The sequence below is a fragment of the Suricata suricatta genome, chromosome 1 (genome assembly GCF_006229205.1).
Source record: "Suricata suricatta isolate VVHF042 chromosome 1, meerkat_22Aug2017_6uvM2_HiC, whole genome shotgun sequence".
Taxonomy (NCBI): domain Eukaryota; kingdom Metazoa; phylum Chordata; class Mammalia; order Carnivora; family Herpestidae; genus Suricata; species Suricata suricatta.
In genome coordinates, this window is record NC_043700.1 from 52,244,494 (window position 1) to 52,313,216 (window position 68,723).

The window sequence follows — 68,723 nt, forward strand, 5'->3', positions numbered from 1 at the left end:
ATTAACAGTGAGAATTTCTCTTCAAATAACACTCTGAAACCAAACGTGCCACAGAAAATGTATCACTTTTAAACTCCATAGAGCCTTGAAAATGTTACTCTAGTAAACATTTTCCAAATAATACTATTGGTAGAATAATTATAGTCTGAGTTTTTCTGTCATTAGAATCAAGTGACTGATTCTCTAATGACTCTGTTTGCTCTAAAAATGCAATTATTCAGACTGTTTCTGGCATGGATTATATTGTTCAAAGGTAAACTTTGATTCTGCATCTCTGTTTTCAAGTGAGGTAAGTCTGTTTTCAAAGAGAAGTAGAACCTAGTGTTAATCAATTCAAAATAAATCAATATGGATAATTAAATTCTATGCCCTTCATTCACCAACTATCCTATATCCCTGCTCTTTCCCAGTTCTACCACAAACACATACATAAATATAAAGCCTTTTATTCTCAATAACTGTTCTTATGTCTGATATTTTTGGTATATTAATACTTTGCCCTATATAGACCTTCTCTATATGTCTGTTAATCCCAGATAGTATCCATGTATTTATAAGATCATTACAAAGAACAGAAGGCAAAACTATTAATAGTAAATAGATAGTTGTTATTTAAGTACTTCTGATAACCCAAGATTTCTGCTAGGTACTTTATATAAGTTACCATTTTTAATTCTTTTAGCAACCTGTTGTGAATTGAATTTGTTCCTTCCAAAAAGATATGTTGGAATTCTAACTCCTAGGATCTCAAAGTGTGACTTTATTTGGACATAGGATCTTTACAAGAGTAACTGGGTTAAAGTGAGGACTTTAGGATGGGTCCTAACCCAGTAGGACTGGTGTCCTTTTAAAAGGTGGGAATTTGGGCACAGAGATGCACACATGGGGAGAACACCATGTGAACATAAAGACAGCCATCTAGGACCCAAGGAGCAAGGCCCCAGAGCACATCTTTTATTCAGAGCCTGCAGAAGGAACCAACCGTTCAAACACCTTAATTTCAAACTTCCAATCTCTAGAACTGTAAGGGAATACATTTCTGGTGTTCAAGCTACCCGGTTTGTGGTGCTTTGTTATGGGAGCCCAAAAGACTAAAGCACAACCCTACAATGTAAGCCTTATTCTCTTTTTATAAACAAGGAAACTGAGGAATAGGAAGATTAAAGACCTTCCCCAGAGTCCCACTGGCTATGTGTGTGGGGCTATCCTTTACCGCAAATCTGTTTTGCTCAAAGGCCTGGGGGCTTCCACTATACATACACACTGTCTCCAAACTTAAGTTGTTAGCTCTTTTTTTCATCTGCATGTTTAAGAAAGCACACACAAACACACACACTGTACACGGGCTTATAGAGTATGCCTAACATTGTATAGTCACAGTATTTTTATATTGTTTTTTTCTGAGAACTTGGTGAAGACACTTCTCCATGTTTCAGGAGTTACTACAGAAAGCTCAAGCGGTAGTAGAACCATTGACCTGACCTGGGGAAGCAAGGTTATTCACTGGTGAGTGCCAAGGGTATCAAATCCCTTTCTGTGGACATCCGTGGGCAATTGAAAAGACATGAGTGGGAGGGCCTCTGGACGGTGGGAGACTTTGTTTTTTCCTGACTGATTGAGATTGGATATGGGGAATATTAGGAAGTATTTGAGTAATTTTCCTGGGAGAGAATCCCAGTTCAAGTTGGGAGGGAGGCATTAAGAGACCCAGAAAGCAGGTGTTAAAAAGCAGAGAAAGATCTGAGAGGAAAGACGAATTTCCCAACTTTAATAGGTCCTCCAGCTGACACTCTGGACGGATAGTCACTTACACCAAGAAAGGAGCCACTTCCCACAAAAGAGTGGATTGCTTACTCCATGAAGGTGTCTGGCCAACGTGGCAAATGGGAACTGGAATTGAGCCTGCATCCCCTCCAAGCTGCGTGCCGTGGGGGTGTGCTGTGCCTTGTCAGCAGAAAGTGCGTCTTCTTTCTAATTTACGCAAAGGCATTGCAAAGGTTACCTGTGGCCCAAGAAATCGTTACTTCAAGATCAGAGCATTTGCATTAGACCCTCAGATCATCCCTCTGCTCTGCGGAATAGAACAGAGCTTGGTTACTGTAGAACCAGAAAGTAGTACTTTATAGACATAATAGTTCTATGCTTTTGAGAATTTTTTTTATTTCCCTTAATGTTTTTGTTCTTGTTGTTGCTATTGTTGAAAAGTTCCTTTTTTTTTTTTTCAGTTAAAGAAGTAAAGAAATGTTTCTTCTGCTCTTCTCAAATTGGGACCAGAGTTACATGGAAAAAAAAAAAAAAGAGGGCTGTGTGAGCTGTTAGACAGCAGCAGGGAGATACAGCTCAGTGAAGGGCTAGGGCTCACCAGTCGGTTGGCTCCTTTCTTGGCAAAGGTGGGTGTCCGTTCTCAGTTCCGGCTGGAGGAGCTGTTAAATGTTGGGAAATGTTGGCAAAGATCTGCCTGTTTTTTAACCACCTGCTCTCTGGGTCTCTTACTGCCTCCCTCCCAGTTTGAACTGGGACTCTCTCCCAGGAAAATTAATCAAATATTTCCTTCCATTCCCCATGCCTAATCTTAGTCAGGGAAGGACAGTCTCCCACCATCTCAAAGTCACCCTAGGAGGCCCAGCTCTGCAGTGTGAATTTGGCCAATTGACTTCCTAAGTCTCATTTTCTCACTGCAAAATGCAAATTTGTTCATTCACCCAAGAAATATTTACTGGTGGCGACTCTGTGCCCGATATTGTTTTAATACTCCCAGGCCAGGGCGCCTGGGTGGCTCAGTCCTTTCAGCGCCTGACTTTGGCTCAGGTCATGATCTCACGGTTTGTGGGTTGGAGTCCTCACTGGGCTCTGCACTGACAGCATGGAGCTTGCTTAGAATTCTTTCTCTCCTTCTTCCTCTGTCCCTCCCCCCACCTCAAAAATAAATAAGTTTCCTTAGAAAAAATATTCTCAGGGCAAGGTCCATGTTCTCATGGAGGTTAAGTTCTAGATTGGGATAGGAGGAAAAGACAAACAAGAAGTAAAATATCTGTATAATTTAATGGATGAAATCCCTCTCCTCACAAATACATCAATGTGCCTTTCTCTTTTGCATTTCTTGGTATCCTGTGAAGCACAGCCATTTATCTACCAAAGAGTAGAGGAGGGAACCAAGTAATGCAGCAGGAATGCAAAATGATTGAAAAAGTATTTAGTAGCTGAAATCCAAATAAAATCTCTAAATCAACAGCAGGATAAGCTACGAAACCCAGGCTTTTTGAACAAACTCAATCAAGAAGACTGACCGATGAGGGGCAGCTGGGTGGCTTAGTCGGCTAAGGGTCTCTTGATTTCAGCTCAGGCCATGGTCTCACGGTCTGTGAGTTTGAACCCTGAGCAGGGCTCTGTGCTGACAGCATGGAGCCTGCTTGGGATTCTCTCTCTCCCTGCCCGTCCCCCACTCACACGTGTGTGCATGCTTTCTCAAAATAAATAAATAAACTTAAAAAGAAAAAGAAGACTGACTGACTAGATATAGTTTTAAGTATGCCTGGAGTAACAAGAAAGAGGATATGAGGTGGAAGCCGAAAGTCCAAGAAGGGGGAAAGAGGAGAAGAGGAAGCCAGACCCCAGTGTCCGTTCTCTGGATTCATTTCCTGGAGTGGAACCTGAACACCTGGACGGGCGGAGAGGCTGGAGGACATGCGGGTGTGTGGCTCACTTCCAGAGATGCAGCACAGGGAGGCTCCCAGATACGGCTGCCAGATAAACTGCAGAAAGTCCAGTTAGGTTTGAATTTCAAATAAACAATGAGTAGTTTTTTCAACGTAAATACCCCCTCCCTCAGCAATATTTGGGACATACTTCCACTCATTTTTTTTTCCCATTGTTTACCTGAAATGCAAAATTAACTGGGCTTTCTGTATTTTTATTTGCTAATTCTGGAAACCTTACTCCAGGGGAACCTTCAGCTTGGGGTCCCAGCACCTGGTGGCTTGGAAGTAGTACCACAGAAGTGGTAGCGAGAGAGTTGACGGCTAGGCCTAAAGAAGCATTCTTGTTCCACGTGTAAGGTTCTTGGATTGACCCTGAACATAGTAGTCTCTCAATAAATCCTTAATTAGTTAATTGGGACTCAATCAGTTATGCCTTCTGGCTATTGTCACATCTATGCAGAAGTCGGTTATAACTATAATACCGTGTGAAACTACCGGTGGGCATAAATCATATTTAAAAAAATTAATGTGAGAATTAATGTGCCCACTCTGAATGCATGTGTGCTTTATTATTCCAGTCTCACAAAGCACATGAAAACCACAGCTGTTGATAATGCTTTTGATTTGCCAGATCCTGTAACAGTCCACTCACTTTGCCTTGAACATGGCATTTGTACCACATTAAAGCTTGGCAACCTTAATCTTTGCTAACCACTGGCAAATGTGAACACGCTATAAAATATAAAAATATATTTCAGCCAAAGCCATTATCAGGTATATATTTGTTTGGATTTGACTAAGAACCTGTAATTTGTTCATGTGTACTTGGCATATTTATGTTCTTTGTGGTGATTATGCTTGCAATGAATGTATTACATGCTTAACAGTCAACTAAAGCTCTAAGTGTGGTAGAGGAGGAAAGGAGAGGGGAGAGGAGGAAAGAAGTCCTACTTCACTTCTGGTGGAATGAGAATGATCCTCCTTAAACTCTTAGAGAAAACCTTCCATCGGCTACTCTTGCCCATCTTCTCTTTCATATCATCACATAAAACAGTCTACCCTTGCGTGTCATCGGCCACAAGCCTCAGAATAAAGCTCTGTGCTCTGGCTGTTAACCAACACAAAGCTCAAGAAAACCACCATCTCTGGTATTCTAACACAATGGAGATCTTCAGTCTGGAATCCAGACTAGGTGTAGGTGGCATGTGCCTTGAGAATATTGTTCTGTTTTGTTCATCCACTCATTTAGACAAAGACAGCCGGAGCAAAATCGTATTTCCTCCCCAAAGGACATCACAGAAAATTTTTCATTAAACCCCCATTTATCCACTTTCCCAAAATTTTAATCACCTCTTTCAAATGTGGCATCTCATATTTGTCTTATGATATGTTGTAAAGCAGGGAAGGTGGGAATTATGTAATTATTTTCATTGTAGAGAATGAAAGGTACCATAGCAGGACCACTTAATTTAGCTCTCTATCCGTGCCTACCTTTCAGTACCCGGTGAACCACATTGTATGCGTACTTTTCAGTGCCCAGGAAATGGACACACACAATGAATAAAGAATGCTGAAATGTAAGTGTACCCATATCCTGGGTTTAAATTGGATTTCGTTCCATCAAGGAAATAAAGCAAGCCAAACCAAAACAAAGAAACAGATCCTTTTCCTACAAGTCACTTATTCATTCATATATTCAGTAATTATTTGAGTTTCTACTAAATTCTAAGTGCTATCTTTGACTTTGTTTACTTCAGAGAGTGAAATAATATGTAAAAGTACTTATCACAAGGCCTGATGTGTGGGAGGTAACCAACAACATTAAATTTCCTTCCTTCTGAAATTTTTATCCTTGAGCTCATCAATCAATCAGAACCAATATACAATCTAAAGAAAATTATTTGTTTCCAGTCCAGTGTTATTTCTTTTTTCCTCGCTCTACATAGTTATATACTGTGAACATTAGGAATGAGCTGTAAGCCAGGGAAAATAACACACACTCAGGCACGATCATGGCTTGTGACTCTTGGCTTGCCATTTTGTGCCACAAAAGAGGAGAGGAAAAGTCAGTCAAGTGCTCTAGTATTAGTAGGCTTTATCCGTGAACACACGCACAGACAGACACATTTTGGGAGCCTGTGTTCTTAATCTAAGCAATTGCTTTGTAATTAAAATTAAGCATTTATTATCTTCTCTGGTTGTTTGAGTGTAACCTTATTTACATAACAGTTACATAAATAATTTATATAAGTACACATAACACTGCAGCCAACACTTTCTGTCCCATCTTGCATCCTATTTTCTATTTCTCTTTGCTCTCACCCCTACCCCTCCCTGCATGCTTGCCTCCCAGGACTAGGTCATCTATGGAGGAGAAACCGATCTGAGGCATCATCAACATTTACCTTTCAGTGGTTTTCGTGATCTCTGCTCATTGCCACCACCATATTGACTATGTAGCATCCACACTAATCCCTGAGACATCCAGAGTCAACAGATCCTTATGTAAACACAGACACAGAAGTAGTTGGAAGTCCAAGATATTCAAAGAACTCATCGCTGACCTCTACTGGTCATCTTATCAAAATACAACATCGACCATTCTTTCAGAAGCAGTTGCACATTTTTCATTCACTCATTTACCAAATACTTTTTAGCACCTACGATGTACCAGGCACTGTTTAAGGAATTAGAGTAAACAAAACAGACCAAAAAAATCCACTTCCCTATTAACATTCATCTGGAAAGACATTTAAATGACATGCACTATAAGTCATTTAATTGGAGAGCATTTTGGAAGGTGATGAGTGCTTTTCAAAAAAGAAAAGACAAATCAAGATAAAGGGAATCAAAAGTACGGAGGAGGTGGTTGCAGAATTAAACTGGATGCTCAGGCTATGTGTCAGAGAGTAGAATTAAGCAGACTTGAAGGAGGTAAGAACCTCAGTGACTTAGGATTGAACACATAGGTTCTCAAAGTAGTTACATCAAACGTCACCCGAGGAGCAGGGTGCTTCTTAAACCCTGTATTGGTCAGCTTTGCCCACAGCAACCAAATTCTCGGTGGCTTACAAAACCGGTATTTATTCTTTGTTCACATTTTATGAGGGCTGCAGGTTAACTGTGGGTCAGCTTTGACTCTGACGAGTCAGCTCATCTGGCTTCGGCTCGGCTGTATATGTCACCTCATTCCGGGAGCCACAGTCGAAGAGACAGACACTCTCTAAGGCTTGTTGTTTTCATGGAGGAGGTCAGGCTGAAGTGCATCTAATCAAACCACAAAATTTAAAGCTTCTGCTCACATGTGACACATATCAAGTTCACTCACATTCCACTGACCAAAGAAAGTCAAAAAGGCCAAGTCCAAAGTCAGTTGGGGGCAAGGGAGTAGATATCTGGCCTGTGCATAGAAGTATAGCATGAGCAAAGAGGGATTGACTAAAATTGTGAACAAATAATACAACAAAACTTTAACGAGTTCAACATCTCTGAATCGTACCTTCTCCATCTGTGAAACAGAAATAAGGACAGACTACTTATAAAAAATAAATGAGATATTTGTAAGTGTATTTATCATAACAACTGGATTATAATAAAGGATCGGTTATTATTTTTTGGTCTTCTTCCAGAGGTAGCATCATCATTCTGGCTCGATTCCTTTGGAGGTTAAAGAGGCTATGAGGATGTGTTAGAAAATTGGGGGGCGTGGAATTCAAGAAATATGAATTCCGTTCTTCCTCTAAATCTTGAATGAACCACTGATCTATTAAATGAGGCAGCTGTCTATGTGATCTTTAAGTTTTCTTCCCAGTGCTGAAGATCTGCACATGAACCTGTACAGCGGATTGTGTTTCTCTACAGCCACTGTTTAGTTTTAGCACAAGGTGGCGCTGGACAACAACTTAATGAAAGGAGATAAAAGCTTTTTTTGTGAAGGCTGGAGAATACTAGACGATTCTTTTCTTCTTAGATTATTATAAAACAGAACTCTTGTATCTGATAGTTTTCCCAGAAAGCATCATTTGAGGAAATAGCATCCAAAACCAAAATGAACATGCTAGAGTTCTAGGACCTTGACTTTGGGAGAGGACCCCAGGAACCTAGTGACTTTCCTGAGCAATTTCTAGGGTTTGACTTTAGAATTTGGGAGCTTCTTTCCCTTTTAGCAGAAGGATGAGCTGTGATTTAGGATGATACAACCAGTATCCATGTTGTGGGAGAAAAGAGTGTCTGGTAAGGGAAAAAATTGTTTAGGAGACAGACCAGAATCCACGTATAAGTGTTGAAATAGAGTAGTAGGCATGAGCATAGACATGTTAAGATGCTGCAATAATAGAATCTTTAGAAGTTGGCAACTATTTAGATAAAGAAGCTTCAAGTAGGATAAGTAATTCTGAGAGATGAGTCTTTGAAAACTAGGTAAATGTTAGGGCCACGGACAGAAAGTGGCATAAGTACTTTGAGTTGTCAGTATTGTTAGTATCCCTGGACCTCTCACATGAACTGAGAAGAAACCATGGGTGTTTCTGCCCTCTTAGGTACTGAGGTTACCCTCCGGCGCACAAACGCTGGTCCTAAAAGGGCCAGACTTGCCTGCTATGGAGAACATTGAAATACTCCAACATGATAATTGGCCGTTTCTCAAAAAAATCTTTTTACACATTTTATTGGTGGTTATTTAAAATCTTGAGGCATTTCTCTGTTGATAATGGGGACAACTATAGGACACCTGAGTGGCTCGATCAGTTAAGCATCTGACTTCAGCTCAGGTCATGATCTCACGTTTGTGGGTTCCAGCCCTGCATCTGGCTCTGTGCTGACAGCTCAGAGCCTGGAGCCTGCTTTGGATTCTGTATCTCCCTCTCTCTCTGCCCCTCTCTCACTTATACTCTGTCTCTTTCTCTTAAAAATAAATAAATGCTTACAAAAATAAAAGTAAAAAAGATACTGGGGAAGACTATACCTATCAGGCAGGGGGTATATGGAAAATCTCTGTATCTTCCACTCAATTCTGCTATGAACCTAAAACTGTTCTTAAAAAAGTGAATTTTTTTTTAAAACCCTAGAGGATTCTGGAACGACAGGGGGACAGGAAGCACTAAGAGTCTCTCTCCTCCACTAGGCAACAATTGCATTGGTGGAATTAGTCTTATATAACAATTTTGTAACTCTGGACAGTTTACTGAAGGCATGCACTGTTCAGGGCAAGACTTGGAACATCAGCTTTGGTCTCAGTTGGGGGCCTTAGCACAGTAGCAGCTACCCATTCCCTACCTCCAGCCATGAGGCAGGCAGCTGTGCACATGCTCCTAAAGCAGCTTGCCCACAGCTTGCAGGAGTGAGAGTAGGCAAAAAGGACCCAGTCCTCCAAATATCAGGGATCTGTGCACTGATCACTGATTGCTGCTTCTGATCACAGAGGCGCAGACAAAGAGGTAGGCACCATTGATGTTGCACCTCCCTCCATTAAGCAAATCTCTCCCCATCTGGGTGAAATGATATCCAGGAGATTTAAAAGGCTAGCACCCTTTCTGTACCCCTTTCATTTACCTTTTCCCCTTCTTAGTAGTTAGACGTTAAAGACCAGAACATTAAAATACAGCTATATATGGAAAATCAGAAAGTAACCAGGTACCCAGTATACGGCTTAGAACAGATTTAAGACTTTAGGTCTATACTTTGACACAGAGATTGCCTATACAATCAACAAAAACAACAACAGCAACAACAGCAAAAACAGTAAACCCTGGGAAAGGGGGAGAATTTCTAGAGTTACCACATTATTAGAGTAAAATGTTCAGTTTAAAAAAAAAAATCACAAGGCATACAAAGAAACATGCAAGTATGTCTTATTGAAAGAGTAAATCAACAGAAACTGACCCTGAAAAAAATCTGATAGCAGAGATACCAGACAAAAACTTTTAAAAAGCTATCTTAAAGATGCTTAATGTACTAAAGGAAGATGTGGAGAAAGTCCAGAAAACAATGTATGAACTAAATGGAAATATCAACAAAGAAATAGGAAACTTAAAAGAAAGCAAAAAGTAATGCTAGAGCTGAAAAGTTCAACAAATGAAATAATTCACTGGAGGAATTCAAAGGCAGAAGAAAGAGTCAATGAATTTGAGAAAAAGACAATGGAAATTGTTGAGTCTGAAGAACAGAAAGGAGAAAGATTGAAGAAAAGTGAACAGAACTATGGAACCTATGGACACTATCAAGTAGATGAACATACACATTGCGGGAATCCCAGAAGGAGGAGAGAGAGAAAGGGCAGGAAGAATACTTGAATAAATTATGGCTGAAAACTTCCCAAACTAGATGAAAGGCGGGACTATAAGGATCAGAGTCTCGACGAATTCCAAGACAACTCAAAGGGATACATTATCATCAAACTTTCAAAAGCCAAAAACAAAAAGATAGTCTAGAAAACAGCAAGAAAAAAGCAAATAATCACATGAAAAAGGGTCCTCATAAAGATTATAAGATTTCTTATCAGAAACTTGAGGCCAAAAGACAGTGGGTTGACTCAAAGTGCTAAAAGAAAAAAAAAATGTCAACCAAGAATCCGATACCCTGAAAATTACATATCCTTCAAAAGTAAGGAAAAAATTAAGAGATTCCAAGATATATAAAAGCCGAGGGAATTTGTTACCACTGGACCTGCTCTGGAAGAAAGGCTTAGGGGAGTCTGGCAAGGTAAAATGGAAGAACTCTCGAAGCCATGAAAGTAACTAAGGGTAAATGGAGAAATGAAGATCTCATAAAGATAAATGAATAAAAGTTAAAAAGATAGTATCACTGTAACAACGGTTTATAATTGTATTTTTTGTTTTCTGCATGATTTGAGAAACTAATATGGTTAAAGAAGAATATTTACTAGTCTAAAAATTAATATTATTGTAACTTTGCTTTGTAACTCCAAAGCTTGCTTTTTACTTTTTTTGAGAGAGAGCACATGCCAGCAGGAGAGGGTTGGGGGAGGTGGGAGAGAAATTCTTAAGCAGGCTCCATGCTAAGCACAGAGCCTAATACAGAGCTCAGTCTCAAGACTGTGACATCATGACCTGAGCTAAAATCAAGAGTAGACACTTAGCCAACTGAGCCACCCAGGCATCCCATCTTTTTACATTTTTTAAGAGACTAGTGCATTTAAAAAAGTATTATTTTATATTTTGGGGCATACAATATACAAAGATGTAATTTTTAAGACATCATGAGCTGAAAGGTGCGAGATGGAGCTATAGCAGGGCAGAGTTTATACATTATTAAAGTTTGTCTGGTATAAATTCAAGTTATAGTGTTACAACTTTAGGGCATTAACCATATCCTTTGTTACCACAAAGAAAATAGTAAAAGTATATTAAGAAAAGGAAATAAGAAAAGAATTTAAACATTTTACTACAAAAAGCAACTAAACACAAAAGAAGACAATAATGTCAGAAATGAGGGATAAAAAGTCTATAAGGTGTTTAGAAAACAAATAGCATAATGACAGAAGTAAACTTCCCAATCAGTAATTACTTTAAATGTAAATGGATTGAACTCTCCAATCAAAAGACAGAGATTGGCAGAATCCAATTCAACGATCTAAAATATGTTGTCTACAAAAGACTTGTTTTAGATCTATACACAAATAAATTAAAAGTGAAAGGATGAAACAAGATATTCTATGCAAATAGCAACTAAAATTGAGTACAGGTGGATATACTATTAGACAAAGTACACTTTAAATTGAAAAAGTTTACAAGAAGTCAAAGAAGTGCATTATAGATTAATAAAAGTTTCAGTATAGCAAGAAGATAAAACATTTGTGTACCTAATGACAGACCATCAAAATATATAAAGTAAAAACTGACCGAATTGAAGAGAAAATATAACAGTTCTAGAATAATAGTTGGAGATTTTAACACTTCTTATCATAATAACACACAGATCAACTAGACAGAAGATAAATAAGGAAATAACAGTTAACCCAATAGACCAACTAGATCTAACAGACGTACTGAACACTTTTACCCAACAACAGCACACCCCATCCTTCTCAAGGGCACGTGGGGTGTTTCACAGGATGGATCAATCGTTAGGCTACATATGAAGTCTCAATAGATCTTAAAAGATAGATATCAATCAAGTCTCCTCTCTAACCACAATGGATAAAACATAGAAATCAGTAACAGAAGGAAAACTGGAAAGTTCAGAAAATTGTGTTAATTAAATAATATACTTTTAAACAACCAGTGAGTCAAAGGAGAAATTACAAGGAAAATTTGAAAATCCTTAGAAACTAATGAAAACAGACAAAACACTCCATTACTATGGGATATGCAGAGAAAGTGGTGCTAACAGGGAAATCTGTAGCTATAAATACATTAAAAACAACAAAAACCTCAAATCAACACCCTAACTTTATAACTTAAGGAACTAGAAAAAGAAGAAAAAACTAAATTGAAAGCTAACAGAAGCAAGAGAAGAATAAAGATTAGAGCAGGGATAAACAAATAGAAAATAGTAAAACAGTAGAGAAAATCAAGAAAACCAAAAGTTGGCTCTTCAAAAAGATCAATAAAATTGACAAATATTTAGTTACATGGACTTAAAAAAAGAGGAACCAAATTACTGAAGTCAGAAGTGAAAATGGAGACATTACTACTGATTCCACAGAAATAAAAAGGATATGAGAGAGTACTAGCAACAGTTATATGCCAATATATTGGATAACCTAGATGAAATGGACAATTTCCTGGAAATGCAAAATCAACCAAGACTAAATCACAAAGAAATAGAGAATGTGAATAGACCTAGCAAAGAGATTGAATTATCAATTTAAAAATGTGAATAGACCTAGCAAAGAGATTGAATTATCAATTTAAAAAAAATCTGACAAAGAGAAGTCCTGGACCCAATTGTTTTACTGGTAAACTCTACCAAACATTTAAAAAACTAATACCAATCTGTCTTAAAGTTTTTCAAAAAATTGAAGAGAAGGAAACACTTTTTAACTCATTCTATGAAGCCAGAATTGTCCTCATACCAAAATCAGACAAAGACACTAAAAGAAAATTACAGACTAATATTCCTTGTGAACACGGATGCAAAAAATCCTCAACAAAACACTAGCAAATCAAATTCACCAGCATACTAACAGCATCATGACTAAGGGGATTTATTCCTGGAATGCAAGAATTATTTAACATACAAAAAACAATCAGTGTAATACATTACATTAACAGAATAAAGGGGGAAAACTGATCATCTCAACTGATGCCAAAAAAGTACCTAATAAAAACTTAACACCCTTTCATGGTAAAAACACCAGAAACAAAGCAAAACAAAAAAACTAGAAATAGAAAATACCTCAACACATTAAAAACCATATATGAAATATGAAAAACACAAAGCACACATCATACTCAATGATGAAAGACTAAAAGCTTTTCCTCTAAGCTCAAGAAAAAGGCCAGGATATCTGGTTTCACCACCTCTTCTCTACATAATACTAAAAGTTCCAGTCAGGGCAATTAGGCAAGAAAAAGAAATAAAAAGCATCCAAATTGGAAAAGAAGTAAGATTATCTTTGACATGATCTTATATGTAGAAAACTGAAGTTTATACACACACACACACACACACACACACACACACACACACTCAAAAAAAATATTAGAATACATAACCTCAGAAAAATAGCAGGATGCAAAGACAACACATGAAACTTAGTTGCAATTCTATACACTAACAATGAACAAGCTGAACAAGATATTACAGAACAATTCCATTCATAATAGCATGAAAAAATAAAATGCTTTGCAATTAAACAAGGAAGGGAAAAACCTGTACAATGAAAAATACAAAACATTGTTGAAAGAAATTAAAGAAGACAAATAAATAGAAACACAATCCATATACCTGGATTGGAAGACCTAACATTATTAAAATATTAATACTACCCAAAGCAATCTACAGATTAAATGTGATCCCTATCAAAATTCAATGACACTTTTTTTGGGAAGAAATAGAAAAACCCATTGTAAAATTCAGATAGAACCTTAAGAGATCTTGAATAGCCAAAAAAATCTTGAAAAAGAACAAAACTGGGGGACTCATACTTCCTGATTTCAAAACTTATGACAAAGCTACAGTAACCAAAACAGTGTGGTACTATCAGGAAGACAGACCTACATGCCAATGGAGGAGAATAAGAACCCAGAAATAAACCCTTGCATATGTGGTCAATTGATTTTTGATAAGAGTGCCAAGACCATTCAATAGAAAAGGACAGAATTTTCAACAAATGGTGCTGGGGAAACTGAAAATCCACATGCAAAAGAATGAAGTTGGATCCCTACCTAACACTATATATAAAATTAACTCAAAATGGATTAAATACCTAAACGGAAGACCTAAAACAATAAAATTCTGTGAAGAAAACAGTCAAAAGCTTCACAACATTGGATTTGGCAATGATTTCTTAAAAGTGATACCATACTGGGCTTCATGAAAACTACAGTTTTGTGCATCAAAAGACACCACCAACAGAGTAAAAAGGCAGCCCACAGAATGGGAGAAAATATTTGCAAATGATATATCTGATTAGTATCTGGATTAATATCCAGAATGTATAGAGAACTCCTAAAACTCAACAACATAAAAAACAACCCAATCAAAAATTGGCAAAGGACTTGAACAGACATTTCTCCAAAGATACACAAAGGGCCAATAAGTACATGAAAAGATATTCAACATCACTAGTCATTAAGGAAATGCAAATCAAAACTACAGTAAGATTACACCTCATACCCATTAAGGTGACTACTATGAAAGAAAAAAACTGTTGGCAAGGATGTAGAGAACCTAAAACCGCTGTGCTCTATTGGTGGGAATATGAGATGGACAGCCACTGTGGAAAACAGTATGGAGTTTCCTCAAAAAATTAAAAGTAGAATTATCATATGATCCAGCAAGTCTACTTTCAGGTATATACCTAAGAGAATTGAAAGCAGGGCCTCAAAGAAGCATTTTATACTCATGTTCATGACAGGATTATTCAAAATAGATAAAACCAAGAGTCCATCGACAAATGAATGGATAAGCAAAATGTGGTACATATATACATGGAGTATTATTCAGCTTTAAAAAATGAAGGAAATTTGGGGCACCTGGGTGGTTCAGTTGGTTAAGCATCTGACTCTTGTTTCAGCTCTCAGTTTGTGAGATCGAGCCCCACATCAGGTTCTCCATTGCCTGCTTGAGAATCTCTCCCTTCTTCTCTCTCTCTGTCCCTCTCCCACTTGTGTTCTCTTTCTCTCAAAAATAAATAAATATTTTTTAAAATGAAGGAAATTCTATAATATACTACAACATGCATGAACCTGGAAGATATGCTAAAATAAGGCAGTTACAAAAAGGCAAATACTGTATGATATGACTTATATGAGGTTCATAGATGGGTCAAATTCATAGAAACAAACTACAGTTATGGTTGCCAAGGAGTGGAGGGAAAGAGGAATAGGCAGTTACCATTTAATGGAAATAAAGTTTCAGTTTTCTAAGATGAAAAAATTTCTGATGATGGATGGTGGTGATGATTTCACTTTATGAATATATTTAATACTGTTGAGCTATACCCTTAAAAATGGCTACAGTGGTAAATTGTATGTTATGTGTATTTTACCACACCAAAACAAAATGGAACAAAAAGGAGGACGGTAAAATGCAACGAAAAGAAGAAAGAACAAACGAACTCTGTGGCAATTCTCTAGCTTCTTGTATGTTAACGTGGCCGCAGGGTATGGAAGAGTAGTGGCTTGGGTCAGAGCGACTGGGTTTCAATCCTAAAGTCCAGCTCTACAGTACTATCACTTCACTTCTGTACAGTATTGGCCGGAAGAGAACACGTTCATTTAGGCTTCTAAGGTACTCTATTATCTTCCACAAGCTGTTTTCTCTCTCTGAGTCTCAATCCCATTCATAACATAGGAGAAACAGAATCAATCTCAGAGATTTGTCAATAAAGGTATTGTGGCCACAGAGTAAGTAATCAGTAAATGTCAATTCTCTTTCCCTTGAAAGACAAAGCTATTAGGATCTTCTTACGTGAACTCTGTCAGACAAATTCAATATCAGTACAGAGACATATCATGGCCTTTATTATCTGTAGCCACTTCTTATAAGAAATGCTGAACTCATGATCCAAGATACTAAAAAATTAAATCTGTTAAGCTGGCCTATAGCTTGAGACTTAGGATATTCACTGGTCCACAGTAAATAAAGAGGAAGAAGGAGTTACACAATGCATCTGTGTTCTAATTACTCAATCTCTACCCAACTGAAACTTTGCTTCATAAGGGATTAGCCATAGCCCCTGAGAGCAATAAACATCCTCAATTGCAAACCCCATTTTGTTATCTCACAGAACTCTTATAAATCTCAGTTGTAGTGAATGCACCTCTTATATTATTTATGAAATGAATCTTTTGAGAGATTTTTTATAATAGTCATCATTGTTAGTCCTTCAGCTAACTCTCCAATAGAGGAGAAGAAGAAATTAATGTGCGACATTAATATTTCCATTTTGCATAGAAAGGGAAGACAATTTGCTCTTTTCAAGGGACACAGGACAAATTCTGGGATGTAAGACCAATAGATAAGTATCAGAGTTGGGTCATCGCTGCCTCCATCTCATTTTGGAGACAGGCAACAGTTATTCATCACTGAAAGACCAAAGGACAAATGCCCTACAGCAAACAAGTGTGCGGTGTCCACGAAGGGGGTGCACAGGGTCAACCATTTACTCCCTAGGAGAGAGACGACCAAGCAAGAGTACTTGAAGGTTGGTGCTCTAGCATTATAAGAGTCAGGGAAGAGGATGCCAGGACAAATCAGAAGCATACACTGTCTCTGATGGAGAGAAATGGGCAAAGCTCCACACTCTCCCACAGCTACTGTGAACACCGCTGACAGAGAGAAGTAACCTTCTAGTTCTGCTCTTTTGGATGAGAACACTCTACGTTTTCTTCATTTGACCTAATTACCTTCCCCTTCAAATTACTTGTCCCTTGTATTTGACCACATGAGGGCATCTGGGTAGGAACAGTGTTTCTTAGTGAAATCTTTCCTTTCCCACTCCTCTCTGAAGGACCTTCGGTCCATCATCATGTGGCCTCACCATGGCCCCCACTCTTGAGATGAAGAGAACAGCAAGTCCCAGAGAAGGTGTACGTTTGCTACTTGGTAAAACTATATGGTTACAGTGTGTTCAGTGAAACTGCATGGTCACAGATAGTGTGACTTGTTTCCTAAGGTTCAGGGCTATGAGACACTAGATTGCACTACAGAAAATATAATTTAGAATTATCTCTGATTATTTTAAAGAAATAAGGAGATAACTTTTGGGGATGGTTTGTGTTGAACTTAAAGAGAGGCACAGATGTTCCAGAAGGCAGCCTAAGGCCACATGAGCGAGGCCTACATGATGGCAGTATTTGGGAGTGGTCACAGTGTTCTAGGGTGTGATACTCAGGTATGCAGGTCCAAAGTGGATTTTGTCTGTAGTGCTAGGAAATTAGGCTGCAGAACTAACTTATGCTAACCAATCCGCAAAAGATTGACATATCAAATAAAACACAAATTTAATTATTTGTAACAGGTATATAATAAATCTCTCCAGTGACCTACAAACTTGTTGCCTCAATCCCGCCCATTATTAAGGTAGCTGAGAGACCACATCCATAATCAGAACGTTACTTGTTGCACTCACATTTAGAACAAACGAGTTGGATAAACTTCAGGAGTGTTTCATCTATGTATCAGAGAAGCCTTCTGAGGGGAATGTGCTTCCCAGGTGATCTGAATGCTGGTAGCCTCCAGGAAGTGTCTCTCTTTCTCTCCTGGAAAATATGACATGATCAGCAACAAATTCTCACTGCCCAGTCTCCCCGTTTCTAAATAAATGCAGATGACCTACCCACCACCCCTCTAGCCACATGAATCCCAGTTTCCTTCAAACGGAGGGCAGTCCAATTCTCACTGCTTTGTTTTCTATTCAGCCATTTTCCTGAACCTGTATCATGGCTCATCTTGACTCTCCCCATTCTCTTCCGTCTTCCGTTACCAGCTCTCAGCGAGGGCCACTGACGGTTTTTCTCTTCAATTATGTGTTGGTTCTTATTACTTCCTCTGACAGAATGATTTTCAGGTTCTGGAGGCACTTGGATGTACATGTGACAAGCTCCTACAGGCTGCCTGGAGGCAGGAAGATGCCTCCCATAGGTTTCTTCAGCACCATTTATTGTGTTCATCTGTGGAATGAGTTTGTAGTGTTTTGTTTATTTTGCCTGCGCACATTCCCGCCTTCCTAGAGGAAGAGATGAATAAGCCACCCTGCCTTTTCCCCCAAGAAAGTAATTTTTTCACCTTAGGTGGGCCATCTGTTTCTCCTAACACAGCTCTGCTTTGACTTGAATTGAATACATCTTGTCCCAGGCATTTTGCCAGCTGTAGGCTCCAGGAAATGGAGCAACTAAAAGTGGTTTCCTTGTGATGTCACAGTTGGTTTTTTTTTTCTGTTTTGAAATGCAACTTATGGAATTAACCTAAAGGAAATTGTGCATCACTGTTCATAGGAGTGGTCTGCAGAGTGGCAGGAGTCCCAAAGTAACAACCGAACTGTTTATGAATTTCCTAAGAATTAATCCTATTGAGGCATGAGGGTACATCTGGCAGTGGGCCTGATAAATGTAAAGGAAAACTGAGTATTTGCTTTGGAGCCAAAACAGACCCCTAAGCTAAGGGTTGTTGACCTAGGGAGTTTCGGTCTTCATGCTTGGTCCCACATAACGGGCTGCTTCTGATGCCCAGCCATGTTGAGAACAGTTCTCATAAACCACTGAGCAAAGATCTCTTCTTAAGCTCTCAAGCTATTGGGGGAAAAATTACCCAGGGCAAAAAGAGTGTCAAAATCTACAGGCTGCACAACAAAAGAAATGATTAACAACCTATAGAGTAGGACAAAAAGCATTTGTAAATCATATATTTGCTAAGGGGTTAATATCTAAAATACACAAAGAACTCATACAACTCAAGAGCAAAACAAAACAAAACACAGATAAATAATCCAATTAAAAAATGGGCAAAGTTGGGTCGCCTGGGTGGCTCAGTCCAACTTCTGCTCAGGTCATGATCTCACAGATTGTGAGTTCGAGCCCCGCATTGGCTCTGTGCTGACAGCTTAGAGCTTGGGGCCTGCTTCAGATTCTGTGTCTCCACCTTTCTCTGCTCCTCCCATGCTCATGCTCTGTCTCTCTCTGTTTCTCAATAACAAATAAAAATGTTAAATTTTTTTCTTTTTAAATGGGCAAAGTTCTATTTTTAGTTCTATAAAAATAGGACTACCATATGATCCAGCCATTCCATTTCTGGGAATGTATGGGAAGGGAATGAAAACAGAATGGCAAAGAGATATGTGCATTCCCATATTCACAGAAGCAAGATTTATAATATCCAAGACATAAAAACAATGTGTCTATAGGTAGATGAAGGGATAAAGAAGCCATGTGTGTGTGTGTGTGTGTGTGTATACATATAAATATATGGCTTCTTAATCTCTTCATCTGCCTATAGATACATTGTTCCTATGTGTGTGTGTGAAAAAATTATTGAATTAAATTAAATTATTATTGAATTAAATTTATTTATAAAACTTACAGTTGTTACCTATGTTACATATCATGCTTACGTTGGGCAATGTGGACTTGGGGGGAAAAGTGATTCAGCTGGTGAGGTTTGCAATGGCTTCATTGGACCCCTGCCCCAACCCCAGGTTGGTTTGACTTTGGTAAATATGGATTTGATTTATAAATAAAATGTTATTTTCCATTTGTTCTAGAGAATTGGGACTACCAAAGAGTCAAGATTTCCCAGTCATTACTGTTTCTTACTTCCTGAATTTTCAGAATAATCTATTCTGCAGCTGCAAGGTATAAGCTATACAAACAAACAAACAAACAACAACAACAAAAGGCTAAGTTAAATTTTCAGTAAACTTGCCAGTGAAGGTCAGAAGTTCATTCATTCAACAAGTAGCTGACAAGTTATCGAAAATGTACATGGTGCCAAACAAAGTTCTAGGCACTGAGGATACTTAACACAGTAAGATGAAAATCCTTCCTCATGGAGCCAACAAGTGTTTGCAGGTGATGATCATTATTCAAAGGCAAAGGATAGATGGAGTCAAGGAGAAAGCTGTGAATATTATTTCAGCACCCTCTCCCTGTGCACTCTGCTCTCCTGGAGTTAGCATTACTAGAATATTGTCATTAACACCACAGAACTGGTAAGCAATTATATGAGTGGGTGCCATTTACTATTCCTTTGCCATGATTTAGTATAGAAAATTCTACCATTGGAGAAGCATTTTCCAAGTGTTGCATGGAATCTAGTCCCTCAAAATGCCTAGTTTAGGGGGGAACATATTTGGTGGTTAAATAAATTTGGCAAACACTTCATCTTTTGGAGATTCACAATAAACTAACATAAAATATAATCTGCATGACCTCCATCAGTTTGGATTCCAAATTTGGGCATCTTCTCTTTCTAATTACCTGCTTAAGCCTCCATTCCTCCATATTGTAGGTAATTCAGTACCTCTCTCTCAAAGACTCACCATTCTTCAACTTATCCCGGAATCTTGGGAAGTTATTTAGTCCAAAGTGAGCAGTATTGTTTCAAAGTTCCACATGGAGAGAACTAATCAGTTCCCTTAAAGTTCTGATTTTAATCACTTCTACATGGTGTTATTGTTGAAAACTGGTTCCTAAGCTTCCGATGAGTCCTTGCCTTGCTATAAAGGTGTCCTGTAAGCTGCAGAACCCTGTAGAGGCAGCAGGGTGGCCCTGAGGACATGGACTCCCAACATGACAGCTTACTGGCTTTATACTCATATAATCAGTCACTGTTCTCTAGAAATGACAGCTTTGCCAAAGTGGCCATGTATAATTGGGTTTCTAACCACAGCTACACACTGTATCTAAACATGCTGTCCATAAATAAGCTGTCCCTACAAACCTCTAGGCCCTGAGGTTGAGCCTAAATCACTATGCCAGACTCTCTCTTTCTTCTGGAGGGAACTTCAATGGGTCCTTTTTCAGGGCTTTCTTGGCCCTTCAGAAACCTCTACTCTCCAAAAGGTAGGGAATAGGGCCTTAATTCCTTTCTTTCTGGAGGATTTTGGTCCCAGGGAAGTTGAATTTGGCATACAGGGAGAAAGGGGGAAGAACAATCTTTGTAAATTTCCTTTCCCCAGAGACATGTATATCGACTCACTTCATGGTGGCATAATTAAGAGTATTCAGGGAACCATAAAGAAGATCCAGGGAGTAAATGTCTTCTATCTTGCTGCTTTTCCAGATAAACAAAGTTTCAAATTACTATGAATGTTTATAGAAAGTTGGAACACTTAAAAATTATCGATTATAATTTGGCCTTATTTGAGAGGCAGCTAAAACATGGGAGTATATAGAGCATATCATTTATAAGCTTTCATGGAAATAAAGGATAGAAAGAAATTCTATGATATGGAGGCACTAAGTAACCAAAGGGCCCCCTGTTACATAGGGAAGAGAATATGAAAGAAAGAAAGAGAAGGATATTCCTTATTTTATTTTTTGTAATTAAAAGGTGTGAAGTGCCTGGGTAGCTCAGTCAGTTAGGTATACAGCTCTTGATTTCAGCTCAGGTCAGAATCCTAGGGTCGTGAGATTGAGCCCTATGTTGTGCTCTGCACTGGGCATGGAGCCTGCTTAAGATTCTCTCTCTCTTTGTACCTAAAATGATAAAAGATCTAGGAATAAATCTAACCAAAGAGAGGAAACATCTGTACACTGAAAACTTTAGAAAGCTTATAAAAGAAATTTAAGATGATACAAAAAAATGGAAGAATATTCCATGCTCCTGGATAGGACGGACAAATATTGTTAAAATGTCAATACTGTCCAAAACAATCTATATATTCAATGCAATCCCTATCAAAATACACAAGCATTCTTCAAAGAGCTAGAACAAACAATCCTAAAATTTGTGTGGAACCAGAAAAGACCCTGAATAGCCAAAGCAATCTTGAAAAAAAAAAAAAAACAGGAGGCATCACAATCCTAGACTTCAAGCTGTATTATAAAGCTGCAATCATCAAGACAGTATGGTAATGGCACAAGAAAGATCCTCAGACCAATGAAACAGAATAGAGAACTCAGAAATGGACCCAGAAACATATGGCCAACTCATTTTTGACAAAGCAGGAAAGAATATTCAATGGAATAAAGACAGTCTCTTTAGCTAGTGGTGCTGGGAAAACTGGACAGTGACATGCTGAAAAATGAACCTGGACCACTTTCTTACACCATACACAAAAATAAACTCAAAATGATGAAAGACCTAATTGCAAGACAGGAAGCCATCAAAATCCTTGAAGAGAAGGCAAGTAAGAACCTCTTTGATCTTGGCTGTAGCAACTTTTTACTTGACATGTCTCTGGAGGCAAGGAAAACAAAAGCAAAAATGAACTATTGAGACCTCATCAAAATCAAAACCTTCTGCACAGTGAAGGAAACAATCAGCAAAACTAAAAGGCAACTGACGGAATGGGAGAAGATATTTGTAAATGACATATCAGATAAAGGGATGATATCCAAAATCTATAGAGAACTTATCAAACTCAACCCAAAAAACAAATAATCCAGTGAAGAAATGGGCTAAAGACGTGAACAGACACTTCTCCAAAGAAGACATCCAGATGGCCAAAAGACACTTGAAATGATGTTCAATGCCACTCATAATCAGGGAAATACAAATCAAAACCACAATGAAATACTACCTCACCCCCATCAGAATGGCTAAGAACAACTCAGGCAACAACAGATGCTGGAGAGGATGTGGAGAGACAGATGATCTCTTTTGCACTGCTGGTGGGAATGCAAACTGGTGCAGCCACTCTCGAAAACAGTATGGAGATTCCTCAAAAAACTAAAAATAGAACTACCCTATGACCCAGCAATTGCACTACTTGGTATTTATCCAAGGGATACAGGTGTGCTGTTTCGAAGGGACACATGCCCCCCAATGTTTACAGCAGCACTACTGACAACAGCCAAAGTAAGGAAAGAGCCCAAATGTCCATCAATGGATGAATGGATAAAGAAGATGTGGTGTGTGTATGTGTATATACACATATACACATATATATATATATATACACATACACACAATGCAGTATTACTCATTAATCAAAAAGAGTAAAATCTTGCTATTTGCAACTACATGGATGGAACTAAAGGGTATCATGCTAAGCGAAATTAGTCAGAGAAAGACAAGTATCATATGACTTCACTCATATGAGGACTTTAAGATATAAAACAGATGAACATAAGGGAAGGGAAGCAAAAAACAAAAATTAAAATAGGAAGAGACTCTTAAATATGGAGAAAAGGCAGAGGGTTATTGGAGGGGATATGGGAGAGGGGATGGGCTAAATGGGGAAGGGGCCTTAAGGAATCTACTCTTAAAATCATTGCTGCAGTATATGCTAACTAACTTGGATGTAAATAAACAAAATTTTAAAAAAGGTTCTCTCTTTCCCTCTGCTCCTCTCCCCTGCTCATGCTCTCTCTAAAATAATAATAATGATAATCATAATACTAGTAGTAGTAGTAGTCATGGGGAATAAGGTATCTACAGAACCCCCACATAATGCATCATAAGGTATGTTCTGCTTCAGAGAGAATCTGACTCCCAAAAATTCTCTTCTGAATTTCTTCCACTGAACTAAAGCCCTTAAATTCTCTAGGCATCTTAGCAAACCAGGCCTCATCTCTCAGTCAAGTTCCTGACAGAAAAATCTCAGAACCTTTTGGTCAGGGAATGCCAGCATTTGCCAACATGGCTTTACACTCATTAATTTTCTGATACTAAAAAAAAAATCATAATTCCTATGGTGAGGAGAAATAGATTGAACCAGATATTTTTTTAATGTTTATTTATTTATTTTTGAAAGAGAGAGAGAGAGAGAGAGTGCGAACTAGTAGGGGAAAGGCAGAGAGAGGAAGACACAGAATCTGAAGCAGGTTCCAGGCTCTGAGCTGTCAGCACAGAGCCGGACATGGCGCTCAAACTCATGAACCTTGAGATCATGATCTGAGCCGAAGTCAGAAGCTTCACCGACGGAGTCACACAGGTACCTCAAAACTGTATGTTCTTAAGCCCCTCATTCTCACTAGTACTTGGCCTCTCCATTTTCTCAAATATTTTATGTCAAGTAACTTAAGACATAAAATAAAATCCAGCATTCAATGTTAAAGCATTCTTGATCTCAGAATATTTTACACTTCAGCTTTGCTGGACTAGTCAGCACAAGTCACTTGGATACCGTGGGAAAATATAGTGAAAATTCTATAAGGTGGTAACAATGTGGGGCAATTTCTTATTAATTCATTCCCAAAGAAGGAACCGTCTTTGAGTAATAGTATTAAAAGCAAAGACTAACTTGAAATTTGATAAAAGTGTTATAGAAAGGCTTTTTCTTTTTCTTCTCTTCTTTCTTTCTTTTCTGTAGAATTGTTACCATGTTTTAGACTTTCAATGAATATATTTGCCTCCCACTCTAACATATACCCATATCCTATAGAATAATGAGTTATTTTCAATAGGATTATATGATAGGTAAAATATTCATGCATTTACAGATGAAATATCTAGGGAAAATATTTCCATTGCTTGTTCTTTCTTGGCATTTCATGTGTCCTTTCAGATATGTATTCACATAATGGAAGCTAGTTTTAGTTATCTACTATAGTTCTGTATTTATTACTTCAACTTATAAATGCTTGTATTTGGATTTCCAAACATGTAATTTTTAACATGTTTTATTAGTGAGGGCACAATAAAGGAACAATTGTTCAGTTAATTTAACACCTATAAATGTCCCCGTTTGTGATATGAAAGAAATGGCCTTGTCAGACCACAGATCCGCTCATATTTCAAGACACATTAAATGTAAATATTTCTAAAGTACCCTATAAAGTTCCCTTTATTCCACAAACTATTTATGAGTTTATTGTTTATGCTTTTATAAAAGATGGTACCTGATTCTGAACAGATTTATTATGTGAAACTGTTCATTATTTTTAAAATAGCTATATTTGAGAAGCCATATGAAAGCGAGATGATTACAAACCAACAATTGCAAACTGAAAAATAAATGTTAAAATGATGCTTATTAGCTTATTTCAAAATTTATGTCCAAACAAAACCTGCACACAAATGTATATAGCATCTTTATTCACAATTGCAAAACCCATAAGCAATTAAGATGTCCTTTAACAAGTAAAAGGATAAACGAGCTATAGCATATCTCTATAATGGAATATGATTCAGTGATAAAAAGAATACATCATCAAACCATAAAAATAGGAAGATGACTTTTAATACATATTGCTAAGTAAGAGAATCCAGTTTATAGAGGCTGCATACTATCCGGTTCCAATTATATGACAGTCTGGAAAAGGTAAAACTGTAGAAATGGTAAAAAGATCAATGTGGGCCTGGAGTTCCAGGCAGGGGAAGACTGAGTAGATGAGGCACAGGAGATATTTAGATATTCTGTCATAATGTAATGGTGAATGCATGATGCTATGCGTTCATCAAAACCCGTAGACCTTACAGCACAAAAACTGACTCTTAATGCATGTAAACTAAAAAAAAAAAACACTTGATGAGGATATATACCAAAAGGACACAAGATACAGTTGAAAGAGCTCCCAATAGCCAAACCTAGAACTATTAGAGCAACAAAATCTTTAAAAGTGGTATTAGATTATAATCCAAAGTATGAAATAAATAGCCATGAGTTCATACTGATAGAAAGAAAGAAAGAAAAAGAAAGAAAGAAAGAAAGAATAAATAAATAAATAAATCTCATGTGCAGAAGAATCTCAAAAAATTTATGTAGATATTCTGTCCTCAAGAAGATGGAACATAACTCCCCACTCCTTCAGTGTAGACTGAGCATATTGACTTCCTTCCACAGAGTGCAGTATGGAGAGAGGGAGAAAAAGAACAACTTTACAGTGGGGAAACCTGGCAAACACTACCCCAGCCAGGTGACTAAGGCTCCTACCAACACTGATAAGTCACATTCATAGTACGTACCTTTCATATGATGTGATGAAAATGGCGCTTTAACTCTGTGTTCTTCTTCCCCGAAACATACAACCCAAGTCTAACAGGATGATAAATCCTAGACAGATCTCCACGGCAGGACATTCTATCAAACACCTAACCAACACTCCTCAAAACTTGTCAAGATCAGGGGCACTTGGCTGGCTGTGGGAAAGCATGTGACCCTTAATCTCAGGGTCATGAATTTGAGCCCCACATTGGGTATAGAGATTACTTAAAAAAATTTTTTTTTGTCAAGATCCTGAGAAACAAGGAAAGTCTAAGCAGCTGTCACAGCCAAGATAAGCCTAAGGAGATGAGACAAGTAAATGTAATGTGGTGTCCTGTTGAGGATCCTAGAACAGGACATTAGGTAAAAACTAAAAATAAAGAAATAAGTAAAATAAAGTATGGAATTTAGTTAATAATAATGTACCAATATTGACTAATTGTAACAAATGCACCCCAATAATCTGAGATGTGAAATAATAGAGAATACTGGGTGTAGGATATATAGGAAGTCTCTGTCCTATTAGCAATTTTTTTCTGTACATCTAAAACTATTCTAAAATTTTAAGTTTATTAAAATAATGTTGAGAATCATACAATCATAGAAAGTGGGAAATAGAAGAGGCCATAAAAATCACCAATTAAACCCTTTAATTTACAAGGGGAAAACTGAGGATGTGTAATAGAACTTAATAGCCTGCGCTCTGGAGAAGTCCTTGAGAAAACAGTGTGGCTAGCTGCTGAACTTTGTTCTCAGGAACATTACAGCATTAGTCATAGTACGTGATAGGTGATAAGTAATTACTGAATGGTGAATAATTTCCAAAAAACCTACCCTCTATCCAAGTATTGTGTCCATTCAATTTATTAAAAAAATTTTTTTGATGTTTGTGTGTGTGTGTGTGTGTATGTAAGAGAGAGAGAGAGAGAGAGAGAGAGAGAGAGAGAGAGAGAGAGAGCGCACAGTGGGGGAGGAGCAGAGAGAGAGGAGACACAGTATGTGAAGCAGGCTCCAGGCTCTGAGCTGTCAGCACAGAGCCTGATGTGGGGCTTGAACTCATGGACCACAAGATCATGACCTGAGCCAAAGTCGGATGCTTAACCTACTGAGCCACCCAGGTGCCCCTTTTCAATTTATTTATTAACTCATTCATTCATTTAACAAATATTTACTGAGTGTCTGGTATTAATAAGTTTTACTCCTACAACTATAACTACTTAGAAACTCTATCCAAAGAAATGACATTTTGGCCATTTTCCATATCTGACTTTGTAGGAAACTCTGTTTAGCTGATTTAAGTTTATAAGTGCCCAAGGAAGAGTTGTTTCAGCCAAGTATTAACAGGAAACAGACCGAGGAGGCACCTTAAGAGAATGATGGCTCTTATGAGTCACAGAGCATATATGTGGTCCATTTACACTCAAATCATGGGCCACAACGTTTTTGAACAGTATTCAGATCTCCAATCTCTCATTCCACTATTTATTGAGGCAATAAGCTAAGAGCCTAATTTTGTCTTGCTCTCTGGTTCAGCTCCACTACTTACTGGCTGTGTGATCTTGGCCAGCTTACCTAATCTTTTTAAGGTTCCGTTCCCTCATCTGAAAATTTACCTCATAAAAGAATGTTGTTTAAATTAAATAAACCAACATTTCTAAAGTGTTTAGCACTCTTGGCAATGACATTATTATTACTAATATCATTACTATTATTGTTATTAGCAACCTACCAGGTGCTTGTACTGATGATATAACTGTGGGAGGCTTAGGGCAATAACTCAGGATCTACAAAAGAGCACATGCTGGCATACTTAATTGTTCGTTTTTTTCTAGGTATAATAAGTGGGTTGTTTCTAACAAACCACAGAATTATTGTTGGGATTTGGGCTATGATTCTATTTACTGTCAGTCCAGTGCCTCTTTTAGACTGCTAGGAAGCTAAAAGGGTTATTTTCAAGCTCCTTTCCTTCTTGGCCTCTTTTCCTGCCAACTTTTTTTTTCATGTTAATATTATTTGTTCTCTTTAGAATATTTACTCCATGGGCTCCTTAAAAGTGGATAGTTTTTTTGATACACTTCTCTCTTGGTGTTCATTTTTAAAAATCATACTGAATATTATATTTAAAAATCACATTATTCACATTTTATCATATTTTTATCATATTTAAAGGTCACATTACTCAAAAGCTCTGTGTATAAATGCTGAGAAAAAGTCCAGCACGCCCAGGGGTGTCTCCCTCTTCATGCCCAGGTAAAAGAGGTCTTGTGTTTGCTATTCTGACTAAGAGTTTTTGAGCAAGAAGTCTCTGCCTCCAATCCCCATTCCAGCCACGGCTGCCTGTGTGGGAATCCTGGCAGCTGCCAAGTACATCAGCCCTTTGAGGTCGCACCCCCATAGGAATGCCTCTTAGAACCAGTATTCTTCCTGTCATTGTAGTGGCATCAGCTCAACACGTTACTCAACAATCCTTGGTACTTCTGCTGCCTCCTCCAAGGGCCTCACTTGAGACTACTCAGTGGGGTCTGTTCTCGTAAGTTTGACATCAGTGGCAGAAAGCTACGGCTAGCTAATAGAGGTTATCTTGTTCAGCCCAGTTGCGAAAACCATTCTAAGCACAAATGTTCCAACTTCAGAGGACATCATAAGGGAAACTTTAAATAGTTTTAATCAAAAAGAATCCCCTTTTACCAAGTTCAAAAATAAATTAAGCTAATAACACAGGTTAATTGTTTTTTTTTAACTGAAGATTTTAAAGGGATTTGAAAAGGTAATTTTATCTGTGGCTCATTAGTACTGCAACAGACTGCAAATTAGTTTGCAACGAACATGATTATTTTGAAATTCCTTTTGTCAAGGATACTCACATAAAACAGGTCCTACTTCTCTCTTGGGAGGAAACTGTGAAGGTTAAGACCAGCTGCTGCTTTTCCCCACACTGCCACCCTCAGTGACTCCAGAAGGATGTAAGCCTGAGGGAGACGAGAGAAAGGGGTCACTTGTCGAACAGTGGAGCAGCGGATTCTAAATCAGGGCATATGCACGAGCTCCCAGAGATCCCAGACATCAGAGGAAGAGCTTATATGGGTTTCCATTTTTTTCATAAGCTTTAGATACTGATGCCTAAAATTATTTATATGTAAGACATCTCCTGAGACTTCAAATGATTGGAAAGATTTTGTTTTTGTTGTTGTTTGTTTGCTTGTTTATAAAATACTAATCAGCTTGCCTTTTAAGTTTAATACCGATACTTTTAACAAAATTGCTTAAGTTCTGTATCAAACATTTCTCTACTCATGATTTGACTCTGTCACTAATTTGTGGGGATTTTCTATTTGTAACAAATCTTATTGGACATAAGGATGATAACGTATACCTATATAAATCACACACATATATAGTATCACTTAATAATACTACAGGACATCTTTTCTAGAACTCTGGGCAGTATATTTAAATGTCCTTACCTACCACACCTGAGAGATTTCCTTTGAGAGGCTCCAGAGACTGTCTCAAAGAGAGAGATGGTCTCCAAACCAACATGAACCAGGGTTTGATGAGGTCTGAGTAACTGGCCATCAAGAGAGAAAACAAAGCAAACAAGATGCCTTAAGTCTCCACGTCTGAGAAGACAAATAGCAGTTTCAGATTTGAATCCCAAATTAAATCACAAGGTTATTCTCTCAAATCACAGTCCTTGGTTTGCAATTCAACCACTTTTCAAATGGGCAAATCGATGTAAAGGACATCAGCATAAATAACACCTATATTTTAAAATTTAACAATGTTCAATCATTCTTCCTAGAAATGATGGTAGTGCAGCTAGCAATAAGTACATACTTGAGACCACAACAAGGGACTAGGAGACCAAGATCAAAATGTGTGTTTTAGGGGAAATCTTTCCTAAGTGGCTAGGAACATGATCCAGAGGCATTAGACAGTTACTGTACCATCTAGAGCTACTGTGCACCACTTGAAGTGGGCCTGAAAGAAACACAATGCCAGGCATATTAGGATTTGGATGTAGTGGAATATAAAAATGAACCAACAATTCTGACCCACTATGAAATACCTGCAAGGAAATGAAATGAGCAGTGCAATAAAAGAAATTAAAAAAAGAATCTGACGCACAGGAAATTAACAGTAAAGAGGAAAAAAGAGAATACATCTACAGGAAAATCAATTTGTGTTGGCCCCATACTTCCGGTCTCGACTGATTGACATGGGGTAAACAAGATGGATGGCTCACAAGATGGAGTGAAGGCTGTATGGTTTCCATTTTCCTCTTCAAATGCACATATTTCTATACCTTTAAGTCATACACATAAATTCATCCTATCTGTGGCATAGTCCTTTATTTTTAGTAAGCATCGCAGGATACATATTTATAAATATCAAAGAATATGTGTAGCCAATTGTACATGAGCCTCTCATCTCTTTTCTTGAATTCCACACCTTTTGCTCCAACTTCAGTAAAATGGAGACCAGAGAGTTGATCTCCCTTAGGACTGATAAATGTTTCTGGTCTTGTTGCTTTTCTCTACGCTTTGCTCTACATACCTCCATATGTATGCATGTATGCTTCCCTAAAACAGCCGTCGCCAGGAGCCTTTCACTTACTTCCATTCTTCTTGACATGCTCTTTCTTTGACTTCCATGATAATACTCTCCTGACTTTTTCACTGCTTCTTGTTCTCTAGTCACCCCTTAAATGCCAGTGGTCCCTAAGATTCTGATTCTGATCCTAATTAGCCCTCTTCTCTTCTTACTCTAGAATCCATTCTGAGAAGCACCATAGTGAAGAGCATGGGCACCAGAGCCACATTGCAAGGGGCTTGCCCTTTCTGGCCCTGTGTGAGATGTTGGACAGGTTACTTAACATCTCTGATGTTTCCTCATTTATAAAATGGGACTAATAATAGCATCTACTTCATAGGCTTATAAGGAAGAGCAAATGAGTTTCAGACATGTGAAGTGCCTGGCACGAGGAAAATACTTGGTAACTTTTAAGGGATAAAGCCAGGCTTCAACTCTCATTTAGTTGAATAACTTGGTAAGTTATTTAGTTAATATTTTGTTGATTAATTGGTAAACTCTAATTCTCTAGCCCATACATTTTAATGAGCTCCAAGTCCATTTAACCAACTGCTTACTAAACATTCCTAACTGCATCCAAGGCGCCTTAAATTCAACATTCATAAACTAAGTCATTTCTTGAATTAGCAGAGAAAGAAATTAAGAAAACAATCCCATTTACAACTGTACCAAAAACAATAAGATATCTAGGAATAAAACTAACTAAAGACATGAAAGATCTATATTTTGAAAAATATAAAACATTGGTGAAATTAACTGAAGACACAAAGAAATGGAAAGATATCCCATTGCTCATGGATTGGAAGAACAGATATTGCTAAAATGTCTATACTACCCAAAGCAATCTATACATTCAATGTAAACTCTATCAAAATACTAACAGCATTTTTCATAGAACTAGAACAAAAAATCCTAAAATTTATATGTAGCCACAAAAGACCCTAAATAGTCAAAGCAATTTTGAAAAGGGAAAGCAAAGCTGAAGGTATCACAAATCCAGACTTCAAGTTATATTACAAAGCTGTAGTGATCAAAATAGCATGGTACTGGCACAAGAATAATACTGGCACAAAAATCCTTAGATCAATGAAATAGACTAGAAAACCCAGAACTAACCCCATAATTATATGGTCAATTAATCTTCAACAAAGCAGTAAAGAATGTCCAATAGGAAAATGACAGTCTCTTCCACAAATGGTGGGAAAACTGGTCAGCTACATGCAAAATAATGAAACCAAACCATTTTCTTACAACATACACAAAAACAAATTCAGAATGGATTAAAGAGCTCCATGTAAGACTTGAAACCATAAATATCCTAGAAAAGAACACAGGCAGTAATTTTTCTGACATGGGCTGTAGCAGCATTTTTCTAGATATGTCTATTAAGGCAAGGGAAATAAAAGCAAAAATAAACTATTGAGACTATATCAAAATGAAATGTCTCTGCGCAGTGAAGGAAACAATCAACAAAACTAAATGGCAACCTACAGAGTGGGAGAAAATATTTGCAAATGATATATCCAATAAAGGGTTAGTGTCCAAAATATATAAAGAACCTCTACAACTCAACACTCAAATAAACAAATAATCCAATTTAAAACTTGGTAGGAGACAGGAACAGACACTCCTCCAAAACAACTTCTAGATGGCCAACAGACAAATGAAAAGATTCTCAACTTCACTCATCATCAGGGAAATGAAAATCAAAACTATAGTGAGATATTACCTTATACTTGTCAGAATGGTTAAAATAAAAAACAGAAGAAATAACAAGTGCTGGCAAGGATGTGGAGGAAAATGAACCCTCTTGCACCACTGGTGGGAATGCAAACTGGTACAGTCACTGTGGAAAACAGTATGGAGTTTCCTTAAAAAGTTAAAAACAGAACCAGCCTATGATCCAGTAAATGCACTGCTGGGTATTTATCTTCAAAATACAAAAACGTGAATTCAAAGGAAGATATACACTCCTATCTTTACAGCAGCATTATTTATAAAGGCCAAAATATGAAAGCAGCCCACGTGTATACTGATTGATGAATGAATAAAAAAGATGTGGTGTACACACACACACACACGCATGCATGCATAGACGATGGAATATTATTTAGCCATAAAAAGAATGAAATCTGGCCAGGAAAATGTGAAAAACAACATGGAGGAGCTAGAGAGTATAATGCTAAGTGAAATAAGTCAGTCAGAGTAAGATTAATACCATATGATTTCACTCACATGTGGAATTTAAGAAACAAAAGAAATGACCAAAGGGAAAGAGAGAGAGATTGAGAGAAAGAGAAACCAAGAAACAGATTCTTAACTATAGAGAACAAAGTGGTGGTTACCAGAGGGGAGCTGGGTGGAGGATCGGGGAACAGGTGATGGGGATTAAGGAGGGCACTTGTAGTGATGAGCACCAGGTGATGTACAGAGGTGTTGAATCACTGTATTGTGCACCTGAAACTAACTTAACACTGCAATTACCTATACTGGAATTAAAATAAAATAAAAAATAAAAACACTTCTAACTCAATGGAAAACAATATACTAGCTCATCTCTATCTCCCCCTCCTGCTCCAGCCCAAACCACTCTTCTCTGTATTCTTTTCCCAAGATTAAGAATGCATTATTCATCGAAGGCTCCAAGTCTTTGAGAGTTAATAAAATCTCCTCCCTTTCTCTCAACTACCTCTATCCTTAAACATAAAAACCTCATTGGTTACCAAATCTTTTCCGTTTTGCTTCCTAACTATCTTCTTCTGGGTTACTGCAAGAGCCCTTCTTCTGTTTCTGGCCTCCTTCCTCCCACATCATCCTTCTTCCACACTGCAGCCAGGGGCTTATCCCTTTTAATACTTTTCATCATCTTTCCATTCACTTTCAGGATAAAATCCAAAACATTCAGTGTGGCATATGAGGTACTTCATAACTGACCTCTTTCTAGTCCTCTAATCCTACCCCCTGCCATCCCAAGTTCCAGCGACGCTGAACTACTTGTAACTCCCAGAGCTGCTGCCCTCTCCTTCACCGTCATGCCTTTCTTTGTATGACCCAGAATGCCCTTCCCTCCATTCTAAATTATCCCTAGTGTAATTTTTCCGATTCCTGCAACACTAGTCCAAATTGAGTTTTAAAAATTAACCATTAAAGGAGAGTTAACAGATGCTACAGTGCAGTTTGCTAAAACAAACAAACAAAAAGCAGAATGAAGTTCCTTTTGTGCCTTCATTTGAGATACAGATTTCTTTTTTAGTAATTTTCTTTTTTTACTTTCCATTGACTGGTAATGACTTCTTGGTGAGGACTTGGAGAGTTGGAATATATCTTCAACCAAAATGTTATAAGAGATCTAGAGGGTGAAGAAAACTTAGTGAAAAAACCCCCCACAAATTGTGAAAGAGAAAGAAGTGCTCAGCTATTTGCCTAAATCACATTAGCCATTTCTCCTCTTCCTCCTTCTCTCCCTCTTTCCCCACTCCCTCCTCTATTCCCATTTCTCTTTCAGTCTGTCTCTTAGTCTCTGTCTCTCTGTCTGTCTCTTTCCATCTCTCTGTCACTCTCTGTCTCTCTGTCTCTGTCTCTCTCTCTCTCTCTCTCTCACACACACACACACACACACACACTTCTCTTAAATTTAAAATTACTCTGTTCTTTTTAAATACTTCAGGTTTCATATTTTATTACTCCAAGAGTCTGCCTCCCTGAGATCCTTGTATAGACTAGTTATTTCCCTCTGTAAAGAAGCTGTTCAGTTCATCCTTGCCTGGTTTGGAAGCATCCAAGGCAGGCAGTTCTTGCAGCCCGTCTCCCTTCCACTCCCCTCCTCCCCCAGTCCTGGCTGGAGCAGTGAGTCTGTCAATCCCAGGCAAGAGACAAGGCAGACAAAGGTTTATTTGTAAAGAACCTCCTTCTAGCACCTCCTTTCTCCTTCTTTTGCCCAAACTCACCCGGTGAATAGGAGCATTTAAGAAGATTCTTCTGCCAAGAAGACCAAAAGGAACGAAGAAAAAAGGGTATGTTTTTTTTATTTTTGCTTAAAAATCATTTTGTATCACATTCTACTCCAAATTACTGCTATAGATTAGAGCAGAAATGTACTTATGTGTTGAGTCAGAAGGGAAATGCAGAGAGAAAGACATTCTCTAAGGAGATGGATGTACTTTGACAAAGATGATGCCTCCTGGGATAAAGGGAAATAATCAGATTAAAAGGGACTAGAAAATGCTTATTCCTTAACTGGGAGAGTCACTGAATCATAGGTTTAAACAGAGACCGTTCCCTCACTGTCATTCCTGATTAATGCCCGTGTCCACTCTGAATCTGAACCATGTAACAAGACCTTGTTATTCTACCTCTCAGAAACTATGTGAGAAGGATGGAGTATATAAGTTTGGTTTTTTAATGCAGCAGCTATTTCCATGTGAAGTTAACTGCAATGTCTAAGAAAGTAAATGTCTTCACTTTCAAATATCTTGATTCCTAAAAAGGAACCAGTATAAATGTGTGATACAAAGGGGGAATTCACTGAATTCATCCTTGGTGTTCCCACCATGGAACACACTACAGTGCCTGTACTGCTAAGATAAAGGGAACACTTTTTCCCTCTTGGGCTTATAAAAATTCCTCTTTAAAATTCCTTAACTTAGTTATGAAAGCAGTAAAAAGCTCTCCCAAATGTGAGTCCTTTTCTCCAGTGATGGCGATCTATTGTGGCCAGGAAAACAAGTAGCATGGTGCAAGACTGAATATTAATGTCATCTTACAACATTCTCCGAGGGGCCTGAAGGAAGATAGCTTTCAGGGAGGATGTGAACTTCATTTTTCCACTGATGAAGGTCTCTTGGGTGCTGGGGCTGATCATGTCTGTTGTAATGATGTTTGAAAGGCTTATCCACTTACTAATAGCACCTCTTCTTTAATATCTACTTTAAGAAGATCCACTCCACAGCTCATTCTATCACAATCCTCTTCTAACACAGTTAATTGGCAAGAAAGATTTTTTTAATAGCAGTTTTTTTCCATCATCAAAGACAGATGAATGGGAAATATCATGGGCTAGATGGCAATTTTAATCTCTCCCAACTATAATCTTTGATATTTTAAATGTCAAATTCTGGACTGGAACTGTCATTTGCTTTTACAGCCTTTGCTTCTCTCTTGCTGTGTTTTGAAAGAGCTCTGAAAATGGACTGCCCTTTCTGTCTAATTCATCAACTCTGTTTCATTCCACTGCTCTTAATACCAGTTCCCAGAATTGACATCAGTTTCCTGTATGAGTATTGCGCCATAAATCTCTGAACACTTAAACTGCATAGCCCTGTTAGTTTTGGCCATTAAATGGGATAATTTTTCTCTTCAAGCCTTCATTTAACTTAACCATTCAAAAGCCTTCTGGTGCCAAATACCCTCACACAATCAAAATTTGCAATTCCCTATCTATATGATTTGTTGCTTAATTAGGAATATCTTGCCCATCATTCTATATCCTCTGCCTTGATCTTTTAAAAATTATGCCACTATTGGGATAGGAATGGTATCATATAGTGTTAGGAACAATATTAATTACATAAATTTGAATCCAAAAAAACCAATAGGTAGCTATTAAAAATATCTTGCTTATTCCTTTAAATATTCAGTTTTTAGCTTTATTTTCTTTTGTAATTTGGATATACTCCAAGAGGAATTTTAAGTGCACATACTTCAACTGAAATAGAAAAAAAAATAGAGCAGTTTGCTTCAAATTTGTCAAAGTCATTTCACTCTTGTTGGCACTTGAAAATATATGGTCTTGATGGACTGCCAAGGATTAAGATTGGTGTCTTCTAAGGAAAAAAATAATCAATGTATCACAGGAACATACTAGTTCAAGCATTTTTCTACTTGCTAAATAATAGTTAAAGCTATTTATCTGCACTCAAATAAAAAAAGAAGAGAAAAATTTAGTTCAAACATGTAATTTATAAAGTGCTTTTTAAAAAAAATAAACTACCAGTAAGTGCTTGCCAGGTGTGGAACTTTCCATCATAGTATGTGACTGAGAGACTGCGACAGAAACACTATTTTGTGCTCTGGCAGGGACATAGTCAGAAGTGCATGGTATGGCAACGTACCCACTTACTTTTCCAGCAATTTATTTGTCCATTCCTTCAGTGAATGTTTTTGGAATACTAATTCTGAGCCCACTATTGAAGCAGGCACTCTGAGAGATGCAAAAGAAGTAGGAGTTATAGTCCTTGCCTTCATGATGCTGGCATATCCTCTTCCAGTCCTCTGAATGTTGGCCTCACCCAGGCTTCAGTCTTTTGCCTCTTCTCTTCTTAATCTATACTCAATACCCTGCCAGCCCAATAGCTATAAATATAATCAATAAACATCCTGATAACTCTCAAATGTTTATTTCTAGCCCTAACCTTCAGACACATACTCAGCTGTCTACTCAACCACTCCACTTGGATGTCTAGTAGGCATCTCAAACTTAACTTGTCTGAAAATTCATTCTTGAATTTCCCCCAAACTGACCCCATCCAATTCTTTCTCAGTTCAACAGATATTAATACCACTCAGGTCAAAAACCTAAGAGACATCCTTGATTCTTTCCCTCTTGCCTTACATCTTCCATCAACTTTCACCTTTTTCTTCTTCCAATTTTGTCTCACAACAGCACATCTTTACAGAGCAGCCAAGGATTATCTATCAAACTCTTCCAGTGGTGGGGCTCCTGGGTGGCTCAGGCAGTTAAGTATCTGACTCTTGAATTTGGCTCAGGTCATGACCTCACAGTTCATGGGATTGGGCCCGGCATCAGGCTCCATGCTGACAGCATGGAGCCAGCTTGGGATTTTCTCTCTCTCCCTTTCTTTCTGCCTATCCCCTGCTCATGTGTGTGCTCCCGCTCGCTCGCTCTCTCTCTCTAACATAAATAAAACTTAAAAAAAATCTTGCAATGGTTTCCAAATATAGCCAGCAAAATCCAATTTCTTTATCATTTTCTATAACTCGTTGGCCATTGGGTAGAATACTCAGGAAGGAATGGCTTCAAATACTGAGGAATAATTTGTCCTTGGCTGAGTTAGAACCATCTAAGAAATCATAAAAGCAAGTCCCGAAAGAATTAAACTGTTTCCAAGTAACTTAGTTATATCCCAGAACAAAGCACAAGAATATTTATAAGAAAACAAAAATATGCAGTACCAACAAGGCAAAATTTAAACTATCTGACATCAATCAATAATTACCAGTTAGGCAAAAAAGCAGGAAAACATTACTCATAGCTAGAATCATTAATCAATTGAAACGAACCAAGAATTGGTACAAATATTAGTATTAGCAGCAAAGAACATTGAAACAGATACATATTTAATGTGCTGAAAAAACCCCAAACTGTCAATCTATCTTATTATAACCAGCAGAAATATCTTTTAAAAACAAATGTGAAGTACATTTTCATACATATAAAAAGTTTAAAGAATTCATCAACAAAAACTCTCCACTACAGAAATGTTAAAGAATATTCTTCAGGCATAAGGAAAATGATATCTGATGAAAATATAGATCTACACAGATAAACAAAGAGCACTGGAAATGGAAACTACATATATATATACTCATATATATATATATATATGGTTTTTTCTTATTATTTAATTCCCTAAAATACAATGGTTTGAGCAACAACAGTAATAAGAGGTTTACAGCATATACATCAGTAAAATACATAATAACAGCATAAAGGATGGGAGGAGAGAAATGAAAGTATACTATTGTAAAGTTTTTATACCATATGCAAGTGGCATGACATCATTGGAAAGAAAATGATAAGTTAAAATCTTAAGGCAACCACTAAAATTACAAAATGAAGAATTATACCTATAAGCCAACAAAGGAGGTAAAATGAAATCACAAAAAAAAAATGCTCAATTAATCCAAAAGAGCAGATACAAAGAGGAAAAAAGGAACAAAGAACAAATAGACCAAATAGGGGAAAAAAATGCAAGTTGTAGATTTAAACCTAATGATGTCAACAATCACATTAAATGTAAATAGTCTAAACAGTCCACTTAAAAGGGAGATTGTTAGTTTGGATTAAAATAAGGAAGACCAAACTATAGACTACCTATAAGAAACACATTTGAAATCTAAAACCACAAACTAGTAAAAACAAAAGTATGGGAAAATACATGTAGAGATCAGAAGATCTAGTATAATTAGAATGCCAGTATTCTTCAAATTTATCTATAGGCTCAATGCAGTCTCAACATCACAGGAGACTTTTCCTGTAGAATTGACAGGCTGATAACACAACTCAAACAGAAATGTGAAAGACCTATAATTGTCAAAACAATGTTATGAAAGAAGAATTCTACCTGATTCTAAGAATTATTATAAAGTGACAGTAATCAAAACTACAGTATCACCATAAAGGTAAATAAATAGATCAATGGAAAAGAACAGAGCCCAGAAACATGCTCACAGGTATATAAAAAAACTGATATTTGACAAAGATGCAAAGGCAATTCAGTGGAGAAACAACCATCTTTTCAACATATGGTGCTAAAACTATTGGACAACCATATGAAAAAATACAGGAAGATTTTCAACCACACCACTCACTAAACCAAAAATTAACTAATATAGATCACAGAACTAAAGGGGGAAACTAAAATTATAAAATCTTAGAAAACATTAGAAAAGTCTTTGTGACATGGGGTAAGGCCATGATTTCTTAAATGTGACAATGAAAGTATGTTTTTTAATTGATAAATTGGACTTGATCAGTTATAAGAATATTTGCTCTTTGAAACCACTGTTAAGAAAGTGATAAGGAGGGCTCACTCGGTTGAGCGGTTGAGCATCCAACTTTGGCTCAGGTCGTGATATCACAGTTCAGTTGGGCTCCGTGCTCATAGCTCAGAGCATGGATCCTGCTTCAGATTCTGTGTCTTCCTCTCTCTCTCTGCCCTTCTCATGCGCTCTCCCTCTCTCTCTCGAAAATAAATAAACATAAATAAATAAATAAATAAACATTAAAAGGATTTTTTTTAAATGTATCCGAAAAAAAAAAAAAGAAAGTGATAAGGAAAGCCATCAAGAGTAAATGTTTAAGAAGCATATGTCTGATAAAGAACTTGTATCCAGAATATGTAAAGCATTCTCAAAACTCAGGAAGACCACCCCAATTTTTAAAACCCAGCAAAAGATTTGAACAGGTTGTTTACCAAAGAAGACATACAGGTGAGAAATAAGTGCATGAAAGGAGCTAATCACCATTAATTATTAGGACATGCAATATAAAACCACAATGAGACACTTATTGTCTCAAATGGCCCAAAATTAAAGACTGAAAATACCAAGTGTTGGAGAGAATGTTGAGAAACTGGAACTTTCATACACTGCTGGTATGAATGTAAAATGGTACATCCACTTTGGAAAACAATTTGGCAATTTCTTATAAAGTTGAACATATTCCTATTCTACTCCTATGTATTTGTTCAAAAGTAATGAAAGCTATGACTTACTAAGACCCATACACAAGCATTCAAAACAGCTTTATTTGCAATAGTCCATAACTTAAAACAATTGAAGTGTCAACAGGTAAATGGATAAACAATGTATAGCATATATAATGTAGTATTTCTCAATTATAAAAAATCATCTATTGATACCTGCAATATGTGTATAAATCTCAAAATAAGTATGCAGAGTGATAGAAGCCAGATAAAAAGAGTACATATTTTATGATTCTATTTATATGAAACTCTAGAAAATGTAAATTTTTCTCTGGATAAGAGCAGAGGAAAAGGAGTAAGAGTGATGGATTACAGAAGGGCATGAGGAAACTTAGGAATGACAGACATGTTCATTATCTTAATTGTGGTAATGGTTTTATGGGAATATACATATGCCAAAGCTTATCAAAATGTATTCTTTAAATATTTACAGTTTATTATGTTTATTTCATCTCAATAAAACTGTTTCATTTTTCTTTTGCCTATATGGTGGAATTTTGTTTTCTATCTCAATATGTTGTTTGTACCTTTATGTGGTATAACATATTTATGTAGTGATTCCTGCCACATAGTAAATGCTCAATGAACAGAACCTCTAATTACCTTTCTTTGAAGATTAACCTGAAACAACATGTCAAGAAATGTGGCTCTTTTTAAAAATATCACCTATCTAATGGGTAAAAAGAAGACCTTAATCTGAAGTAACTGAGAACTAGAGCACTTCAGAGAATTACATTTTTAATATAAAATTTAAACTTGACCTGCAAAAAGTTTATTGGAAGGTATTGTATTATTATATATCTATATATTAGACTATGATGTAATACAACACTGAGTCTCTTGATCCATCAAATCTGGAAAAATATAAAGTGAAATAGATCTCATTTTTGTCTTTTCCTTCACTAATGTTTGGAGGTAGAAATCGGATTAACTATTTAAAATTCTAAGAAAATATATAAGGAAAGCCTAATATAACTAATTAAAATTACATTATGAAATAAAGAAAATATGAAGCTCCTTTGGAGTACAAAGGAATAATTTTAGTTTCTAAGTTTAAAAAAAGCAGTGAATGTGTTTATTTAATAATTTTTATTAGACTTCTGATTTCCAGTTCTGCATGTAAGAAGCCTGGAAGTCCCTCCTTTATTCTGACTATAAGTAAAAAGATGAACAGATTAAAAAATCAATAACTCTTTTGGATTCATAAGAGAGAGGAGGACACAGGGGAAACCATGTCTCCAAGACTGAGGAGACAGAAATATGAATTTAGGAATTAAAGCCTTCCCAGCGCAGAGACTTACTAGTAGAAACTGTCCCGGGAACTAGTCCCAGGGTAAAAAACAAAACAAAACAAAACAAAAACAAAAAACAAAGAACAAAACAAAGAAACAAAAGAAAAAAAAAGAAAGAAAAACAAAACACCTGAACTATAATTCATGAATTGGTGGAAGCTCACTGTGGACAACTCTGAGAGTTAAACTCCTCAGGGACCCAGTCACTGGGGTCCTCCACAATAAGTGAAATTTACCTTTAGGACTGAACCAAGTATGCACAGTAAATATCAGAGAAAAATCCCTTGAGGGTTCCGTCAGGGGGAAGAAAAAGGAACCATTCTGAAATATGCCAGAGCACTTAGTTCTCAAGAGTTCTCCTGCCCTTAGGAGAAACTACTTAACCAGAGCCTAACCTACTTAGGTATTATCAGTGTCTACACGACCTAGTGAAAGAGAAATACCCCACTGCAGTTAGCGCCAGCTATGCTGTTCAACTGAAGAGGGGGGAAGAAAACCTGAGAATTATTTGTGAAAGTCACAGCCCAGAAGCATGGACTCACTACAAGACTGAGACCCTAAAATGCTTCCTCTCCTCTCACATCTCACCACCACATTACTAAAGGTCTGTTTATAGCAGTTCCTTTTACTCAGTACATATGTGGCTATCAAAGAACTATTACAAGGTAACTCAAAGACAGATAAAGTGAGCACCAGGGATGTTAGAATCATCACACCAGGAATTTAAACAACTATGATTAATATACTAAGGATGCTGATGGCTAAAGTACACAAAATGCAAGAAAAGATGGGCAAAGTAAGCAGACAGATGGAAATCCTAAGAACCAAAAAGAAATTCTAGAGATGAAAAACACTTCAAAAGAAATGAAGAATGCCTTTTATGGGGTTACTAGCAGACTGGACACAGCTGAGGAAAGTGTCACTGAGCTGGAGTACGTATTAAGTGAAGCTTAAAAAAGACTGAAAAAAATTACATTCTCCTATGTGAAGCATCCTATGATAATCACATTATCTGGTGTGAAGCACAGGATAAAGAAAGACTGAAAAAAATGGAAAAGAATATCTAAGGATTGTGGGACAACTCCAAAGGTATAATATATGCAACACGGGAACACCAGAAGAAAGGGGGGAAGGGACACAAGAAATACTTGAAACAACAATGACTCCGAATTTGCCTAAATTAATGTCAGACACCAAACCACAAATCCAGAAATCTCAGAGACCACCAAGCAGGATATATGTCCCAAAGGCTACACACAGACATAGAGTTTTCAAACTATAAAAAATCAAAGGTTAAAAAAAAACCCTTAAGGAAATCAGAGGCAAAAAACACCTTTCTTACAGAGAACAAATATTATAACCAACGTCTCTTCAGAAACCATGCAAGCAAGAAGAGAATGGAGTGAAATATTTAAACTGTTGAGAGAAAAAAAATTTCAACCTAGAAGTCTGTACTCTGCAAAATTATCCTTCAAACATAAAAAAGAAAGATTTTCTTAGACAAATAAAACTGGAGAAAATTCATTGGTAATATACCTGCCTTGCAAGAAATGTTAAAATAAGTTCTTCTTTTATTGTTTTATTATTTATTTATTTATTTATTTATTTATTTACTTATTTCTTTATTTTGAGGGCACTAAGGGTTCAAATGAGCGAGAGACAGAGAGAAAAAGGGGGAAAGAGAGGGAGAGAGAGAGAAACAGAAAGACAGAGAGAGAGATAGAGACAGAGACAGAGACAGAGACAGAGGGAAGTAGGATTCACCCAAAGCAGGGCTTATTTTTTTTTTTTTTTTACCCGAAGGAGGTACTCACCTGAAGGGGGCTTGTGCTTACCCAAGGCAGGCCTCATGCTCACCCCAAGTGGGGCTTGAACTCACCCAAACTGGGGCTAGAGCTCACCTGATGTAAGACTCAAACTCATGAACTGTGAGATCATGACCAGAGCTGAAGTGAGATGCTTAGCAACTGAGCCACCTAGGGGCCCCTAATATAAATTCTTTTGAGAGAAGGAAAATAATATAGGTAAGAAACTCAGATATACATGAAGAAAGGAAGAGCATAAAATATAGAATAAGCAAACATAAAAAAACATTATTTTTCTTGTGCTTAATTGACCTAACAGGTAACATTGTATTCAAAATAAGAGCAATGATGTATTCAATTATGCATATCTATGTATATATTATATATGCTTATTATATTCATATATAAGTGAAACAATGACAGTTATGATACAAGGAATGAGAGAAAGAAATTAAGATTATTTGTTATTACACAGTACTCACACTGTCCATGAAATGGTATAGTATTTTTTGAAAGGGGACATAGATTAGTTGCAAACTCCAGGGCATCCACTAAAAAAAGGTAAAAATTAAAAAAGATACAAATGATATGCTAAGGAAGAAGAGAGAATGGAATCATTTTGTGGTTTTAATTAACCCCAAAAGGAGGCAGAAAAAAGTCAAAGAGAAAAAGAAACAAAGAACAAGCGTAACAAATAGAAAACAAAAACAGATATGGTAGATATTAGTCCAAATATATCAATAATCACTTTGGATATCAATGGTCTAAATGTCCCAATTAAAAGACAGATATTCAGAATGGATTAAAAACATGATCTAATGTTAAATTTTGTATATAATGCTTTATAATTTAAAGGTATTTTTTAATTATTTTTTTCCATTTGGATAAGTGTACTCCTTAATCCCCATTTCCTATTTTACCCATCTCTCCATCCACCTCCTTTCTTATAACCGTAAGTTTGTTCACTGTAGTTGGGAGTCTGTTTCTTGGTTTCTTTCTCTTTTTTTTCCTTTGCTCATTTGTTTTGTCTCTTAAATTCTATATATGAGGGAGGTCACATGGGGTTTATCTTTCTCTGACTTATTTCACTTGGCATTATATGTCTCTAGCTCTATTCATGTTGTTGAAGATGGCAAGATTTCATTCTTTTTAAGGGCTGAATAATATCCCATTGTGTGTATATATATATATATAAATATATATATACATATATACCATATTTTGTGCTTTGTTATTTATACCTCAAAGCTATATATTGAGGATAATTTTATTTTAATATTCCCCCATTTTACGAACATTTTCCCAAGTTCATGAAATGTTTAGATTCAATTATTCTAAATTCAAATTCTGTTATCTTGGGTTTCTCTCTACTGAACTTTTGGTTAAGAAAAAGAAACTGCTTGGTCATATCTATATATTTTTTCCCACTTTAATTATTTGTGTTTACACATATGCCATTCTAACATTTTTAAATACAATCCTCTTCTGGGTCAAATAATAAAAGGATCTCTGAAGACAGCAATGATGTTTGAAAAAAAGCATGATCAGATTGTAATTATTTTAATTTGTTTTAGTGATAAAATTCAAATCATACTGAAAAATTCAGTAATATTTAACAGGGAGGCTGATTTTGTTTCATCTTTGCTTTTGATTAGTTGGTTGGTTTAACAAATAAATTAAAAATCACGTAGTATCTCTTGTTCTAAAGTAGGATTGCTGGTATTACAAATTTGAAATTTTACTACCTGACAAAATTCTCATCATTCGTCATGCTGGTTGACTATTGTTGATTGGTAGATTTTACAGATCATCCAAATTAAGGTTTGTTCTTCTAAAGTACCTTTCCTATTGAATAGTAAATACTATAGACTAAATTGTGCCCCCCTCCAAATTCATATGTTGAAGTTCTAACCCCCAATGTAACTGTATTTAGAGATAGGGTCTTTAAGGAGGTAATTAAGATTAAATGAGGTCATAAGGGTGGCGTCTTAATCTGATAGGACTGAAGAAAAGAAAGAAACACCAGACACTTCTCTCTTTCACTCTCCCTGTGTGCACAGAAGAAAAGCTATGTAAGGGCACATTGAGAAAGAGGTCATCTGGTAGCCAATGAGAGAGGAAAATCTGCTGTAATCTTGGACTTCCAGCTTCCAAAACTGTGAAAAATAAATTTCTGTGTTTAAGCCATCCAAACTGTGGTATCTTGTTGTGGTAGTTATTATAAGATTTTAGTCAAGAATTAAGAATGATGTTATAAAGAAGAAAACAAACAAATAAACATGACGCAACTATGTTCTCTATAAGATACCTACTTCAAGTATAAAGACGCATAAAGCAGTGCCTGGTTGGCTCAGTTGGAGGAGCATGCAACTCTTGATCTTGGGATTTTAAGCTCAAGCCCCATGTTGAGTGTAGAGATTACTCAAAACTAAAATATTAAAAAAACATATTTAGATAAAAAGTAAATGGATGTAGAAAAATATACCATTCTAATACTAACTGAAAAAAGCAGGAGTAGCTATATTTATTTGAGACAGAGCTGATATCAAAAGAAAGTTACCAGGAATAAAGTAGGATATTACATAATGATAAAGGGGTTAATGCTCTGGTAAGACATAGCAATTCTTAATGGGTATGTGCCTAACAAAAGAGCATCAAACTTCACTAGGTAAAAACTGACAGGGTTGTGAGGAAAACAATGAATCTACTATCTATTTATCATAGATTTCAATACCCCACAGAAATGGACAAATTCAGCAGGCAGAAAATCAGTAAGGACAGAGTAGAACTCACCACCACTGCCAATGAACTGAATATAATTGACATCTATAGACTACTTCACCCAATAATAGCAGAATAGACATTCTCAAACTCACATGGGACATTCACCAAGACAGAGATCATAAAATAGATCTGGAGATCTATAAAATAGATTCAGAGATCTGGGCACAGATCTCACACAACTTAATGAATGGAAGAATACAAATCATACAGTGTCTTCTCTCAGACCTAATGGAATTAAACTAAAAATCAGTAATAGAAAGATAACTGGAAAATCCCAATATAGGTGGAGATTAATACAATTCTAAATAATACATTGGTGTTAAAAAGAAATTGCAAGAGAAAGTTTAGAATATTTTGAACTAAATGAAAAAGAAAACAAATGAAATAAGACAGAGAAATATAAAATGCCATGACTTCATTTATACATGGAATCTAAAAAACAAACAAAAACAAAAAAGAGAAACAAGATTCATAAATATAGAGAACTAGCGGTTGCCCAAGGAGAGGGGTTGGAAAATCGGCAAAATAAGTGGAAGAGATTAAGAGGTACACATTCTCACTTATAAAATAAATAAGTCACAGGGATAAAAATTAGAGTACAGGGAATACAGTCAACAATATGGGAATAACTTTGTATAATGACAGGTGGTAACTACATTTATCATGGTGAGCATTTCATAATGTACATAATTGTTGAAACACTATGTTGTACAATTGAAACATATAATTTGTTGATTATATTTCAATCAAAAAAATTAAAGGAGAAAAAGTAGAAGTGGAAAAATTTAAACAATGACTGACTTTCTGATGATATGAAGAAATTATTAAATATTTTTAGTGATAAAGGATATTGTGTTATGTTTTTAAAAAGTCCTAATCTTCAGTGGAATATACTGAAATATTTGTAGATAAGATGAGATGCCTAGAATTTGCTTCAAAGTAATCAAAACTGAGGGAGGAAAAAAGAGGTATAAGTGAAACAAAAGAGGCTATGGGTGACAATAATTGAAGTTATCAGATAAGTATACTGAGGTTCATTAAACTATTACTCTATTTTTGTGTATATTTGAAGTTTTTCACAATAAAAAGAAAATAATATCAATACTTCTGAAACTTGTAAGTAATTAATGCAAAGTTGCAGGATATAAGGTTAATATGCAAGCATCAACTGCTTTCCAGTATACTAACAATGAATAAGTGGAGTTTTAAATGAAAAACACAATACCATTTACATTAGCTTCCCCAAAATAAACTTTTTAGGTATACATCTAACAAAACATAAACAAGATCTATATAAGAAAAACAATAAAACTCTGTTGAATAACATCAAAGAATTAAATAAATGGAGAGATATTCCATGTTCATGGATAGGAAGACTCAATATTGCCAACATGTTAATTCTTCCCATCTGGATCTACAGATTCAATTCAATCCCAATCAAAATCCTCACAAGCTATTTTGTGGATACTGACAAAATGATTCTAAAGTTTAAATGGAGAAGCAACAGACCCAGAATAGTTAACGCAATATTGAAGGAGAAGAACAAAGTTGAAGAACTGATGCTGCTTGATTTCAATATTTCCTATAAAGCTGCAGTAATCAGAACAGTGTGATACTGAGGAAAGAACAGATAAATAGTTTAATAGAACAGAGTAGAGCACAAAAAAGAATCCCAAAAATATAGTCAACAGATCGTCGACAAAGAAACAAAGGTAACGCACTGGGCAAAGAGAGCGTCTTCAACAAATGGTGCTGAAACAACTGCAGATCCACATGCAACAAAATGAATCTAAATAGACCCCATACCCTCAACAAGACTTAACTCCAAACGGGTAGTAGACCGAAAAGGGAAATGCGCATCTATAAACCTCTAGAAAGGTAACACAGGACAAGTGCAGGCTATGGTGCTGAAACCGATTAATAAGGAACTCAGGGACGTGAACTGTGACCCTCCAGCATGATGTTCTGCAGGTCCAGTTGGGGATGGTATGTTTCATTGGCAAGCCACAATTATGGGACCTCAGGACAGCCCGTATCAAGGTGGTGTATTCTTTCTGACAATTCATTTTCCTACAGACTACCCTTTCAAACCATCTAAAGTTGCATTTACAACAGGAACTTATCATCCAAATATTAACAGTAATGGCAGCATTTGTCTCCATATTCTAAGATCACAGTGGTCTCCTGCTTTAACTATTTCTAAGGTTCTTTTATGCATTTGTTCACCGCTATGTGATCCAAACCCAGATGAACCCCTAGTGCTAGAGATTGCATGGATCTATAAAACAGAGAAAAGAACAACAGAATATCTCGGGAATGGACTCAGAAGTATGCCATGTGATGCTACCTTAAAGTCAGAATAACCTTCATTATAGTTGGTATAAACTTTAAATTACTGTTTCTTTTTTGATTTTCTTATCTGGCTGCTCCCCTATCAGACCTCATCTTTTTTCATTTTACTTTTTGTTTACCTCCCTCCATTCATTCACATGTTCATCTAAGAAGACTTAAGTCCTTCCAGCTTTGGACAATAGCTTCTTTTAGAAACTGTAAAGTAGTTACAAGTTGCACAAGATTCAGAATTTTTAAAAAAATGGAGCATGTGTATTGCGTGGCCAGTGTCTTCACTCTAACCTGGTTATGAGACTAAAACTATTCCTCTCTGCTCTGACATGCTGAAGAAATCACCTGAGGGGGAGGGAGATGGATGCTCGGTTGTCACATCAAAGGAAGCGGCATTACTCTAGCATACAGTCTTTTTTAAGCTTTCTACTGTTTAGAGATTTGAGGTTACATGATATACTTTATGCCCATAACTGATGTGGCTGGAGAATTGGCATTGAATTTATAGCATCAGCAGAACAGAAAATGTGATGTATTTTATGCATGTCAATAAAGGATTGACCTGTTCTTATTCAAAAGAGAATAGAAATTGGAAGTCAAACACCCTGTGTATTCCAAAATAGGGTCTCAAACATTTTGTAATTCTCATTTAAATTGTTAGGAGGCTTGGAGCTATTAGTTAATCTATCTTCCAATACATTGTTTAATATAGCACTGAATAAATGATGCAAGTTGTCAATGGATGAGTGATCAACTAATAGCTCTGCTACTAATTGATTTATTTTTCTTCATTAAAGTTGCATAAACCAATAAAAAAACAAAACAAAAGTTAACACAGGAAAAAAACCTAGATAACCTTGGATATGGTGATATCTTTTTAGATACAACATCAAAGATATAATCCACAAAAGAAATAATTGATGAGTTAAACTGTATTTCATTTAAAATTTCTCTGTGAAAGAACATGTCAAAAGAATTAGATGACAAGCCACAGACTAGGAGAGAATATTTGCAAAAGACACCTGATAAAGGACTGCTATCTAGAATGTACAAAAATTTCTTAAAACTCAACAATAAGAAATTGGCCAAATGGGGTGCTTGGGTGGCTCAGTTGGTTGAGTGTTGTGGTTTTGATTTCAGCTCAGGTCACGATCCTGGCTCAGGTCACGATCCTAGAGTCATGGGAACAAGTCCCGCATTGGATTCTGTGCTGAGTGTAGAGCCTGCTTAAGATTCTCTCCTCTCCCTCTCCCTCTCCTTTTCCCTCTTCCCCTCTGCCCCTCTGCCCTGCTTGTGTGCTTTCTCTCTCTAAAAAAAAAAAAAAGGCTAAAGATCTTAACAGAAGTCACTTTGGAATGCAGTTTATCAGTTTCTTGCAAAACTAAACATTCTTATCATATAATCTTGCAGTTCTGCACACTGGTATTTATCCACAGGAGTTGAACTTATGTCCATACAAAAACTGGCCCATGGATATTTCTAGCAGTTTTATTCATTATTGCCAAAAATTGGAGCAACCAATGTCCTTGTGTAGGTAAATGAATAAACTGTGGTATATCCAGATAATATAATATCATCTAGTGCTAAAAGAAATGAGCTGTCATGACACGAAAAGACATAACGGAAACTTAAATTTATTTTACTAAGTGAAAGAAGCCAATATGAAAAGGCTACATATGGTATAATTGCAACTATATAACATTCTGGAAAAGGTAAAACTATAAAGAAAATAAAAAACACCAATAGCTGCCAGGGGTTAAGGAGGTAGACATGAATAGGCATATCACAGAGGATTTTTAGGGCAGTGAAAATTCTCTGTATGGTCATTATACATTTGTCCAAGCCATAGAATGTATAACACCAAGCATGAACCTTAAGTTAAAGTATAGATTGGGGGATATTATGATGTGCCATGTAGGTTTATCCATGGTTTAAAAAAAAAAAAGTATTATTCTGGAAGGCTCAGTCGGTTAAGTGTCTTGCTTTGGCTCAGGTCATGATCTTACAATTCGTGAGTTCAAGGCCCATGTGGGGCTCTGTGCTGACAGCTCAGAGCCTGGAGTCTGCTTCAGATTCTGTGTGTCCTTTTCTCTCTGCCCCTCCCCAACTCATACTCTGTCTCTCAAAAATAAATAAATGTTTAAAGACAAATTTTTTAAAAAGTACCATTCTGGTGAGTGATGCTGATATCTGGGAGACTATGCATGTGTGAGGGTGAAGGGTATGTGGGAAATCTGTACCTTCCTTTCAATTTTGTAAACCAAAAACTACTCTAAAACTGTCCTTTTATGAAATCCACAATCTTACTTAAATTAATTCACTTTGAGATGTATCTAATCATTGAAAACTTCATACAAAATTTCCTTTCAACAACACTGTTTTCCTTCAAAGTACAATATACATATGTATCTTCCTCTCTTTTTTCCCAAATATTTATTTATTTGAGAGAGAGTCTGTGCTGTCAGCAGAGAGCCTAACACAGGGCTCAATCCCCTGAACCACAAGATCATGACCTGAGCCCAAATTAAGAGTCCAACATGCTTAACTGACTGAGCCATCTAGGTATCCCTCTTCTCCAATTTTTATTTTTATTTTTTAAATTTATTTTTTAAATAGTTTATTGTCACATTGGTTTCCATACAACACCCAGTGCTCTTCCCCACAAGTGCCCTCCTCCATCGCCACCACCTCTTTCCCCCCCCTCCCCCTTCAACCCTCAGTTCATTTTCAGTATTCAATAGTCTCTCAGGTTTGGCGTTCCTCTCTCTCCCCAACTCTCTTTCCCTCTTCCCCTCCCCATGGCCCTCCATTAGTTTCTCCTGTTCTCCCGTTAGACCTATGAGTGCAAACATATGGTATCTTGTGATATATATATATATATACATATATATATATATACAATCTAATTTTTAATACTTCATGGTAGGAAAGATACTTTGACATCAAGATTAAATCTGAATGGCTGTGGCTTCTGATCTGATTCCTCCGCTATTTTGTTAGTTTCCTTTACTATACACCTTTTTATGTCTAACATGAAAGCCAGAGAAGTCTGATTAAACAGACGATGACTATTCCACAGTTGCATGCAAATACTGTATTCAAAGAATTAACTCCTGGAAGAGGAATTACACTTGTTTGGTATGACCCCAAGAACTCAAACTGGTACTGGTTTGGGTACAAGCTACAGAAAAATATTTTATAGTAAGGGAAATGTTACAACTGCATCAGTAGAATGTTATGTTGACTTAGTCAATAATGAGCTCCTCAGCATGGCAGGTGCTCAAGAAGAACAGGCTATATGCTTTTTAGGGAGAAGTCAAGCCTCTGTTTTTAACCAAGGTGAAGATGAAGTAATCTATGTGGGATAAAACCTCACAATATTAATAAAAATTTGCAACAAAAATGAGCCCCAAAATCATCCGGTTGGATTTAAAAATGTTAATGGAGCAATAAACATATGTATCCACTATAATTTGTCAATGTCAGAATAGATCGGTTTTTGTTCCTGCCAGGGTGGCACCCAAGTTCTTGGACAATGTTGCTCCTATGATATGCAAATCAAGGACCAGTAAATTCAATGATGGTATTTGTTCTAGAAATTCACTTGAGTTTAACCACCTCAAAAAGCAGTTTTTCTCTGTTGAATATACCAAAAACAAAAAATTACTTTGGGTACTTAAAATTGTGGATTCTGGCTCTTAATATCACCTCTCCCAATCCTCAGCATTCTTATTTAATATTTCTTTGTGGAACCCAGGCATTTGATTTTAAACAATTATTCTATGGGACTTTTATTGTCAGTAGTCATAAAATTACACTGAGAAAGACAAAGAAGAGATCAGAAAAGATCAACTCCCATTCTTTCTATCCAAGTGTTTGTGAGAATGCTACAGAACTTCATGTTCAGATGAATTCCATCTTTTAAAAAAAAACCAAATACTGACACATTTTGCTTTTTTTCTCTCTCTCAGGGCAAAAAGCCAAAATGAAATTTATAGTTCTTGCTGTCACTGTTGGACTAACTTTGCTGCTAGAAGTCCAAGCCATGCCTGCAAATCGTCTCTCTTGCTACAGAAAGATACTAAAAGATCGCAACTGTCACAACCTTCCAGAGGGAGTAGCTGACCTGACAAAGATGGATGTAAATGTCCAGGATCATTTCTGGGATGGGAAGGGGTGTGAGATGATCTGCTACTGCAACTTCAGCGAATTGCTCTGCTGCCCAAAGTAAGGAGATGTAACCACAAAGCATATAGCGATGAAATGTATGCATGACGACTCTTTTCTAAGACAACTTTATAATGTGTTTGCTAAAATTAATCACCCTTCTTTAGTAAAACCCGATTCAAATCTGGTTTTTTTCTAGAATCATCACCATTGTATATGGAACTGAATGTTTTCATTTAAGAAACAGAATTTGGCAGATTTTAATAAAACTAAAATGAAATCCAGAAAATAACACTTCAATATATTAAATTCTAAGTTCTCTGACTTTTACCACAAAAAATCTGCCAGCAGGAGAGGTCAACTTCAAGGCTAATATCTTAAATCAATGTGAAAACTAATAGAAGACTTTCGATAAAAGATCCTGCTGAACAGGACCAATTAATTAGACAGAAAAGTGCTAATCGTCAAAAAAAAAAAAGTTTGTAGCTCTAGCTCTATGTATAAGTTAACTAGAAATGAAGTAAATAAGTATTTTAACTATATTACAATGGTAGATAAATCAGTAAATTCTTTTGGCTCTTGTTTTTAAATCATCTTCCTCTGGGGTACTGAAGAGTCTCAAATACTATGATCTTGGCTATTTCATACTGAAGTTAGCTCTTTCAAATTACTTTCAACATAGTCATCATATTTTCATTTTTCTAAAAAACCTGTGAGGTAGGAAGGGCAGATATAATCATCTTATCAAGGAAAGGTGCAGAGAGGCAAAATGATCAGGACCATCCCACACAATTGGTTAATATCAGTACTGAAGTTAAAATCCAGGTCTTCTGATTTGGACCAGGTATTTTTTCCTACCATGACAGTTGTTTTCTTAATGCATGGTTCCCAGAACAGCAGCTTCAATGTCACCTAGTTCTTGTTAAAAATGCATATCCATCCTTGAGCCCTTGACCAGACCTACTGAATCAGGAATGTTGGAGGTGATGCATGGCAATTATGACTTAACAAGCCCTGTAGGTGATTCTGATAAAAGTTTGAGAATCACTTGTACTAAATATCAAGAACTTGAGTTAAGTGATGCATTAAAATGGCTTAATTTTTCCCAGACTACATAAATGAAATGCCATTTAATATTGCAATAATATTTTTGCTTTTTTGTAAGACTTGAAGCCAATTAATTGAAATGTATTTGTATTTATTTTATGATATAACTTTGTCTTCATCTGAGTTAATGGATGAGAACAGAAGTCTGGATATACAAAAGTAATTTCTATCTGATTTTAGTTACCCTTTTCCCAGAACCAACAGATTTACCTTGCTAAGTATATTTCCTTTTTCCTCCCGCTGCCAACACAAATTTTAATTTGCCATCCTATTTTCATTTTTATTAAAATATAACTGACAGATAGCACTGTATAAGTTTAAGGTATACAGCATAACTTGATAGATATCGATTATACAATGATTACCATAATAAGTTTAGTTAACATCCATCACTTCATATAGTTACCAAAATTTTTTCTCCCTGTGATGAGAACTTTTAGGATTTATTATCTTAGCAACTTTCAAATATATGACACAGCACAGTAAACTATACTTGTGTTGTAGTTTACACACTAAGCATATTTCTAATGAGTCACAGTAATATGATTTTATATTATTTCATGCATTTTTACACTTTACCATACGTTACCTTTTCAACAACAGTAGGATTGAAGAGTTTAACATTTTCCTTTTCCTTTAAAACCTAGAAATTTGTGTCTTGACTTTTCTAAGAATTCTTTAACCTTTACTTCTTATTTGTAGATTTAAACTTCTTGGCCCATCGCCAGTCATATCAGAAAATTAGTGTTTTTGGTATGATCATATGGTTTTGAAATTTTTAATGTTTCCTTTCTTTATAGATAAAGGATAGCATAATATCAATAGCAAATGGGAGGAAAGTAGGAGAACTGATTACCTTCTTGGTCTTTGTTGCTCCTGGGGCAAGTCCGCCCACTCATTCACTTTGTAGTTTACTCCCTAAAAAGAATAGTTATATCTGAAATCCTGGAAATCATTGTTCATTTTTAACCCAGAAAAGACTAATAGATATCTGTTTTCAGCTGAATTTAAATCATGTCCTACTTTCTTTCAGAGATATCTTCTTTGGACCAAAGATCTCTTTTGTGATTCCTTGCAACAATCACTGAGAATCTTCATGTATTCCAGAAGACTATCACCATCTCTCATTTCCCACATACTGCACTATATCAGCATAACTGCATTTCAAGTTTCAATCCAGTGCAATAAAGCACAGGTTCTATAAATTCTTACTTGTCTAACACAATAAACCTGAGTTAAATAAACAGTAATAAACATTACTTCAATTAAAATTTTCCCTGTGGACATTGTTGGCATTGGTTAAAATTTTTGGTGGACACTGTTGGCATTGGTTAAAATTTTTGGTGGACATTGTTGGCATTGGTTAAAATTTTTGGTGGACATTGTTGGCATTGGTTAAAATTTTTGGTTAGAGAGGCACCTGGGTGGCTTAGTTGGTTAAGCATCTGACTCTTGATCTCAGCTCAGGTCTTGATTTCAGGGTTGAGAGTTTGGGCTCCACGCTGGGTATGAAGCATACTTTAAAAAAGAGAGAGAGAGAAAAGAAAGGAAAAGAGAAAAGAATAAAATAAAAAGAAAAAAGAAGAAAGGAAAGGAAAGGAATTGGCTAGAAAATGTTCATCTGTGAGGCGTTCGGTAGGCTCAGTAAAATAATTTTTGTATAGTTGAATAGCCATAATCCTGGTTCAAAGGTTGAGAACTTTTAGTTTTTAGTTGACAGTTACTGACCATGTAAACTTAATGGAAAGAATCAGATACAAATTGAAGTTCTTGGGAGGGAATCTAGAAATCTTCCAGTAAGAGGGTAAAAGGGCTAGGGCACCTGGCTGGCTCCGTTGGTAGAGCATGCCACTCTTAATTTTAGGGTCCTGAGTTCCAGCCCCATGTTGGGCATAGAATTTACTTTTTAATAAAAGGACAAAAGGGAGCCAGTATTTAAGTACCTATTATGTATGCCAAGTATTTCGAGTACATTTTCACTTCACTCTCTCAAGAAACAATAAAAACCTTCACAGTAAGTATCCTTAAACCCATTTTTCAGATGCTAACTTAAGTTTTAAATAATTGCTAAAAATCAAGGCAGAATTTGAACAGAGTTCCAAAGCTCATTCACTCATACTCACATACATAGCTGTATCCTTAAAATTATGTTTATCCCTGATGTGTCAATTTTTCTTGAAAATAACATATATTAAGAGAAACATGTAATAAATTAAAATCACATGAATGTTATAGGCAAATCTTCAAAGACATTTTCTCATAGAGGCAGCTTTGGACTATGCCCCAGATCTTAGAAGGTATGCATTGACTAGCGGCCATCAGAGGTAATTTCAGAAAGTCCTTCATTCTATAAAAATGTATTAAAATGTTTACTAAGCACCAGCTATTATCTAGATCTGGGGATACAGTAATAAATAAGATACGCTTGTCCTGTTGGAACTTGTATCCTAACAAAGCGTAATAACTACAAATAAATACTTATTTATAAATGTGAAGCCTGCTAAAGAGGGGAAGTGTAGAGGACAATACAAAGTATTGTTATGCGGAAAAGTTTAGTACCATACCATACCATGCAGTAGACCTATCATTTTGTAAAAGTGACATTATTTAATTGAAATATGTACTTGGAGGCTCCCGATCTGTTTCTGAGAACCACACCCAGAACAGTATCAGTGATCTACTTAGTATCCAATAAGTGTTACTGGGCTGGACTAAACAATTTTGAAGTAGTCAAAATTCAGTTCCCCTTAAAATCTACACAGAAATAAGTCAGTGTTTTAATTGTATAATCTCCTACAAAAGTGCATGAAGAAGTAGAATTATTTTTAAAACAACCTAATCCATTACTTTATCAACATAATGTAATTTGATTGGGCTTCTTCACTGAATTAATTGGTATTAAAATCAGACTAAATAATTTGTTAGATCCTTTCTGAAACAGTGCAGAGAATAGGTAAATAAGAAAATCATCAGTAAACTTGTTTTGTTTTATACTTGGTATAGACCTTCTTTGAGGGAGGAAAAAAGTGTTAAAGATTCAGTATCTCTATTTATAAATGATACATCAGCATGAGCATCTGTGAGGCAACAATGGTCTTTGAAGAAGTGTTCCCTTATTACTGCAAATAAAATATGATGAGAAAAATAGTATTTGGAAAAAATATAACTATTTAATGGAATTTTATAATTATTATGATTATTCTTCATCATATATTCCACTTTCTGGAAATACCTTTTATAATACAAAATTAAATTACATTCTTTTAGAAATGAATGTATACAGAAGCACACATTCTTTTTATATTACCAAATAAATATGAAAATATGAATATTCACACAACTTACCCTATGTAACTTTTCTCAACTAGGTCAATATATTTTTAAAAGAAAATATTTCATTCAGTCATACTAATACACAAATGCCTTATTTTGTCAGTAGCTTTTAGCTACAAGAAAAGACAATTAAGCTTGTATTAAAAATTTATGCTGCACCTGAGTGGCTCAGTCGGTTAAGCGTCCAACTTCGGCTCAGGTCATGATCTCATGGTTCATGGGTTTGAGCCCTGCATTGGGTTCTGTGTTGACAGCTAGCTCAGAGCCTGGAGCCTGCTTCGGATTCTGTGTCTCCCTCTCTCTGCCCCTTCCCTGATCACACTGTCTCTCTTTGTCTCTCAAAAATAAATAAAAAATGTTAAAAAAAAGTTTTTTAATTAAAAATAATTTACTATTCTTCTTAACAGTGGCTTACAAATGAATGAGGTAGGTGCTATCATGATCCCTGTTCTATAACCAATGTACCAAGGTTTAGAGAGATTAAATAGCTTGAGGTTATGTTATCAGAGCAGTAGTGCCAGGTTTTGAATAGGGCCAGTGTTACTCTAGCATCTAGAATATTAACCACTATATTATCTAATCTAACATCTAATCTATTTCCTTTTTAGGAAAACAAACCTTTACTGACATGGGACACATGACTGTACACTTTATCTAGCTCATATAAACTAACTGCCTGCTGATCATAGGAACAACTTGAATATTTTTGTTTTCTGGGATTAAGTACTAATCCTAAAAGATTATTGGAGAATTGTAAGACATTTGGAGAACCCAAATAATGAGCAACAACCACTGGAGGAAGGGAAGGACAGATTAAGAATATTCAACAGGATCATCTCGAAACTTTAACTTCTGTATAGTTGCTAACAGGTACACAGGAATTCTTTCCAAAAGAAATCATTTTTGCAGGTCGCCTGGGTGACTTAGTTTGTTAAGCCCCTGACTCTTGATTTTGCTCAGGTCATGATCTCATGGTTTAGTGAGTCTGAGTCCTGCATGGAGCTCTGTATGCTGACAGTTGGGAGCCTGCTTGGCATTCTCCCTCTCTCTATGCCCCTCCACCAGTCATGCTATGTCTCTCAAAATAAATAAATAAACTTAAAAAAAATTTTTTTGCAAAATATGGCAGATGCTTTAAAAATGTAAATGATCTCACTAGTAAAGGCTTTAAAATAATTCTCCCCAAAAGAAAAAAATAATCAAATTCATATATTGCTAAATCGTTTTGCATTAACAGCCTAAGCCCAAACTTGTCTCTCAAAGATTTGAAGAGAAATTGGTATTAGAAAATTATAGTAAATTGACACTGATTTAGCTTCCCCAATTTACTTCTACAGAATATCACCATAATGGGTTCATCTTTGCAGAGAGAGAAATATGTGGCACATGTGTAGCCGCTATATTCTAAGAACTTTACAAATAAAAACCTGTATTAGTATTACCCTGATACCAAAGTCAGGCATGGACAATACAAGAAAACTCCAGACCAATATCCCTTATGAATATAGATACACAACTCTTCAACCAAATGTTAACTAACCAAACCCAAAAGCACATTAAAAGGGTTATATACCATGACCAAGTGAAATTTATGCCAGGAATGCAAGGGTGGTTCAACATAAAAAATACCATTTAAGGGGTACCTGGGTGGCCCAGTCAATTGAGTGTCTGACTCTGGCTCAGGTCATGATCTCCTGGCTGGTGAGTTCAAGCCCTCTGTCTGGCCCCATGCTGACAGTGAGGAGCCTAGTTGGATTCTCTCTCTCTCTCTCTCTCTCTCTCTCTCTTTCTGTCTCTGTCTCTCTTCCTCCTCCCCTTCCCCATTCTCAAAATAAACAAATTGAAAAAAAAAGAGAATCATTTAATACCCCCACGTTAGTAGACTAAAGGGGGTAAAACACACGATCATTTCAATAGTTACAGAGAAAGTATTTATAATATTCAACACCATTTCAAGATAAAAACACCCAGAAAACTACAAATAGAGGGGACTTTCCTTAACATGATAAAAAGCGTTTATGAAAAACCCAGAGCTAACATCATAATCAATGGTAAAAGACCGAAACCTCTCCTCCAAAGAAATAGAACAAGACAAGGATGCTTGCTTTCACCACTGCTAGTCAACACTGTATTGGAAATCCTAGCTAGAGCAATTTGGCAAAGAAAAAAAAAATTAAAAGATATCCAAAATGGGAAGGAAGAAGTAAAATTATCTCTGTTCACAGTTAATATGAGTCTATATATAGAAAACATCATAGAATACACACAAATGCCACTAGAGGTAATAAAATTCAGCACAGTTGCAGGGGTCAACACACAAAAATCAGTTCTGTTTCTATACACCAGCAATGAACAATCCACAAAAGAAATCAAGAAACACTTATATTTACAGTAGCAGCAAAAAGAATAAAATATCAGAAATTAATTTAATCAAGATGGTGAGAGGCTTAGAAACTGGAAACTATAAATAATGCTGAAAGGAATTTCTAAAAACCAAAATAAATGGAAAGATGGCCCATGCTCATGGATGGATATACTTAACATTGTTAATATGGCAATCTTAGAGTGATCTACAGATTTAATACAGCCTTCATCAAAATTCTAAAGGCCTTTTTGACAAGAAATGGAAAAACCAGGATGGAACTACTCAGATAGCTGGTGAATGGTAGACTCAGATAATCTAAATGATATTGAAAAAGGAGGAGGAGGGTAGGAGGACTCACACTTCCTCACTTCAAAACTTACTGCAAGGCTACAGCAGTCAAGAGTATAGTATTGGCATAAGAAAAGATACGTGAACCAATGAAACAAAATTGAGAATACAGAAATAAACCCAAGTATCTATGGCAAATTGATTTTTGACAAGAGTGCCAAAACCACTCAGTGAAAAAAGAATAGTCTTCAATAAATGGTGCTGAGACAAGTGGATAAGTACATTCAAAACAATGAAGTTGAACCTCTACCTCAATCCATAGACAAAAATTGACTCAAAACAGGCCAATGACCTGAATTTAAATGCTAAAGGTATATGTATATACACACACATTTTACATACATATATAAAATTTATATTTTAACATGTGTATACATATATAAACATATATACATATGTACATATATATGTATATAAAAACAACTAGAAGACATAGGGGTTAGTCTTCATAACCTCAGATTTGGCAATGAATTCTTAGACTGGTATCAAAAGTAAGAAAAGAAAAATTAAATTAGACAACATAAAAACTAAAATCTTTTGTGCATCAAAGAACATTATCAGGAATATGAAAAGGCAATCCTTATGGGAGAAAATATTTACAAATTGTGTATCAAATATGGATTTACTATCCATATACAGAATAAAAAATTCCTGCAACAAGAAGTCAATCCAATTAAAAAATAAAGGATTTAAATAGATATTCTCTAAAGAAGATAATCTAAGCGGGCAACATGCACATGAAAAGACATTATCATTGGTCATTAAAAAAATGCAAATCAAAACTACGAGATACCACTTGACACCCAGTAGGATGGCTTTAATTAAAAAAAAACAGGAAATACAAGTATTGGCAATTTGGAGAAATAGAAACTCTTATACATTGCTGGTGGGAACGTAGTCAGCTACTATGGATATCTGAAGTTTCCTCAAAAAGTTGAATCTAGAATTACCGTGTGATTCAACAATTCTACTCCTAGGTATTTATCTAAAAGAAATGAAAACATGTTCAAAAAGAAATGTGCACAGAAATGTTCATAGCAGAATTATTACTAGCCAAAAGTAGAAACCCAAATGTACATCTATGGATGAATACATTGTGATACACATACACACATACAAACACATCACATACCACACAATGGAATATTATTCAGCTATTAAAAGGAACAAAGTACTGATAAATATGCTGCAACTTGGACAGACCTTGAACACATATGCTATGTGAAAAAATCCAGACAGAAAGGACATATATGGTTCCTTTTACAGGATATATTCATAATAGGTAAATTCATAGAGCCAGAAAGCAGATTAGAGGTTAGCAGGGGATGAAGAAGAGGAGGAACTGGAAGTGATTGATTACTTATGAGTGTTTTTACAGGGTGATAAAAAAATTTGAGATTAGAACTGGTGGTCATACAACATTGTGAATACACTAAAACCCACCAAATTACAGTTTAAAATGGTTAAAACTTCCATATAAAATTTACCTCAGCCAAAAAAATTTATGTAGAAATAATACATAGAGCTTGTTTTTATAAAGAAATATACTTCAGGTATTAATTTTTAGCCTTTTCCTAAACAGTTCAATAAAAGACAGTTCTACCAAATAATTAACTTATTTCTTGAGTACCTGCTACTCATTATGGTTTCCTCCTTTTGCCCCAATTTTGGATTCCTCTGATGCTCTAACATTCTAAGTAACCTATGTCCTAAGAGAGATATGAGATATTTTTTGGTTCAAATATAAACACAGAAAAAGATTTCTAATGAATTGTTTTAAAACCTAACAGCAAATAATTAAAAAATTTATATAAAACTGCAGAATCTTGAGTTCTTCATCTTTGATGAAGTTCTCGATTTTTCATGCTTTAACTTGTTCTAACAAGCACTTAATTTCATTGGATAACTAACATCCAGAACTCTCACTTTTTATTCAACTACATTTTATGTAAATAATTAACTATATGAAACTAATATTAGTCAAACATCACATCATAAATGGATAATTTAATGTAAGCAGATTATTTCAAGCTTCTTTCACAAGAATGGAGTATTTTTATAGGAAAAAGTAACCCTACAGTCAAGTTTTATTATAAAATTAACCTTTGGGGTATCTGGGTGGCTCAGTTGGTTAAGTGTCTGATTTTGGCTCAGGTCATGATTTCATGGTTTATGGGTTTGAAGCCCTGTGCTGGGCTCTGTGCGGACAGCTTGGAGCCTAGAGCCTGCTTTAGATTCTGCGTCTCCCTCTCTCTCTGCCCCTCCCCTACACGTGCTCTCTAGCTCTCTCTCAAAAATAAACATTAAATAAAATTAACTTTCTCTACATTATAGATTTAGATAAAAACATGTGAAAGTTATTACTTTCTTCAAATAAACCATCATCTTCCAGCTATGTGGTTTACTTTCAGACAACTAATACTTCTCACAAAGATTTCTGGAATGCCAGAAATGAGAAGATTCTATAATACCAATTAGCACAGTCTCTGCCCATTAATAAAGTACAGTTGACCCTTGAACAACATGCGTTTTAATGGGCAAGTCCACATATAAGCAGATCCTTTACAGGACAGTACTACAAATGTATTTTTTTCTTCCTTATGGTTTTTATAACATTTTCTTTTCTCTAGCTTACTTTATTATAAGAATACAGTATATATGTAACATACAAAATACATATTAGTTGTTTGTTATCAACAAGGCTTCCAGCCAACAGTTGGCTATTAGTAGTTAAATATTGGGAAACTCAAAAGTTGTATATGGATTTTCAACTCTGCAGTGGTTGGTGGCCCAGTTCCTGCATTATTCAAGGGTCAACTGTAAATCTTAAATGGTTACAGCAAGAACAAAGTACAGTTGCTTTATTTTTCATAATATTTTGTAGCTGCAAATACACTCAGTACATTTAAAAATACATGGACAAATCTTCTAAAGAACCAGTGCTTTAAATTTAGCTGTATCAGTGGTTCTTCACTACGGGTGGTTTTGCTTCCCAGGGCATGTTTGGCAACATTTAGAGATAGCTTTGGTTGTCACACCTTTGGAGTGCCACTGGCACTAGTATGGCCTGCAATGATGCTACTAAAATTACAACACAAAGGACAACTTTCCACAATAAAGAAATATCAGGCCCAAATGTCAGCCTTGAGAAACCCTGAGCTACATTAATGTTCTGATCCATTTCAGCCTAAAATCTGCACCATAATCAAGAACATTAACTGAAGCTGTTGTTTTGGTGTCATAAACAAGAAATGTGATTTGTAATTATAAGAAGTTTAATAGAAAATGGACTGAGAATGAAATGTAAAAGAATATAAATCAAGTCAGAATTACGTATGGACCAAAATTTAAAGACTTGTTAGATTTCTAGATCTCTCCATTTAGGAGTTTTAATTTGCAATGTAAAGCGATACAGGGCATGACTGAAACCTAATGGGCACTGCAGGACATCTATGTCCATGCCATATAAACACTTTTCCTTTCTCCATGACAAAATTTAAAGAAACACAATTAATTCTGTTATTTCAATTTTCAGCACTGTGTTGATCTTTACTGACACATTAAGTCTCTTTGGAAGGAGATAAGTATATAAATTAAACTGTTCTTCCTAATACTTCATCAAGTATTATTATTAATATTATTATTCATAGTAGTAATAATAATGGTAATAATAATGGAAATAAAAAAGAAGTTGCTCCTTAATGGAAGTCTATGTTTCAATTCTGTTAGCACTTAAAAGCACTTTAAAGAATAATATCCTTGATTCCAAATCGGATGTCCCAGAGAAAGCAAATGTGCTATATTTGTTACTTCTCCTTAACCTTAATTTCTTGATATTAAAAAAGAAAGTTGGTAACAAAATGATCTTTACATTAAACTCACAACTGAAAATAGTACCTAGTCAGTTTAATATAAAAATCAAGTTTCACAAAATAAATACACTGAAGCAACTAGAATAGTAATCACCTTTATTTAAAATATTTCTTAATCTAGGAAAGCTCATTTTACATGAGTTTCCAACTAGTTATTAGAGTCAGAAACAAAGAAAATAAAACCAGAGAAAATCCTCTGTAAAAAAATACACAAGGAACATTTCTACATGTGAAAAAACAGGGAACAGTCTTAATATCTGAACATCCAAGACTTAAGTCTCATTTCCATCTCTCCTAGTGAACACCACTATCAACCTTGAGATCGGATTTGTTCTTGTCATTCTTCACTGAGTAGATGAAATAAGTTAAGGTGTCTTTTTCATTCACTGGAATAGACCTAAAATGGCAACCAACTATCTATAAAAAAAAAAAAGAAATTATAGATATTAACAGATTTAATACTAAGTAAAAATAAAAACCACTTTAATCAAAAGAAAATGCACTATTTGATAAGAGCTATCACCTTTTTAAAAATAAACTGCTTAACAAAATACCAGCAAGATGAAAAGCATATCAGAATAAGATGTTATGAGAAAGAGAGAGCGTGATTTCGAAGGACCCTCCAACCCATTCAATTAAAGATACATTAATTAGAATGCATTTAATTTTTATAATTAAAACCTACATTAGGAAGTAAATATTTTTAAACTTTAAGTACCAATGAAATAAACAGAATGTACACCCTACTCATACAAAAAAGGATAAATATATAGTTGAAAAAGTTTTGGTACTATAGAAACAAACCATACAATACCTTACAAATATGATTGCTGTATCTTATATTTATTCATTCATTGGCAGTACTCTTTCTTAAGGTTCCTTGAAAGTTTTTCTGAATAAGCATTATTGATGGAAAATGAGAGGGGAAAGAGAAACTCTCACTGAAGAATGTCTATCTGCCTTCTGGCCTTTTCATCATGCTAATCTAACATGTGCACTGCAAAGACCAATAAGTACAACAGACTAAAATGAGGTGTTGATGCACTTATCTAGATTGTAGAGGATAAAATTTCTTAAAGAAAATGTTATTCACGTTATAATCAAGACATTTAAGGAGGACAGTCATCTAACTCTGGGATCACTTATCTGCATTTCTGACTAAGTAAACTATAACACTCGCAGCCAATTGGATTTTTTCTCATTTCTAAAGAAAGTAACTCTGGAAATAATACAACTTTTTAAAGATCAGATTAGCAAATATTTCAGTTGTGACTTAGACACGAAAAAGAAATATACAGCTGACCCTTGTATAACACAGGTTTGAACTGCAAGGGTCCATTTACATACGCCCCCTTCCCCCCCCATGAAAACAGTACTGTAAACATATTTTCTCTTCCACATGATTTTAATAACATTTTCTTTTCTTTAGCTTACTTTGGTCTAATACAACAAGAATATATATATATATACACAATATGTATGACATACAAAATATGATAACTGGACAGTTTATGTTATCAGGAAAGCTTCCAGTCAACAGTAGGCTATTAGTAGCTAAGGTTTTAGAGAGTCAACAGTTTTACGCTGATTTGTGACTGTGCCCCTAACCCCCTGAGTCATTCAAGGGTCAACCATACATTAAATTAACTATTATTATAAAATAACATTTATAATAATTAGTTCTTTGGTTCTCATTTGTCCCAAAACAAAAGTACCATCCACTTGATTAGTTTCAGTATATATGGATACAGTTTCATCACAGTAGATAATATGTATGTTTTTGTTATATCAAATTTAAAGAAAAACCTAATTTTTGTGGCAAATGGAGAGAAGAGATTGTGGCTAAAAAGTCAATATATTAGATCTTAAAAAAGCATTCTGCCAAAGAATTGTACCTTCTATAACTTTTACCCTATTCGATATGCATGTTTTAGAAAACACTGCTTTATTAAACCCCTAAGCTAAAAAATGATAAAACTGATTTATATGTTTACATTTCAATTGTCTAGTAGACTAAGCATTTTTATGTAAAATGATTAAATTATAAATCTATAAACACCTTAATAGGATTCACAGATTTCTTTGTTCTATTAATTCCTAAGAACACATACATTTCAAAATTTACCAAAGGACTAGAAGTTAGTTCTATAACAAAGCAAAAACTATGTGAAATGTTGAATTAAAGTGTTTGCATCTTCTAGATGTGAAAAATATCATAGATGCTTCAAATAAAATAAATTCTGAAATAGTTAAATCAACAAGTTATAGGAATACTATTTATGGGTTAATCTGTAGATCTAATCCATCAGAAACTTCAAAAATTAAATTCTAATGAAGACATTAAAGCTTACCAATTTACTTTATTATGCTTCAATTAGGTGTTCAATAAATGTTTACTAAGTAGAATTTTTAAATTAATAGAGTTCTAGAATGAGAATTTAAAAATTATCACCTAATATTTCTGGAAGTTAGTATTAAAAGACACCTAGAAAACTATATACAATCCACTAAGTAGTTGTTACAACAGAAATTTGTTAAGAGGCAGCCAAACATTTCTAAGAAACTAGATTCTTCCACAACAGATCTTTTATTAACTGATCCAACTAACATGCATTGTTATATATACATTAACAATTTCATTAGCCTTTAATGACTCTTTTTTGTATGAACAGGCGTATTTAAAGTGCACATAGTTTAAAACTCATAAGTACCTCAACAAGTTGTGCTTTATTAAGTCCTGGTCTAGTTGATAACTTGAAGTGTCTTTTGTATCTCCGGAGTGTATTTACTTGTAATTGATATAAATCAACCTAGATAAAATAAACATATATGAATTACTTCATACAGTTTTCAAAATAGTTATCTTTGATACATATAGTAACATTTCAATTTTGGCACAATAAAAATGTAATTCCATTATTAAACAACAAAAATTATGTTATTAATTCCATTCCATTATCCTTTTTACAAAATCAAAACTATAAATGTATTAGATACTTTAGTCTTTTGAAGATAAATATTGAATACTGGGAGCAACAAAAAGTTAGAAGGCAACAGAGCTATAAGCATTGTCAACTGAAAACACAAGTTAAATTGTATAACTGCCTGTTAACTGGCTATATTTAATTTTGCTTTCATTTTCAGATTTTTTTGCATCAAGTATTTTTAAAATCTGTTCATATCTTTTAATACAAGCTACAGGATGGAATACTCGGGATTTATATTTAACATAAACTTTATCTACCTCTGGAGTATCAGTATCTTGAACGGGTGAATCTCCTCCATCGTCATCACTCCCTTTCCTCTTTCTTCTGTTTCGAACACTCTGAATTAAGTTTTTATGATAATCACAAATGTAAAGATGCCTTGCCTGAAACAGAAAAGTTTCACGGACTATGATTATGTAACCTATGTATTAGTAAAATACACTGGGCACAGTGAATTATTAAAAATAAAAAGTCAAAACAGGCCACTGTTAAGACAACAGCATGTTTCTATGCTTAAGTCCTGCATCCAGTTAAAACATACCACGTCTGGCAGTACAGTTAAGAGGACTGGAAGGTGGGTAGGGAGGGGGAGAAGTAGGGGAGGGAAGGGAGGAAGCAGAATGAGAAATTTTAACTCTCCGGATTTTGTCATTAAATTGCAGTAGGGTGAACTAGATTCATTAGGTCACGCTGTTTTTTTTTTTAGCAAGGGGAAAGATGACATTGCCCATAATTTTGCTATTTCACAGTATTTTCTCTACTCAAAGTATTTTAGTAGCACGATGTATGCTTCCTATTCTTTCTCAACACCCAAATTATAAACCAGATGCAAAAGTATCCATTTTTACAAATGAGCTATTGATCTCATATCCTACTTACATTTACATTTGAATTATAAACTTCTGAGTATTTAATGAATGCATTTATCTTTAATACATTTTCCCAACCAAAGCAATGTGAAATTCAAGTTTACTTGAAAAGTTTCTCATGAGCATGACTAAGAACTACTGTTTAGCAGGCAGGAAGTATCACAAATAAACTTTGCAAAAGTTTCAATTAAATGTAGTCTTGAGAGCTACATGGTAAGTGAAATATTGGGCTTCATATACTAACATATACTAAACTCCTTAAAAAAACCAAAGGATTAGGGACGAAAACCTTTAAATCATTTTTTAAACTAAGTCCAAGTTAAAAATATGCAGGATGTGTACTAGATTCTGGCATTTTGCGATTCATTTACCTCCAGCCTGAACTCCGAAAAGTGACGAAGGCTGTTTCTAAAAACCTCATAGAGGGTAGGAAAAAGAAAGGAAGGAAGGAATGAAGCCCCTCCCCCCAACCCCGCAACCCAACCAAAACAACACAGACGTGCGAAAGGACGGAAAAGAAATCCCGATGGCTGCCAAGCTGATGGCAAAACCGCAGAGGCTACGTGCTGCCCACGTTCCGAGCAGCTGCGCTAGATGCTGACACCGTTCACAATCCCCGCTCCCCGCAAGGCTCGGGCCGAGCTCGGCCCCCCCGCACCTCCCCCCCCGCACCTCCCCCTTCCCCCCCTCCTCCCCGCCCCGCTTCTCCGGCGAACTACGAAAGGGGGCTTTCTTACTGAGGTTATCAGGTCCCCGGTTCTGGCAGGACTCCACTTTCCCTACACGAAGGGAGCTACTCCCTGGAGCCAAAGGCCAGCGAGGGCAGCAAAACAAAGAAGGCGCCTCCATTCCAGAAGGAGCTGCCGGGCTGCAAGAAAACTACTCCGGGCCCTCGGAGCCGCGGTCCCTTTGTTTCGTTTCCCGATCTCAAGGGAGGAGAAAGGGGGAAGACGGCGAACGGCACCGACTCCGGGAGCGCGCGGGGGGTGGGGGGGGGGGACGCGGGCTGGAGGGGTGGGGGAGGAGCGGAACCCCGGAGTGCTAGTGTGTCTGTGGGGGTGGCGGTCAGAGTTGCAGCGACTTTGTTGTTTGCTTCCTATCAGAGACCACACAACGGGTTCCCACTGCAGCCAGGTCTAGGGGGACCCCTGGACCCTCCGCCCATCAGCCCCCGCCTGCACTGCTCCTGGAGCCCCAAGGGGGTGGGCAGGGCAGGGCCGTCCCGTCCCGCCGTCACTTACGCTCTTATCCAGCTCGATCTTCACCTTCTTCTGGGAGATGCTCTTCTGGATCCTCTTGCTGAAGCTGGCGTTGCCTGCCGCGCGGCCGCACCGCTCACCGTCCTCCCGCAGACAGCACAGCTGTCCGGGCCCGGGCCCGGCCGCTCCCGGGGGCCCAGCCGCCGACACGGCCCCAGCCCCGGGCACCTCAGCCCCGG

At 36.2% G+C, this 68,723-nt stretch overlaps 2 protein-coding genes and 1 pseudogene across 2 annotated transcripts in view; 2 read left to right on the forward strand and 1 right to left on the reverse strand.

Annotated features, from left to right (window-relative positions):
• The first annotated feature begins 34,180 nt into the window (after positions 1–34,180).
• SCRG1 (stimulator of chondrogenesis 1) lies at positions 34,181–54,795 on the forward strand. Its single transcript, XM_029938714.1, has 3 exons — positions 34,181–34,520; positions 52,209–52,464; positions 54,545–54,795. The coding sequence occupies exons 2-3, from the start codon at positions 52,223–52,225 to the stop codon at positions 54,597–54,599; spliced, it is 297 nt and encodes a 98-aa protein (XP_029794574.1). The 5' UTR covers positions 34,181–34,520; positions 52,209–52,222; the 3' UTR covers positions 54,600–54,795.
• On the forward strand, positions 47,796–48,235 carry LOC115291099 (annotated as a pseudogene).
• Positions 54,796–63,508: 8,713 nt separating the features above from the next.
• Positions 63,509–68,723, reverse strand: part of SAP30 (Sin3A associated protein 30) — a 5,742-nt gene continuing 527 nt past the window's right edge. Inside the window, exons 2-5 of the mRNA XM_029938738.1 lie at positions 68,527–68,723; positions 66,674–66,799; positions 66,141–66,239; positions 63,509–63,846 (exon numbers count right to left, since the gene is read on the reverse strand). The exon at positions 68,527–68,723 is cut by the window's right edge and continues 20 nt beyond it. Of these exons, the coding sequence (XP_029794598.1) occupies positions 63,724–63,846; positions 66,141–66,239; positions 66,674–66,799; positions 68,527–68,723 (545 nt within the window). The 3' untranslated portion in view covers positions 63,509–63,723. The remainder of the gene's footprint in view (positions 63,847–66,140; positions 66,240–66,673; positions 66,800–68,526) is intronic.

What these genes read in the sequence shown, in the direction of transcription:
- SCRG1 (XM_029938714.1), top strand. Translation starts at nt 52,223, where the DNA reads ATGAAATTTATAGTTCTTGCTGTCACTGTTGGACTAACTTTGCTGCTA. An exon ending in GAATTGCTCTGCTGCCCAAA is followed by an intron (nt 52,465 to 54,544) that starts GTAAGGAGATGT and finishes ACTTTCTTTCAG; the next exon opens with AGATATCTTCTTTGGACCAA.